Here is a 70,011-nt window from a genome sequence, read left to right on the forward strand (position 1 = left end):
GAGGGAGTTGGGGGCGACTCAGCCATGCGAAGTTCCCCTCAACCCCGACCCCGTAAGAGTGAGCCCGTCAGACAGGGTGTAGAAGCCAGGACTACGGAAGCCTGCCCACAAGCCTAGACTGCAGTTCCCCTTCATCTCTAAGGGCCCTGTAGCTTGGCGTCTAGGGTTCCCTCTATTGTCATATCATTCACTCTTATCAACCCTGGGTCAATTATTTGAAAGCATCGGACTCGGCGAGATGAAAGTGTCTTGCGTCCAAGCACCGGACCGGACCGGCGCGGGTGCATGTGATGTGGCGTTGTGCGGGTCCCCAGCGCCCACCCGTTACAGCCCACCATGCCGCTCTCTGTAATATTTCTCCATGGGCCCACGTTCCTCATCCGAGACCCTACCCCTTCCTTATTCGAGACATCCATGCAGTCTCTTGCCTCCCATGTTACGGGAATCTCAGGGCTCTAGAAGTGTATTTCCCAGGGCTGGAAATGGAACCCAGGACCCTGCCCCTACCACTGAGCCCACCCTAGTGTAAGAGAATCATTCCCATTAGACCTGCAGCTAGAACCCAGGGCCTGATTCCTTCAGACCCATAGAGAAGCCCAGCTTGGCTCAAAACATCCTGATGTCAGTCCTCCCTGGTCCCCAGTGGGAGTCTTCCCCTGTCACCTTCCTGTGCCCCTCGATGACTGTCAAGGGCACCGTTGTCTCAGGCCACCTGTCAGGGGGTGGCTTCTCACTGCTCCAGAGGATCAGGATCTAGGAAGAAAGGGGATGTATCTGAAGTCTGGGATCAGGATTAGAAGGGGAGTCCGGGTGATGAATGGAGCACGGAGAGCAGCTACTTATGCACACGAGTCGGGGTGCTCAGTGGACACATGTCCCTTCATTGCCACCTTTAGACTTGCCTCTGCTCTTCTGGAAGGCAAGAATTCTGGTTGAGGCCGGGCGGTGGTGGCACACGCCTTTAATCCCAGCACTCGGGAGGCAGAGCCAGGGGGATCTCTGTGAGTTCGAGGCCAGCCTGGTCTACAGAGCGAGATCCAGGACAGGCACCAAAACTACACAGAGAAACCCTGTCTCGAAAAACAAAACAAAAAAACCAAAAACCAAAAACCAAAAACCAAAAACCAAACAAACAAAAAATTCTGGTTGAGACTGGATGGTGGTGAATGCCTGTAATACCAGCATTTGGGAGGCAGAGGGAAGCAGATCTCTGAGTCTAGCCAGGGCTAACCAGTGCTACATAGTAAAACTGTCAATAAATAAGTAAGTGCGCTCTCCCTAGACAGGGTCTCTTTCTGTAGCTATCTTCGAACTCACTCTGTGGACCCGGCTTGAGCTCACAGTCTGCCTCTGCCTCCCAAACGCTCTTGGTAAAGTCACCTGCCTCTCTTCACGAGCAACCCCACCGTCCCTCGAGAGCTTGTACCCTCCTCTGCGTCATCCCTGCTCTGTCCCAGGGCCCGGTCTTTAGAGGCTCCCCCTGTACCCCGGCCTGGCTACTCCCTTCCTCTGAGAATCAACCTGGATTCTTTGGTGGGTTTTTGTTGTGGTCTAGATCCATGTATTATTTTGTGCACACAAAGGTTCTGCCTGCATGTCTGTGCGCCAGGTGCCTGCCTGCCTGGTGCCTACAGAGGTAAAAAGAGAGGCCAGATCCCCTGGAACTGAAGTATTGAAGTCACCAACGGTTGTGAGCCATCCTGTGGGTGCTGGGAGCCGAACCTGGGCTCTTTGAAAGAACAAGAGCTCCTAACCAATGAGCCATCTCTCCAGCCCTGTTGGGTTTTTGTTTGTTTGTCTTATGGCTTTCCAGACAGAACTTGTTACATAGTCTCAGCTAGCCTTATACTCACTGGGTGGCCCGGGCTAGCCTGCCTCCAACTCTCAGCATCCCTCCTGCCTCAGCCCGAGTGCGGGGATTACAGGCATGAGCCACTACCCTCACCCCACCCCTGCAACCTGTGTTCTCGGTGAGACTGGACGGTCTTGGCACCAAGAACCTGCTAACATTACAGATGATGGGGAGGAGTCCTCTCCTGCTTCTTCTTTGGTCCTCAGCACTAATGCCCCAGGTCTGATCTCAAGGTGAGAGAATGAATGAGTGAATGAACGAATGAACGAATGCATGCTTCCTTCCAGCCTCACCAAGAAGCGCCTGCTCTTCTAGGACTTCACCAGTTCTGACGGAGTTCAGGGAAAGAACAGGAAGCTTGAGACTTAGAGTCAGCAAGACTCTGGAAATCCTTCCTCCCTTTGCCTTCCCCACAGATGAGTGCTCAGCTAGGGCCTGGCTCTGTTCCTTGTGTCCTCCCTGGACCCCAGGGCTCCAGCTGTGGGGGCTGGGGGGGGGAGGGCAGACCTGGGCACAGTGCCGGGAACCTGCCACCGCCTGGATAAGCTTCAGCAGGGGCTCGCCAGAGACCCCTACCCAGATCAGGGCGCTGAAACGGCTCTCAGGGCTGGAGCCTGGAGGAAGGAGACACAGGCGTTCGTTAGGAGGGAGAAGGCGGGGCCCCTTGGAGAGTGACCTGAGTTGGGGGACCCCAAAGAACCAGGAGAGATGTTAGAGTTTGAAGCTAGGGCACACCTGGGGAGAGCTGGGGTCACCTCAAGTCGTCCCACCCCCAGGACGTACCCTGTTGCTGGTGATAAAAAGGGAAGTCCTTCAGGCTCGTGGAAAAAGTGGGGAGCGCCAGGAGTGCCCCTGGGGGACTGTTCCACATCAGTGAGGGGTGAGCTGAGGCCCCCCAGACCCGGTCCTGAATGATCTGTGGAAAGAGGCGGTGGCTTGCAGGGGGCGTGGCTAACGTGTGGGGTTCAGGCAGCAGGTTGTGGGTGGAGCCAGAGGAGGGGCAGAGCCTGCAAGAGGCGGGGCCTGAGGGGTGGAGGGGATGGGACCCCCACACCTTTCCGGTGCAGAACAGCGGAGAAGCTCGAAGCCAGAGGAGCCTTCTGCTGTAGTGGGAATGTACAGGTGACAGATGGTGACATGCCCTCCCCTCCTTTCCTCACTACACACACACACACACACACACACACACACACACACACACACACACACACACACACGTGTGGGGTCATGCCCTTCTTTCAGGACTCAAAATTCTGAAAGAACCGGACTCTTTCCCAACCCAGCCCTCCAGACTGCTTCTGCCATCAGTTAGGGAGAGGGAGCCTATGTTTGAAATCCACGGGCCACCGTGGTGTCCTCTGACATGCAAACTCAGGACTGGGAGAGAACGTGTGTCCACGATTGCACAGCCACGACTGGGTCTTCCCGGAAGCACCAAGGGAGGACCCACAAGACCGGCAGAGAAGGATGGAGAGAAGGATGGAGGGGGAAGAGCTGGGGGGGAGCCCGGGGGTGGGGGCGCCTGCAGGTGAGTCTCCGTCACCTCCAGTGTGGTATGGATGACTTTTTCCACCGAGGAGAAGTAAGCGGTCCACAGAAACTGGGTCTGCTGCCGCAGGGAGAGAATCCTCGAAGGCGGCATTTCACCGAGAGCAGCCAGGACCTGGAGGCGCAGAGAGAGGAAAAGAGCAGGCCCGGAGTCGGGCCCTGCCTGACCCCAGAAAGGAGGAAGCTGACGTCAGAGCTCTGGGAATGGGGAGCTTCCAGTGATGTGTTCAGGGTCACACAGAGCTGATTTTAAGTGACAATGTTAGGCGAGGCGGCATATACCTGTCAATCCTGGCACCTAGCAGGCAGAGGCAGGAGGGTCTTGAGTTCATGGCCCAGCTTGGACTAAGAGACCTTGTCTTAGAAACAAAACAAAAAACAAAAAAGGGTAGGAGTGGCTGAGGGTGTGTGGGGGGAAACAGGGACTCACTTGACAAAGTGCCCACAGAGCATGTTCAAAGCCCCGGGTTCGATCCTCAGCACCACATAAACTGTCACCACTGACACATGCCTGGAATCCCAGCACTCAAGAGCTGGAGCCAGGAGGATCAGAAGTTCAAGATCATTCTAGGCTGCACAGGGGGTTTAAGGCCAGCCTGGGCTACATGAGACTCTATCCAAAATACCAAAGTGGAGAGGGGGAGACAGTAACTGTCACAATACCTCCAGTCTCACTTTCCCTATCTGTGGAATGGGTACATCAAACGCCTTCCTCATAGGTGGTTGTAAAGACTCAACTAGAAAGTGCCCATTTAGTGCTTAGGTCATGTGGAGACTCTGTGTGTGTGCGTGTGCGTGTGAATGTGTGTGTGTGTCCAAGCCTGTTTGAGCATGTTCTTTTTGAGACTATCCCAGGCTACCCTCCAATTTGCTGTGTAGTAGGAGATGACCTTGAACTCCTGATCTCCCTGCCTCACATTCCCTAGTGTTGGGATTCTATGTGTGGCCACCACGCCCAGTTAAAGGACAGTCACTGCTCACTTTCAGGCCTCCTCGGATCTAACTCCTAACCACCTAACTCCTGGGGCTCCTTGAGGCAGCTCCCACGAATTCTTCAGACCCAGACAAAATTAATTTCATCAGATGGAAAAGACACAGGGCCTTACTCATTTTCTTTCAGCTGAGCCCCAGAGATCACCAGATCTAACTCATCCCATTGTAGAGATGGGGAAACTGAGGCTGAAAGTGCCTCAGAACTTGCTCTCAGCACCCTCCAGCGTCTCTACCTTCATCTACGTCTATGGGAGCTCCGGAGGCAAGGACGACGACAGGAATGAAAAGAAGGGGGCACGTTCCTGGGGTCCCTCCCCTGAAGTGCCCCCCACCGTGGCACAGACCCTGAGCTACCTGCAACGGGAGCCTCTCATCGGCAATGATGGCTGCCTTGGTCCAGTCGATGACTTCAGAGAAAGGCAGCTCCCAGCGAGGGCTGAGGAGCACAGGGATGCAGCCGGCCTGGGGGGCAGGGCAGTCATTGGGGAGCCCAGCCCCTCCCTGCGCACACTCACCACCACCCCAGTCCAAAGGAGCAGCCCCTGCTGTTAGGGGGAAGGATAAGAGGAGAACATATTTTCCTTTTTGTGGGGGTCGGGGAGGGAGACAGGGAACCCCCTTCCTGTGTGCATGGGCTCAGCATTCCTGCTAGCTCGAGGGTGGAGGTGCAGAGGGTGGGGACACTCAGGTTAGGGTGTACCTGAAGGGCTTGGAGGAAGCAGGAGGCGGCAGATCGGTGGCCAGGAATGAGGCAGAAGGTGGCCTTGGGTAGTGTTTCTCCTGGGTGGGTCCTGAGAAGGTGCAGGAAGGTCTCTGGACACCGGAGCCCGAGCTTGGCCACCCCAGTGGCCTGCAGGGACACTTCCATTGTCCCAAGATGTTGACGCCCACCGTGTGCTCAGACACAGAGCCACGCACTGACAGGAACGGAACCAGGAGCAGTGGCCTGGCATCGCCTCTGCTCACTGCTCTGTGGGGATTCAGAACCCCTGTGTGCCCTTGGTGGCCTCAGACATCTCCCTTGTTTCTCAGTTCCCTCATTGACAAAGTGGGAGATGCCTGGATGCTATGTCCCTTCCTTTCACTTCCGCTCTGGCCCAGCCCTCCCCATCACCTGAGTGACCCCCACATCCAGCCCTCCCCATCACCTGAGTGACCCCCACACCCAGACCCCCCATCACCTGAGTGACCCCCACACCCAGCCCCATCACCTGAGTGACCCCCACACCCAGACCCCCCATCACCTGAGTGACCCCCACACCCAGTCCTCCCCATCACCTGAGTGACCCCCACACCCCCACATCCAGCCCTCCCCATCACCTGAGTGACCCCCACACCCAGTCCTCCATCACCTGAGTGACCCCCCCACACCCAGCCCCATCACCTGAGTGACCCCCACATCCAACCCCCATCACCTGAGTCCACACCCAGCCCATCACCTGAGTGACCCCCACACATCCAGCCCCCCCATCACCTGAGTGACCCCCACACCCAGACCCCCCATCACCTGAGTGATCCCCACACCCAGCCCCATCACCTGAGTGACCCCCACACCCAGCGTTCCTGCACTGGTGGCCCAGCCATGAAAGGCTTCTCTGTACTGAGGTGGGCTGGGCCTCCAGCCTGGAACCGCACAGGAAACTCTTGCCCACAGGCCTGTCTTGGAGGACAGGCCTCCTCTGTTCCCCCTCCTCCTCCCTCAGCCCCAGGGCCAGGATCAGTTGTGCCGTGAGTCTGAGGGAGACTCAGCCACAGCCGCTTCGGTGCCGCCTCTCTGGGTCTGCCAGCCCAGGGAGCCAAAGCCTACAGTCCAGCCAGGGAAGACAGGGCCAGAGGGGACCCATGGGTGTGCACAATGCTCAGTGAGGTGCCTGGAGGGCGCCACCCAGGAGCCTCCTCAGCTGCTCTCTGCTCTGAGCCTGACCGCCAGCAGTATCAGGCACCTCTGATCACTGAGGGGGGCTGAGTCTCAAGAAGAGGGACTGGGCTGTGGTGAGAACTCAGATGTGCCAATTCCAATTCCCGGTGATTTCAGCCGTCATGAGGGATAAGTTCAGGGGTGCACCAGGAGCCTCTGGAAGGCTTCACCACAGAACGAACATCACCCCCTTATCACATTAAAAGCCAGGCAGGCCCAACTCCCCTCCAGTAAGCTGTACGGAACCAAAGGAGCCACAGAGAAAAGGGGCCCACTGCACTGACTCTACCCTTGGCTTTTAGTTCCCCCTCATCTCCTCTTTGTGCCTCTACATGCCCCCTCCCTTCATCCCGAGGCCCTCTCTGCCTCACATGGGCAGTTCCTTCTGTTCTGCAGCAAAGACCTGGCTCAGTGACACCTTCACCAGGAAGCCCTCCTTGATATCCCAGCCAACCACCACTCCTGGCACAGTTTTAAGAGCTTTCCCTGGACGAAGATCATTCTCACAGCAGCTCACTGAGACGGAAAACGCTGCTACCCTAGCCTATCTGACAGGTGAGGAAACTGAGGCCTGAAGACGTACTTAGCTCTGAAGCAGAGCAGGACACCAGAGCAGTGGTTCTCAACCCTCCTAACACTGTGATCCTTTAACACAGTTCTTCATGCTGTGGTGACCCCCCCAACCACAGAAATATTTTTGTTGCTACTTCATAACTGTAATTTTGCTACTGTTGTGAATTGTAATGTAAATTCAGATGGTGGTAGGTGACCCCTGCAAAAGGGTAATTCGACCTGAGGGGTCACGACCCACAGGTTGAGAACTCCTGCTCTATAGCCTCCCTCTGCTTAACACTGTACCACTGATCCACCTGCCTCCCTGCTAGGGCTGAGTTAACCGACAGGGGTCCAGTGCCCTCTTCTGCTCTCTCTCGCTCTCTCTCTTTCTCTTTCGTTTTGTTTTCGTTTTTTGTTTGTTTTTGAGACAGGGTCTCACTATGCAGCTCTGGCTGTCCTGGAACTCATAGAGATCTGTCTGCCTCTGCCTCCTGAGTGCTGAGGTTAAAGGTGTGAGCCACCACTGCATCCTGGCCTCTTCGGGTCTCTCAAGGTATCTTGTGACGTTAGATCCCCCAATGCCCAGTGAAATGCTGAGTGGGCATGGCAGTCCACTTGTAAAGTGAACATGAGGTGTATGGAGATGGGATCCTGTGAGCAAACTGGGGGGCTGGACTAGGTGGATGGGCAAGCTCTGTATGAGGTAAAGAACAATCGAGGAAAACAGCCATCAACCTGGGGCCTCCATGTGCATGTGCACATGTGTGTACATGGACCCCCACACATATGTGGCCACGTACATGTGAGCTAGCATGCATGTATGCACACCACAGGCATGTACAGACTTTTAAAAATGGAGAAGAGGCCGGGCCTGGTGGCACACATCTGTGATCTCAGTTCTCGGGTGGCAGAGGTAGGAAGATCCAGCGTTCAAAGCCATCCTCATCCACACAGTGAGTTGAAAGGCAGCCTGGGCTATAGGAGACCCTGTCTCAGAGAACCCAAACAACCAAACAAACAGAAGAAGAGGTATATGGGAGCGCCCACATATACCCTGGATGCACAGAACCCTCCAGAAAAGAAAGACACAAGACGAAGGAACCAGTGCTCAGCTCTGGACAGGAAACCTGGGTGGCCGAGCCAGGTGGGAGGGGGACTTTTGAATGTGTACCCCTTTGTACCACTGGAATTCTTCATACTGTGAATGAATCACCTATTCATAAAAATAAAGAAATTACAATTTCAGGGGGCGGGCCCTTATTCCAAAGCAACAGGAGACTATTCAACCAGCGTGGAAAAACACTGGCATGGGAACAAAAACACAGTTCTGAACCCCAACCCCCCTGAGCGCTTGGCCAGAAAAGTGAGGGGACCTGGGGAGCAAAGAGCCCCCGACACTCTCCCCACACACAGCTCCCCGAGTCTCTTTCCTGTGCCCCGAGATGGGGACTAATATCTCCGGTGGGGGATGCTGGGAGAATCAGCAATAATGGAGGAGGGTGTGGAGAGCGCAGTCCCCTGGGTAGCCTCCACCACCTGCCTGCCAGCCAGGGAATGTGGGACAGGGGCAGGGACTGAAGTGCCTCTTTCTTTGGCCAGTGCCTGTTTATTCAGGCCGTCTTCTGGGGCTGGCCTCCCTCTCTCCCTCTGCCCCTAAGCTGTCTGGCCTAGGCAGCTGCCAGGTACTTCCGAGAAACTGAGGACAATGCATGACCACCACACACACAGCAGATCTTGGAAATAAACGCATCATGGGAAATGCTGCCCGGAGCAGGATGGACTGATATACACCTGTAGTCCCTATACCCACACTCAGGAAGCAAAGGCAGCAGAATTATTGCATACTCAAGGCCATCAGGTCTATCCTGAACCTTCCAAGTAGGCCACAGCGGAAAGAAAGCAGCTACCCAAGTGTCTACAGGTGGCCTATGCTACGCCGGAACAGTTTTCCCTCAGCACACAAAGTAATAACTAAAGCTAGCCCAAAGAGGGACTTCCGGTGAGCAAGCAGAGCCAGTGAGTGGACAGCGGGAAAAGAGAGGGCACGGTGACCCTGGCATGGGAGCCTTGTCACCAGAGGAGAGTTCCTGTTAGGCTCCGGGCCTGAGGAGCCCCAAGTTCTCCAGAAGTCTCCAGAAGGGCTGGCCATGGGAATGACAGGGCAGGCTCCCAGGAGGTCTTCCACGTGCCCCCAGGAGGGTAAGGATTCCATTCCCTTCAGGGCCCAGAGGCAGAACTGGAGCTTGGCCATGGGAAAGAGGTCCTGGGGGAAGCTGAGCTCAGAAGAGCCCAGCTGGAGGACAAGGGTGGAGACCACAGGAGGAGGCAAAAGACAGAAGCACCTAAGGACTAGAACTCAGGTCTGCCCTGGGGCGATGGAGAGGGAGCCCTGGCCCCACAGCCTGGACAACCTTAGAAGCTGGAGGTGGTGGCCTTCTGGAGTAATTAGGAGTGACAACCTTAGGTCACTTAAGAATTAGAAGCGTGCCCAGCAGAGCAGCACACAGGTGGAGGGCTGTCTCTCTACAAGCTCTCCATGCCCTCATGTCTACGCAGGCATTCGCTCTGGTAGGAAGTTCTTTCAATCTGCCCTAAGTCATCTTTCTAAAATCAAAGGCTGTTGTTTCCTTGAGAGATTAATCTCCAAAATTAGACACAAGAGCCGTTTCCAGCTGGGACCAGTTACCAGTCTCTGTGGTTCCCTTGAGGCCTTTGACAGGACTGATCATAACTCTTGCTCAAAATGCAGAACCGTCATACTGAAGGCTTTGGAGACAGGCGGTTCTGGATTAAAATATTGGCTGTGCTCACTCTGGCCCGGTGGCCACAGGCTAAGTTACTTAACCTATATCGTCTTCAGAATACAGATACTTTAGTGACAGTGGTTAGAACTATTTTATTATATACAATAGTGTGTGTGTGTGTGTGTGTGTGTGTGTGTGTGTGTGTGTGTGTGTGTGTGTGTGTGTGTACATGTGTGGAGGCCAGAGATTGAGGTTGGGTGTCTTTTTCAGTCACTTTCCACTTTATTTTTTTTCACATTTATCCATTTATCTGTGTGCATGGGTGCCTATGTGCTTTGGAGAGGACAGTTCCCAGGAATCTGTTCTCTCTCTAGCTTGTGGGCGTGGGGACCGAACTCAGGTTGTCAGGCTGGCGGGCAAGCGCCTCTGCCCACAGAGCCACCTCTCTACTTTATTTTTTAGGGCAGGGAACCTGAAAGTCACTCTCTTCAGCTCTAGGGATCTTCTGCCTCTACCTCCTCAGCACTGGGCTGTTGCATGGGGTGGGGGTGGGGTGGGGGCTTGAACGCCTGACTTTATGTTCGTAAGGCAAACGCCATATGACTGATCTTTCTCCCCGGGCTGTAACCATTGTTTATGGAAGTGCTTACACCAAGTGAGTGACACCTAAATGTCTGTTACATAAAACGTTAGGAGTAGGAGGGACTAGGCTGACAGGAATCGGGGATGGGGGAGCAGGAGCGAGCCATGCCGTGTTTCTAAGATTCCTCAAGGGAGAATTCCAAAAACTGCCTTTCACACCCTTTGAGACAATCGTCTTGGTGGAAGTCTACTCTGCTGTCTTAACTCTCTCTCGCCTACTGCGCCTGAGACTGGTTTTGTCAGGACTGGCTCGCTGGGACAGGATGCCACTCTTGCCCTGTACCTCCCTCCTCTGGACTAGCTCCTTTCGCAGCCCCTCCCAGTCAGCTCCCCAAGGGTGGATTTACTTACTGATGGGGTCCGGGGTCTTGCTCACAGAGCCTGCCCCAAGGGCAGGCGGAGGCATGGGTGCTTACGGTGCGCCACCTGCCCCTCTCCTCTGCGACGGCCAGTAAGGTGGCTCCGGGCTGGGGACTGTGCTGCTGCAGCTGGCCAGGAGCCCCACCTTGCAATGGGTGAGCTTCCGGAAGATACGGGAGCGCGACATCGAAGCCTGGTCGGAAGATGTCCGAGGAGGGGCTGGCCTCAGCGACCATGGCCTGTCCCAGCCTGGTGCAGGGGGCTGGGTACAGACTGAGAACCAGGTGGTTCCGGCCCCCATTCCAGTACGGAGGCAGGGGCCCGCACGCTCCTCTGTGGTCCTGGCTGGGGAGAAAGAGGTGGAGGCAAGCTTCTGCTGGGCTAAGCGCATAGTATCGGGAGCCTTCCAAGAAGTCCAGGATCCCGCGATGAGCCTCAGTGGTTGGACCAACCGGGAGGTGCACAAAGATGCTGAGGACATTTCCCTTACATTTGGAGGTGTCAAAGCAGGCTCCCCAGGTGCAGCTGCTCCCCCGGGGGGCTTGAGGAAGCTGTGGGGCATCTTCTGGGAGTGTCTCAGACTGGGAGAAACTCTGTAGGAAGGCAGCATCCAACCAGCGGGGCCAGCTTTGGGAGCTCCCCGGGAGAGGTCCAGGTGGTACTGCCAGGCGAAAGGGGAAGACTCCCAGGAGGATGAGGAGGAGCCAGGAGACTGACAGTACCAGCCAGAAGGACTTCCTTTTCCACAGGGGCATGTGGCCACCCGCAGCCAGGGCCAGAAGGAAGTCAGGAACTTCTGTTGCAAATGGGGAAGGTGGGGACCCCAGGGCAGGAGAGAGGATCTGGGAATCCGGTCTCACTGCACAGAAGGGGAGGCCGAGGCTCATTGAAGGCAGGCTTCCTGCCTATGTTCAAACAGCGTTATTGGCCACCTGTGGGACTGACCCCTTGGGGGAGGCCCTGACTTTCTGAACATGCCTTCCCACAACCTGGTCAGCCTTTGCCCTCTCATCGGGGCCCTCTGCCCCGGGCCTCTGCTTGGGCTGATGCAACCCTTGCCCAGACCACAAGACCGTGTCCATCTGCCCTCGTGGCTGCACCCCCTGACCTTGCCCTTGGCCCAGAGGCAGGCTGTCTGCCAGACCATGGAGAACTAGTCTGGGCTCATGGGGATGGGGTGGCTGGGGGGTGGCCAAGGGTGATGTGGAAGGAAGCAGGACTGGTCTCTCCCTCTCCTGCCTCTGCACCAACAGCCCTTGAGAAACCCTGACTGCCACTGTAGCTTGGTGGTTAGCTTTCTGTGGCAGAGCTAAAAATAGACCTTATGCCCATGTGGGCCACCAGGGCCAGCTGAAGTTAAGAGTCCGGGTGCAACCCATGCCTGCTGTCTGGGGGATGAGAGGATTCGGGCTCCTGTTCTTCTTCCCTTCTGCTATGGCCCCTAGCCCGGGCAGCTCCCCTGGACCCTCTGGCTGGGAGCTGTCACAGGGCAGAGGCCAAGACCTACGCTCCGATCCTGCTCCTGCCCCTCAAGCGCAGCCGCCAGCTCCAGGTCCCACGCCAGTCAGCATCTGGTCGGTCCAGATCGCTTTCCTAGCTGCAGCCTGGCTCCGCCCCCGCCAGCCCTGATTGGCTCCTGGCTAGGAGGCAGGGTCTCTACTTAACCCCTTGCAACCCACTTTCCTAGCGTGCTGTTTTGTTTCGTTTTGTTTTCGTTTTGAGACAGGGTCCCCAGGTTGGTTTCAAACTCACCTTGCAGCCCGGGACCTTGAGTTTCTGATCCTGTAAGTGCTCGGATTCCAGCTTGGTGCCATCACTCCTGGCTCTGGAAGGCTAATAATAATGGCCAGGAGGGCACTACACCTCACTGGTGGCCATGTACTGACAGCCTGTTCCTCTTTATCAATGACCCAACGAACACATTTATCTGTGATTTCCCCCTTTCATCATCATCATCATCACCATCATCATCATCATTATTATTATATTTATTATCATCATCACTATCATTATATGTATTTTAAATATATTTTGTGGTGCTGGGAACGGAACCCAGGGTTTTGTGCATGCTAGACAAGTGGTCTACCACTGAGTTACATCACCAGCCCTCTTGTCATTTTTTTTTAACTGTTGAGAAAAGTGAAGCCCAGAGAGGGGATAGATTCTCCCTAAGGGGACCCAGCTAGAAGTGTCCAGGAGAAGATTTGAACCCAGAGCATGACCTCATGGGGCTCCTGCTTGTCTCCCTGGCCACTGGATGGAGCTGGGCAGTGGCTACCTGCATCTATAGAATGGATGAACAGCATCCTCCTTGGAGGGTTGCCAAGGTAGAGCCACGGGTGGTGGTGGTGGGGTCCATCCACAAGGAGGTACCGTTCCCCTGATCTGGGAGGGCCGCTGACTTGACGGGGAAGCCACTAGGTGGACATTCTATCCTCAGTGAGCAGCCAGCTGAGGGCAGGGCACAGCCGTGTGCCCAGGGACATCCTGCCAATGGAATCGAGGGGAAACGGCCTCTTGGCACTCAGAGGTTTGTCGCCCAGTGATAGACAGCCTCTCAGGCAAACACCAGGCTGTTTCACACAGAAGACAGGTGAGGCCTCGTGCCGTTGCCATCTTACCGGGATAACTTCCTCATCTGCCTGGGGTTGGTGGAAGGTTCCCTTCCTGCAGGAAGCTGCCCCCACTCTCCTCAGCCGGAGCCAGGTCGCTCCCCTAAGTCCTCAGCCATCCCTTCTCTCCACCGAGCTCTCTCTACATCCACAATCATCTAACAGCTCCTTAGCAGCACTCACTTAGACCCAGCTCCCCGGGAGGCCCTGAATGAGGGTAGCAGTGTACGTGACTATGTCCTGAGCATGTTGAGTCATCTGCAAGAAAAAGTGCTCTTAACCGCGGAGCTAGTCCTACCATCCATTCCTTTAACCACTAAACAAGGCAATCTGCTGAGTGACGTGGACCCTCCTCCACCCCGTGCTGCTGTTAGAGGAAATACCAGGATTTGGGTGGGGGACCTGGCAGTGCACAGAGGGGCTGATGAGCCCAGGGGCACAGAAGCCCTCTGAGGAGGGACATTGACCTTATGGCTGGAAAGGAAGCAAGTGTTGTTTCTGATTCCCAGTCGTCCCCCCCCCCCCGCACCCCCCCTTGGGCTGCACTTGATTGGAACCTTAGGGCTTCCATAAACAAGTAACTGCTCTTCCACTGAGCTACCTCCCAGCCTCAGAGCAATCTTGGTTTGGTTTGGAGGCTGGTCTTGAACCAGCTATGTAGTCAATAACGACCTTGAACTTCTGCTCCTTGCCTTAACCTCTTGAGTGCTGGGTTTACAGCGAGCACCACCGCACCTGGTTTATGTGGTGTCACACCTCACCCAGGGCCTCATGAGTGCCAGCGACGCCAGCGCGCTACCAGCTGAGCCACCTCCCCAACTTCCATCACTGTGAGGGAATAAGAGGAAATGGTCACCTCCTCAGTCCACAGTTATTTAGTTAGTTTCATGCTATGGGCCAGGCAGGCCCTGGGGGAGTGGATAACTGATAACGTCTTGCCTTCTGGGGGCTTCTTTCCAGGAAGGAAGCATAAGACGTAAATGAAAATCTTCCATAGTGTTGGGAAAGGAGAAGAGTGGCCTTGTCACGGGGTTCCCCTTGGAGCTTCTAGGGGAAAACGGCTCCAGACTCAGGGCCAGTCAGGGCACAGGTTCAGGGGCAGGGGAGTGGATATATGATCTGCTTTCCCAGCACCACACAGGCCAGATGGTGAGACCTGCTGGGCTAAGCTTAGAGCAGGTGAGCTGGAAAGGTGGCCTGGACCTGGGTGGCAGATGAGTGATGCGTGCCTATTGGCTGCAGCCCCAGCACCCTCCACTGAATCAGGAAAGCCTGGGGGCTGGGGGCTGTGTAAGGGCAGAACAGCAGCTGGGGTCTGAGGCCAGCAGTTGGGTCTGGTGCGCCCCCTTCCGGCAGCGCTGAGACAGTGAACAAAGGCTGCTGAAGAGGGAAGGAGAAAAGGAGAAAGCCGGTGACCAAGGCCAGCAGGCTAGAGAACTCCCAGATCGTGTAACAGGTCCCTCTGAGATTGAAACGTTCGCGGTGAGGGGAATCTCCTTAAGCAGGAACATAAACAACTCACACTAGGTCCAGGAAGCCCCTGAAACTGACCACTCACTAGGCCCTTCCCTCCCAGAGCAGCTAAAAAAAGCCGAGAGTCACTCTCAGGTAAGTCAACCTGAAAAGACGGCTCTGAGACCAGACCAGCTACCTGGAAGAGGTTTACACCAACGGAGTTGCTTGGAGGGGACACTCTTCAGCCTGCAACCTGTTGAGCTGCCTGTAGGTCGTGTGGCGTGTTGGGGTTCCCAGCTTCTGTGAGCTGTCAGGTACACTGAGTCATTTCTGCTCTGAGTAATCCCTCACCCATATTCCTGTGTGTAACCTTAATAATAAAGCTCATTGGCTCATCAGATTGGACTTTGGTGGTATCTGTACTTTGGTCTCTTTGGGGCTCCCCTATCCCCAGGAAAAATGCAGTCACACAAGGGGGATACCCCATCATGCTCTGACTGCCACCCTACCCCCATCCCTGGGCTCATGCTGGAAGCATGTTCCCTTTGCATTGCAACACACACACACACACACACACACACACACACACACCTCTTCACCTTCATTCCTGTAGGGGAGGTTCTCAGGCCAGCTGGGCCTGGGCTTGTCTAAACCAATTCCCAAGCTTGCTTTCGGGCTTGGGTGGAGGCAGAGAAGAGGGATTGTTCTGAGCTCATCCTGAAAACAGACTTCTGGGCTGTACCCAGGGCTCCCAGGGCATCTGTAGGGCTCATTAACGCCCATCGAAGCCACTAGGAGACCCATGTCCTGCAGCTGGATGCTGCTCTATGGGGCAGAAGCCATCATCCTGAGGAGCAGGAAGTGGCCAGGGCTTGGAGGTGAGGGCACAATGAGGTGGCATGCAAGGCCTTGGGTCAGTGGGGAGGAGGTTCCTTTTTTCTGTTATCTTGAGAATTAGCCAGTGCTCCTGGACCTCTAAGCACAGTGGTTTGCCTCACAGCCAAGGTGGTTCCACTTCCCAGCCTGGGGCCAGGCATTGCTTCCTGCCTGAGGCTCCTGGGCACAGAGAATGGGCGCTAAGGCCACCTCCGTGGAGTTTGGGCTGAAGCATTCCCTTCCTTCCTTTTTCTCAGGCTGGGACTGCAACCTTCAGAAGGACTGGCTATATCCTTCTGAGAGGAAGGCCCCAAACGTGAATGGATACTGTGGTTCACAGTATGGCCCAAGTGTCCCCAACAAACTCTGCCTTCCTGGGCAAGTGGCTGTCACCTGCCTCTCTGTGCTTCTGTTTTCTCATCTGCATAATGGGAATGCTCAGAATCGCTGCTTCCCAAAGGGGGGTGAGATATGGAGCAGGCAACAGGTCGAAAGCGTTTCCTGGCGGGCATCACACAAAGCATCCCCGCCCGGTCCCGGGCGTGTGGCTCCGAGATAGAGCACTTGCCTCCTCTGCCCAAGGACATGGGTTCCATCTCTAGCAGTGCAGGTCAGGTCCCCTAGCCCCCATCTGACACAAGCTAGAGCAGTGGTTCTCAACCTTCCCAACGCCGCGACCCTTTAACACAGTGCCTCATGCTGTGGTGACCCCCAACCATAACATTATTTTTGTTGCTACTTCATAACCGTAAAATTTTTCTACTGCTATTAATCATAATTTAAATATCTGATACGCAGGATATCTGATATGTGACCCCTGTGAAAGGGTCATCCAACCCACAAAATTGAGAACTAACGGGGACTATGGGGGTCCAGCCCCTCGATAGTCCCCTCCCAGGGTCCAGGAAGAATCTACAACCAGCTGATAATTAATCTTTGATGAAAGGAAATGAATCTATGTACACGAAACTCCTTAGTCCATATACTTTATTATTCTGTGTCAGTTACAAGCTTATATTCTGCTCTCATATTTAGCTCATTTTTAGCCTGATTTCTCTCTACACTTGTCTGTGGTCCCCTCTATGTTCTATCTTAATTCCTTCATCTAGTTCAGCCCCTTCTAGGTACTCATCCATCTTGTTCCTTCCCATATCATCTCCTCTCCCATCTCCTTCTCTCTCCTCATCTCGTTCTTCCTCATCTTGTTCTCCATCTGGCTCTTTCTCATCTTCCATCTCGTTCCTCCAGTACTCTCTTTTAGCCTTTCAATCTAGTTCTTCCCCATCTCAGTTTGTTCCTCTCAAGTTCTTACCCATCTAGTTCTTCCATTCTCTTTTCTCTTCTCCATCTCCTCATGCCCTGGAAGTCCTGGTATATATACACTTACAAGCAGTAATCCCTTAGCAGTGCAAAGCCAGGCTTCCAGGGTCAAACGGAGGGGTGATAAGAATCACATAGGGAGGCAATAACCATTAATTATCATTTGCAACCCCAAAGGGAAGTGACCAATGGGGAAATGAATTAACTAAAGGCTAAATTCAGGTAATACCTAAGAAGAGGGCTCTTATGTGCTCAACTATAATCTTAAACATGATTGGTAGAAAATGTTAAGACTCTATAAGTTGCTAGGTCAATGGGAGAAATAAAATTGTCTTCTTTTTTCCTGTGGCTCCTATCTGTCCAAGCTATCTGCCATTTTTCTGCAGGGTTGGGGAAAGTGTGCTCAGTCTCTAGGCAACCTGTACAGCTAGATGCCTCTGGTGATAGTTAAAGGGAGATCTGGAACTAGAGGTAAAGTTTGGGAAATTAGGAAGTAAAGCTTCATTGGCACATCCGCCAGGCCTTCTCAAACAGGTAGCCTGGATGGTTAAGTCTGTTCTTAGAGAGTACATAGGTATCTCTGATAAGGTACTTTCCTCCATCTGGAAATGGACCTGGCTGGATGCTGCTAATGATAATTACAGGGAGGCTTGAACTGTGGTTCTGGCTGAGCATAGCTGTCAGCACAGAAAGTTATCTAAATATTCCTAGAAGTGGTTAGGTAAGGAGTTAGCGGTCTATAAAGTTAGTAAGGCTGTAAGAAAGGAGGGTCCGAGCTAAATTGTGTAAAGCTATTACTTAACGTCCACCTGACCTAGGTGGTGTCTCCTTGTGGAATTTACCTTAAATCAAGAGACTTGCATGTGGACTGTTATTACTGCTAGTCCTTGAAAGTGGCCAAGGGAGAATCTGATTCCAGAGAAAACCTTTCCTGAGGCTGTTCTGGAATGCCTGGAATGTGTATGTCCAGAGAGTGATCAGTCCACACTGTCAGCCCTTCTTAGGAAAAAGTCAATTGGGAAAACTTTGAAGGCACACATGGTTTTCATAACAGAATACAGCTGATATATAACAAGCCAAGTAACACCAAAAATTCCTTGGGATTTGGCTTCCTCTGGAGGAATTCCCTGATTCCTCCAGGTAGTGACTTTGCTGACCAGCTGAGTTCTTATGATATTCCTGCGGCCCGCAGCAGAGAACCACTGATAGAGTGTTCTCGAAAGAGGGGACCTCATTTGAAAAAGCATCTCTAGCCAGGTGGTGGCCCATGCCTTTAATATCAGCACTCAGTAGGCAGAGGAGGCAGATCTCTGTGAATTCGAAGACAGACTGGTCTACCAAGCTAGTTCCAGGACAGCCATGGCTACATAGTGAGACTGTGTCTTGAGAAACCAAAAACCCAACAAATAGAGACCAAAACCAGCATCTCTATGTGACTAGGCTGTAGGCAAGTCTGTGGGGGCATTTTCTTAGCTAGTGAATGGTGTAGTCCTGAGCTGTTTAAAAAACTAAATAGCCAGGCAGCGGGGGCACATGTCTTTAATCCCAGCACTTTGGAGGCAGAGCCAGGCAGATCTCTATGAGTTTGAGGCCAGCCTGGTCTACAGAGCGAGATCCAGGACAGGCACCAAAAACTACACAGAGAAACCCTGTCTCGAACCCCCCCCCCCAAATAAATAAAAATAAAACAAATCCAGCTGAGGGCACTGAAGAACAAGCCAGGAAGCAGCCTTCCTCTCTGGCCTCTGTTTCAGTTCCTAGCTCCAGGTTCCTCCCTTGAGTGCCTGCCATGACTTTCTTGAGTGATGGACTATCAGCTAATAAGATGAAATCAACCCTTTCCTCCCCAGGTCGCTTCTGGTCATGGTGTTCATCATAGCAACCAAAAGCAAACTAAGACATCAGCTCACACTGATGAACTCACCCAAGGACACCCAGGCAGCCATCGGAGCAGACCAGGACCTGGAGCAGACCAGGACCTGCATTCGGGATTTCCCAGTTCCCTAAGGCACCTTTCTATGCTGTGACAGACCATGACCCAAAGCAGCTTGGGGAGGAAAAGGTTGATTTCTTCTTATAATGCTCAGGTCACACTCCATCACTGAGGTGGAGGCAGGAGGATGGACGGTTGGAGGTCAATTAGGGGCGGAGGTAGCTCATTTGGTGGAGTGCTTGCCTCCCACGCCCAAAGTCCTTAGTTCTATCCCCAGCAGTACATAAACCAGGCCAAAATCTGTAATTCCAGAACTTGGGAGGCAGAAACAGTGGGATGTTCATTCTCAAATTCAAGGTCCTCTCAGTTCATAGGTAGTTTGGGGCCAGCCTGGTCTACATGAGACCCTGTCTCAAAACAGCAAAACTAATACTACTATTTTTATTTCACTGAAGGCTACCTTCTAAGTAGCCAAACCTGGACACTGCCCAAGGTCTTGGCTTCTCCTCATCCCTGGGTAGGTCTCTGTCTCCCGCAGGATGAGCTTCTATTGTTCAGAGAAAGCTCCAGCTTCACGTGGTGGAGCCCGGTTGTAATCCTAGCACCCAGGAGTCAGGAGGATTGCTGTGAGTCCAAAGCTGTCCTGAGCCATGTATACATAGTTCTAAGCCAGCCCGGTGTTCATAGACCCGTCTCTAAAATTATTAATTAAAACAATTAAAGCCAAAGCCATGGAGGCAAGCAGGCATCCTATACAAGCCAGCATCATGCCTCAGGCTGCAGGCTGAATTTTGAGGCCTGGCCATTCCCACGGGACAGACGAGTTCTTAGAAATGGTAGGATTGGCCAAACCAAGAAAGTGAATTTCAAAGCTTGATCCTGAAGGCATTCTCCCGAATGTTCCTCTGAAATAGACTCTCTGGAGATTTCTGAAGCTGGGACTCCCTCCAGGGAATTCGTGGACCTTCTCAGAGCAGCCCCACACCCAGACATTGCCATGTCAGCTCTGACCACCTAGGGAATTAATCAGCAGAGCCACACTGTTACCCAGCAAGCAGGGTGCTTCAAACCCAGGTGATTAACCGGCTGCCTTCCAAAGCAGAGGCAAGACAATTTATTTCTCCTCCTCTCCCTCCCCAGGGATGGCTGCCTGGCATCGTGAACTCCGACAGCTTTCTGTAGCTGTGGGCACCTTGAGGAGGAAGCCTGCCGAGGGCTGGGGTGGGGAATGGGGGAAGAAGCAGGTCCAGAGGTGGGCTCTGATGGGGAGACAGAGGGGTCTCAGTCCCATTTCCCCCCGAGTCTCATCTCTGCAGCCTGGCTGCGTTATATTCGAGATTGTTGCTGTTGTAACTGACGGAGACCATGCAAAGGGCCGGTCCCAGTCAGACGCAGGCTCATTGAATTCTCATAACTACCAGGCTTTCTATCGGGGCTTCCAGATGAGGAGAAGTAAGGTCACCCTTCAGGGTTGCCTTGCTAGTGGGAGTAGAGCTGGTAGCCAGAGCCTCAGCTCTGCCAGCCTTCCTCCTTTCTTAGTGGATGTGGTAGCCCCTGTTTACAGAGTTCCCCGCTATGGGCCGGCCATTGTACGGAACCCTTTCTGTCTGCCATGAATCCTGGAGGTATCCTTTCCTCAAAGCCCTTTACCAAGTCACACCACAGAAGTGTGATTGTGGGGCAGTGCCGTACCCAACAGGGTCTGGGCTAGGGGAAGAAATACACGTGGGAATTCCAGGCTAGGAACAGGATGGGCCTCCTTTAATGTACATGACACCCTCTCTGGCTGCTCATCAATTCCTCCAGTGGCACTTCTAGACAAACCCTGAAGCCTACCTCTCATCTCCCCACCCCTACCCTGGTTCAGCTGCCATCATTTGGCAGCAAGACCATGGCATTGGGCATTAGCCTCTGGCCTCTGTTTCCCTCCCTTTTCTCCTCAGCAGCCCTGACCCCAGCTTTGCCAGGATCCTTACCAAGGCTCTCTTTGTTAAGGGAGGGTAAGAAGCTGGCCCTGGAGTGGCGTAGACGTTTCAAAGGCTCAGAGGCCACCCCCCCCACCTCCTCAGTTGGCTCACTTACAAGGGCACTGTTCTGCTCAACCGCCAGGACCAGCTACCAACTAGGAACAGTCCCTAACCCCACCCCCACCCCCACCCCCACCCCACCCCACCCCCACCCTCACCCCCACCCCCACCCCCATCCCCGTGCCGGCTGAAATGCTACAAATAGGCCAGGCCTTCCCTGCCTGCCGCACCTCCCTCCTGTTCCCAAGGAGATTACACTAGAGAATCCTGCCTCCCGACTGTTCAGGCAGTTCCCTGGGTGCCCTCCCAGGACGTGATGTCCATCCTCCTCTTGAGATCTGTAAGAAAAAGGTCTTTTAATGGAAGATGCCTTGATCCGGGGCCTTTGTGACGTTTAAGCAATAGTGCAGCCAATATTTATGTCCTTCGTGTGTATGTGGGTATAAGCATAGTCACACGTGTGTGGGCACTCCTGTGTCTGCATGTATGTGGAGACCCAAGGCTGACACTGGACGTCTTCCTCAACTGCTCTGCACTTCATTCACTGAGGCCAGGCCTCTCAATCAAGCCCAGAGCTCACCTGTGTGGCTAGTCTAGCTCTCCAGCTTGCTCTGGGTTCCTCTGTCTCCTCCTGGAATTGCAGGTGGGCTGCCGCTCCCCGCCAGTATTTACATACTTGTGCAACAAGCACTTTATCCTCCGAGCCATCTCCCCAGCAGCCCCTGCAGCCAATATTTATAAGCCAATCCCCAGTAGCTTCCATCCGAGTTAGAATAAAACCCACACAAGCTGGGTATGATGACACACGCCTATGATCCGCACGCAGGTTGCTGAGGCAGGTGGATTGCTATGAATTCAAGGCTAGCCTGGACTACCATCGAGACTATTATCGGTTATTCTTCTCATCCCTGTGACAAAATAGCAGACTAAAGAGACTTAAGGAAGGAGGGCTTTGTTTTGGCTCACACGGGGAGGAGGTCACTGCATCATTCCGTGCACCGCCACGGGGATAGTCCTGGTAGGGGAACACAGTGGCGCACGATGCGGGGCGGGAGGGGCAGCAGCAGGGGAGGGGGTCCAGGAGAGACATCTCTACTGGATGTGAGAGAGGATGCTGAAGCTATGAGAGCAGCATGAAACTGTAAGAAAACAGAGAGGTGGCCAGGTGTGTGCCCGCCAGGGACTGGCAGTCGCTTGGCACACGGAAGAGGAACGAATCTGGCAGGACACTGGTCTGCGTATGGGAAGCGTTCAGGGCTGTTGACAAGGGCTGCTACCTTTGTGTCAGGGCTGTGGGAGGCCCCAGAAGGGTAAACAGAGGCTGAGAGCTTGGTTGGTAACTTCTCTACTCCCAACCTGTTCGGCATCTCTCCCCATCCCTAAATACATGAGAGTTTCGTACCTCCAGGCCGCCTTATGCTTGGCAGGAAGGCAAGCCTCTGCCAGGCTTTTGATGGAGCCTGTGATAGCAGGGCTGAGAGCCAGAAAGGGAAGACAGGGAGTGGGAACTGGGCCCTGCCTTGGCCTCCGGCATCTCTGAATTGGCTTTGTCTCACCAATCATTTCTGGTGAGAGATTCTGGGAAGCGGGATGTTGCTGAGGCCAAGGAAACTCTCAAAGGCCTGGAAGGAACCAGAAAGCAAAATGCAGAATGCCCTGCCCAGCTTCCCTCTGCGCCATAAAAGGCTTCTGTCTGCTCTTCTCCTGGGCTCTGTGGTTCCTGTCACTCCCAGCCAGGGCTCTGGTGATCGGGGAAATCCCATCCAGGCCTGGAGTCAGGCCTGAGAGAGGAAGAATATGGGCACCCTAGAGATTCCTCTTCCAGTCCTTTCTGTAGCCTGGAGTCAAGATGTCATAGCAGAAGAGGTAGATGGGAGTTTCGATCCTGGCTCTGCCAGTTATGGAGTAGAAGACCATGGCAAGCCCCATAGCCTCTGTCTCCTTCTGTTTCCTGCCTTCAAAGTGGAGCTGGTATGACTGGAGATGGTATACCTGACCTTTTAAATCTATTGTACCAACAGGGTGAGCTGAGGAATGCCAAGCACTGGGCACAGACACGGTCCTTCCTGATGATGGACAGGTAGAGGGTACAGGGATGGAGTGAAGATAAATGTTATGGGTGTGACATGCCTGTCCCCTCCACCTAAAACAGGCTATGTGTCCAACAAAGCCTAGTCCCCAGCTGGTGGCACATTTTTTTTTTTTTAAAGATAGGGTCTTGTATATCCCAAGTTAGCCTCAAACTCATTCTGTAGCCAAAAATGACTTGAACTTCTGATCCTTCTGTCTATACCTGAGATTATGGGCCTGCGTCACCACATTATAATGATGCTAGGAATCGAACCCAGGGCTTTGTGCACGATAGGCAATTACTCTGCCCACTGAGCCACATCGCCAGCTGAAGGCACTATTGAGAAGTGACTTTTGCTCTTTAAGGTACTGACTTTACCGGTGAGTAAATCCACCTAGGAATTCAGGCTATTAGATTAATGGGCTATTAAGAGGTGGGGCCTGGCTGGAGAAAGTAGGTTACTGGGCATGTGCCTTAGGCGGATGGCCTTCTCCCCTGCCCCTTCCCGAAGTTTCTGCCTTCTCTCCAACACTAGATGAGACACTTTGCTCCATTATGGACTTGCCGCAGGCAAGGAAGCAAGTGGACAGAAACCAGACCCTGCAGGAAGGGGCTCTTGGCAGGCTGGAAATGACCGAGGGGACTCGGGAGAGACGAAGGCCGGCACTGACAGGGTCTGTTGTTACCTTCCACGCCTGTGTTTTCTTGTTTGAAAAATGGGAAGGCTGTTTTCTCTTTTGGAAACAGAAAGGCACATTCCACTGGAGGATTAAATGAGAAAAAACAGTAGGAAGACCAACGACACAGGAGACACAAGGCAAATCACTGACTGATAGGTATGGTCGGACTCGGTTCCAGTACGGACTTCTTGAATGTGAGGGCCAGGTGGCCACGCACTCCATTGATCACCAAGGTTGGTTCATCTGATCCGGCTGGTGTCACTTTCCTCCACCGCTGCTCCGTGTGTGTCCCTCCCTACCCTGCAAGCTCCACATCCCCAGGGGAAGACCATTCTTTGGTCAAGGGAGCATGGGTGGGGGCTGGAGAGATGGCTCATTGGTTAAAAGCACTGGCTGCTCCTCCAGAGAACCTGGGCACCCAGCACCCACAAGATAGCTTCTCTTCAACTTATTGCTACTTCTCTAAATTTTGAAAGTACATTTGTGTGTGTGTGTGTGTGTGTGTGTGTGTGTGTGTGTGTGTGTGTGTGTGTGTGTTATCTCCTTTCATCAAGTGGGCCCTGAGATTAAGCCCAGGTTGTCAGGCTTGGTGACAATTGCCTTTACCTACTGAGGCAGCTCTCTGGCCCTGATGCTTCTTGGAAGCCTCCACCTCAAAGCAAAGCCCTGTTTCTTTCAGTACTCACCCAAAATAATCTATCAGAAACCTAGACTTAATGAGGAGTCCTTCACCAACACCCTTTTACTGAACTGGTTCTGTGTGTCCCCGTCACCTTCTTTACCCTTCACTGCCACAAGGATAAATGCAGCTTGCTTACTGACCAACGTGTCCCTGTGACCTTGGACTAGAATGGCATCGGCATGGATATTGCACAAAATAGTCTTGTCAAAATTTATGACATTGCTTGCCCCGAACCCTGGGACGATGAGAGAAGGAAGAACAGAGGTTCTCTCTCTGGAGGTTAGGAGGGGATTGGTTTTAAGTTGCAGCCTTTCCTGGTATTGTGGGCTCTGGGAGCCTACAACAGATCACAAAGGCCTCTAACTCCAGTTTCAGGGGATCTGACTCCCTCTTCAGACTTCTTTAAGTACCAGGCACACACGTGCTGCACTGACAGACCTGCCCCCCCCCCACACACCCCGTGCACGTAAAAGAAATCTTTTTAAAAACCAGGGGAACTAGAGAGATGACTCAGAGGGGAAGCCTACTTGCTACAGAAGCATGAGAAGCTGTGTTTGAATCCCCAGCACCCACATAAAAAGCTGGGCATGGCTGTATGTTACTAAAACCTCAACATAGGCGGGCAGAGACAGGTGAATTCCAGGAGTTCACTGTCAAGTCCGCTGAGCCCGAAGAGCGAGATTCCCGTTTAGTAAGAGACCTTGTCTCAAGGCAATTAGGTGGGGAGTGATAGAGTAAGACATCCAGGATACTGCCCTGGTCTCCATAGGCACACCCACTGGTGCAGGAGCCCACGCATTCACAAGTATGTACTGTACACACACACACACACACACACACACACACTCATACACATGCTCACACACACAGTTTTGAGTTACACATTTAAGATTAGATGTTTAGTGGACTGGAGAGATGGCTCAGAGATTAAGAGAACTGTTTTCCAGCACCCACATGGTAGCTTACAACCATTTTTAATTCCAGTTCCAGGGGATCTAGCACTCTATTCTGACCTCCATAAGCACCAGATATATATGCACATATATACATGCAGTTCACATATATATGTGTACTGAAACACTCGTAAGATAAAAGTAAATCTTACAATTTTTTTAAATTAGTATGCTTAGGCTGGTTGTAGTATCATGTGCCCTTGGGAGATGGAGGGAAGAGGAGTGCAAGTTTGAGGCTAGCCTGGGCTACATAGTAAACCCCCCCTCTCAAAAAAAATAATGCTGTTTATGGCTAATTTCTTGATCTTAGAAGGTATCGTCCTACTTCAGCGGAGGAGGAATAGGGAATCCAAAGTTGTTCATCCAAGCACCAGCTAAGTGTGTTGTGAATGATGAACACTGACAAGACCATGGACACCAAAATGAAGGATGGCAAAGATCTCAGCTTATCCGGGAAGCAGAGAGCAGAGTCTTTATTCTTAGACATACTACGCTGTTACATCTCTGATCACAAAATACACAGTGGGTAAGACACCAATCTGCTAATGCTTGCCTTTTTTCTTACCGGACAAAGAGCAGCTTTTTATATGTTACTGACCAAATCTCCTTCATCCTGGCGTAGGCACAAGGGAAGGCTGGCATGGCAGCTGACTTGAAATCCTGCAGTATTGGAGGTCAGCGTGCCTGGCTGGGGAGTCGATGATGGAAATACAGCCCCTCCTCTCATGACCAGGGGACCCTGTGTTGTCGCGTGTTCTGGGCCAGCTGCACAGCTGGATTAATTAGCCAAGAAAGCCTTCTCCAGTCTACGCTAAAATTTTAATGTTCTGTGTCCACCAACAACAACCACAGCTTTGACTGAATCCGGGGCTTAATAGATTGCTGCTGTCTCTCTTCGGATGGCCTTATCATGGCTCCTGGAAGGATGGTGGTGGTGATATGTTTCAGGAGGAGAAATGAGCCTGGGGAAACCTGAAGCAGGATTTCAGACACTGGTGACTCGATGGGACACGCACATCACAGATGTAGGACCATTGACCTCCAAGAGTTTAGTTTGTTGGTGCATGCTTTTAATCCCAGCACTCGGGAGGCAGAGGCAGGCAGATCTCTGAGTTCAAGGCCAACCTGGTCTGCAGAGTGAGTTCCAGGACAACTAGGGCTATACAGAGAAGCGCTGTCTTGAAAAACAAAACAAAACAACAAACAAAAAAGACCTTCATCCTGCTTGATGCCATAAAGTGAAGGTAAGACTCCCAGCAAGAAGTCTGTAAATGTTCCATCGACTGAGAAGACGCCGAGGTCCACTGGGACAGTGGGGGTCATGAAACTGTCTTGGAGAGTGAACCTCAGAAGCAGGCTAAGAGTAGAGGGCAGCAGGCTGGGCAGAGCCCTTCAAGATACCAGAATACCTGTGGTCAAGCTAGAGAGTGGGGGGAGCAAAGGGAACTGAGCATCCTTAGGTGGCTGAGGTGTTCACTGCATACAGCTGGGGTTGGGTGGAGGACGGGGACTTCTGTCAGATGACAGGACAGGGACTCCTGTCAGAGGACGGAGACTCCTGTCAGAGGACGGAGATTCCTGTCAGGAGGACGAGGACTCCTGCCTGGGTGGAATGAACAACACCGAGGTGGACTCAGCACTTAAACGCCAGGGTAAGAAATTGGGGCCTCGTTCAGTGGGTTGTAAAGAACTGTTGAGTATTTTTAGTTGTGTGTGTGGTGGAATTTTGACAGCCTCGCCATACGGTCTAGGCCTGGCCTCTGTGTCCTAAGCACTGGGGTTACAGACATGTACCCCAACACCCATGATTTTTGAGCGTCATGTTTTGTTGACATTTATGGACGTTGCATTCCAGCCCTCGCGTCCTGTGGCTCCGTTAGACTGAACTCGACCTGTCTCGTCTGAAATCTCCACACTCCCGTACAAAGTCCTTTCCTTCTGTCCTTTGAGCGCCTTGCGGCACGGTTCCCTTTTCTCTAGCTTGGGCGGCTGCTTTCCAAGGCTCCCCCTCCCGCTGTGGTTCCCCACCCCTGTCTGAATTCGGCTAGAGAGCGAATTCTCTTGACCCTCGGGACAGTATCTCGTTCATCAACGCGTCTCCAAAAACCCAGCCCGGGGCACTAAACGGAGGTGCACACAGGAAGGAAGGGTGAGATGTGGACCCCAGCCCCTCTGGGTTCCTCCCTGTTCTCCGCTTAAGAGAGTCCCCCGAGAACAATGGAAAACCCCAGGTGTCAACAGGGGCGATTGACGGCCAGAGATGTGCGCTCAGCTTGAACCATCGGTCTCGTGGTTTTACAGGGCAGGTCTACAGGAACAAAAACAACCTTCCATCCCCACATCTTCCTGAGAGGAAAACGAAGCCAGCTGTCTTTCCAGGCACGCCTGGGAACTATGTGAGCACCGGTGAGGCGGAGGGTTACTTGCCAGTGCCATAACCCTCCGCCTGAGACGTGTCACCTCGGCTGCGGCTCCTCAGACCACCAGGGGGAGCAATCTCACCGCATCCCTGGCCTCGGCTGGTTTGACTCCACCAAGCGTGTAGTCGGGAACTCTGGGAATTGTAGTCCTGGGGTGGCAAGGCGGTGTCTCTCGCTTTGCGCCTCGGGACTTGTAGTTTAACAACTAGAGGCAGCACATAAGGTTTAAGCTCGCATGTTAAGTGAAAGAAACTACTACTCCCAGAGGGCCACGGGCTCCTGGGCGGTGTCGGGTTTCCGTCGAGCCACCCTTCTGAGATTGCTTCTGAGTGATCAGCGCGACTGGGTAAGTTTGATTGGCGAAAGCTCCAGTTCTCAACTGAGCTATCCAAAGACCTTTTTCTATGCCAGCGTGGGCCTTCTTGTCTTTCAGTCTCAGAATCTGCACGCTAATGTTTGCTCTTCATTGTCTCTATTTTCTATTCAGACAAATCCCGTCAGAATCCACCCCGCCCCTAAGCCCTCCCAGGGTCAGCACGACTGTCATTCCCACGCCCCGAGATTCCCGTCTTGACCCTCACCCCCAGCCTCACGTCCCTGAGTCCCGGCTGCTTTGTGTCCTCCACGCTGCGCTCCGCTCTTCTTTGTCCTGTGTGTCTTGCTGGTGGAAGAAGACTGCCAGATTCTTCCTCCCAGTGTTGTGAACTTGGAAGTGCAGCGAAGAACTGTGCCTCGCTCCCTGCGACCTTGGGCAAATCGCGCAGGCTGCCTGGGACTCTCTTCTCCTATATTACCGGGTGTGAACGTGCTTTGTAAGCTGCAGGCCCCCACAAGCAACAAAGGCCCTCTTTTGTGGATGCCCTAGAACGTTCTTATCAGGGCAACCTTTCTGGTTCTGCCGCCTCGTTGCTCAATCCCGTCCCTCGAGCTCTTGATGTCTTCATCTAAGACCAGATTGTTGCTTCACTTCCTCCAGAGACCAAAGATCAGACAGTCCCCGGGCCCATAGCCTCCAGAGAGCTTTGCCTGAAAGGAGGCCCAAGAGGGGTGCTTATCTTGGACTCTGGCCTGAAATAGCCGGTGATGAAAAGTCCGCAGGGCTGGCAGAGAGACGGAGCTGCTCGCTAGAAGCAGGACTCCAGCAGGACAGCGCTGCAATGAAAGGCCGGTCCTTTGCCTTTGGGCTCGTCTGGGCCTCTTTAGTGGACTTTGGTAGGTGTGTCTCAAGCATGAGAAGCCTGGGAGAGAAAGATTCATTTTGCCAAAGGACTCTATGCCAGGAAAAATGGAAGACCTCAGCTGGGTGTTTTGAAAGAGAACCATTGCTGATTAGTTGCTGGCGTTTTAGGAGTAATTACAATGTTCCAGGCCTTAGGCAGTATTAATTTTTCTCCTTAAAATCTCACTTGTGAAGTGTCCCTGTTTTCACATATAAGAAAACTAAACTTGGAGCAGGCATGTAGTTAGAATAACTAGTTATAGCTGCCTCACGAAGTCAGAGTGTCTTCAGCATGCCAGACACTTTACACACGTAATCTTGGACCTTGTGAGCAGCTGTAGATGACAGGTTTAGAGTGTAAGGCATTTGTTGAAGGTTTCACAGCTGTGGCTGGCTAGATGGCTCAGTGGGTAAGGGCACTGTCATGCCTGACGACTAAAGTTCTCTCCCAGAAACCCGAAAGGTGGAAGGAGAGAACCAACTACTGCAGGTTGTCCTCTGACCTCCACATGGGGTGCCATGGCACCCCTCCAATAAATAAATAAACGTTTTTATATATTTAAACACACACACACACACACACACACACACACGTAGATCTCATCCAGCTGGTACGTAGCAGAGATGGAATTCAAAGTCACCAAAGTTTTCTTTTCCCTCTATAGCGTAGAACTTTTTTTTAATAAACATGATAGATTAAAAACTAATTAAGGCCGGGCTGCGGTGGTGCACACCTTTAATCCCAGCACTGGTCTACAGTGAGATCCAGGACAGGCATCAAAACGACTTTTTTTGAGAGAAACCCTGTCTCAAAAAACCAAAACAAACAAAACAAAACAAAAACCAAACAAGCAAACAACAATAACAACAAAACCGAATTAAGCTGGATATAGTGGTACTTACCTATTGTCCTAGCACTTGGGAGGTGAACAGGGAAATCTTGAATTTGGGGCCAGCTTGGGCTACCCAGAGAGCTTGGGCTATCTCAGAACAGCTGAGGAGAAGAATTGAAAGATTTTAAAGCCAAAAGAAGACACATTAAGTTCTCACTGCCTGTGGAAAGCATGTGATAGTGTCCTACAGATAGGAAGCACGACTTTTTTTTTTCTTTCTCGAGACAGGGTTTCTCTGTGTAGTCCTGGCTGTCCTGGAACTTTCCCTGTTGACCAGGCTGGCCTTGAACTCATAGTGATCCACCTGCCTCTGTCTCCCGAATGCTGGGATTAAAGGTGTGTGCCACCACCGCCCGGCTAAAGCATGGTCTTTACCCCATGGAGTTCACACGAAAAGAAAAGGCATTGTGTGTGAAAAATTATACAGCTCTTATTAGAGAAAGTAATTTTTTTAAACATTTATTTATTTGTGTGTGACTGGGTACCTGTGTACTATGGTGAGCGTGTGGAGTGGCCGTGGGGATTTGCCCAGTGAGATGTTAGTCCATAGGGTACGTTCAGTGTTGGTTGCATGCATGTGACCATGCGTGTCTGAATGAAAGAAAAGACCCTACCCCACCCCCACCCCCGGAGATCCTCAAATCCTGCTGGCCAGAAACACCTAGGACTTAAAAACATTAACTTGAAGTTGGGAGTGTAGCTTGTAAAGTGCTTGCCTGGCATTTGAAAGGCCCTGGGCCCTCAAAAAAATCCTAAAAACAAAAACAAAACAAAACAAAGACATTGATTTTTCTGCAAATGGAGGAACTACAGTGTTAGAGATTGCAGGGAGATTGGGTAGTGGGTTCAGAAACCTCTGACAGATTCCACATGGATACTGTGGGAAGCAAGTCACTGAGACTCAGACTGCCAGCCGAGACACTGCACCTTGCAGTCTGTGCGGGAGGTGGGGGGGGTGTCCAGGTGAGGGAGGGGGGCCTGCTCAGAGCTGAGAAGGGGGAAGGCTGGAGTTTTAGGAACTCCCAGTGGACTAGGAGGTCTCAGTGAGTCTGGATGATGGAGAGGCTCCAGACAGGCACTGTTATGAATTGCAGAGCCAAGGTGGGCAATGGAACCCACCTGACCAACTACCCTGGAAAAAAATCCCATGCCATTTATGAGAAATAAGGCTGGGTGTCTTCGTTGTAATTTGCAAATGAGATTGGCTTTTATCCTGAGATTGGCTTATCCCATCTTGTCCTTCTTGGGCATCAGTCCACGTGGGCCTGGGGAACTCAGGCTGTTTCAGGTCAGCCTCAGTTGGGTCAGTTGTCTTCCTTGGTTTTTATTTATTTCCAAGCAGAATTTAGCTGATGGCCCCTCTCAGAAGCCTGCCAGGATCACCAGGGTTCTGTACACCCCCACCTCCATGACTCCTTTCAAATCTACTTTCCTGATGCCTGACCCAAGGACTGATCTCAGATGAGACAAAATCCCTTTCCACAAAATCCTGGCCGTACAGCCCTCAACCCCACCCCGTCTTTGCCTCTCCCTTTTCCCTCTGGTTCCCAAATCTGCACAGTTGCCAAACTCTATTGTTTCTGCTTTTCTTGCAGTCAACAAATACGGCTACAACGAATCTTGCTCATGCCGGATACTATGAAAGGTGTTTTAATTGCATGATTTCATTTATCTCCATAGCAACCACGGACTGATAGAAATCCCCTTATGCAGAATGAGGCTTAGAGAGAGCAGGTGCCCAAGCTAGATGGCAGAGGAGCTGGGTCTCAGGCTTGGTCTTTCACGGGGGACTGCTTAGTTGTAAAGGCCCTTGTGTCACAGATATGAGACCCGAGTTCAGATTCTTTTTTTTTTTTTTTTGGTTTTTCGAGACAGGGTTTCTCTGCGTAGCTTTGCGCCTTTCCTGGAGCTAACTTGGTAGCCCAGGCTGGCCTCGAACTCACAGAGATCCACCTGGCTCTGCCTCCCAAGTGCTGGGATTAAAGGCGTGCGCCACCACCGCCCGGCCCCGAGTTCAGATTCTTAGAGCTCACATTAAAAAAAAAAAAAAAAAAAAAGGCTGGGTGTGGTAGCACTTGATTTTAACACCTGCACTCAGGAGACAGAGGCAGTGGATCTCTGAGTTCAAGGCTAGCCTGTGTACATAGCAAGTTCCAGGACAGCCTGGGCTACAGATAGAGACACATGCTGCTAAACGTGACTGAGTTTGACCCCTGGGACCCTCGAGTTAGGAGAGAAGCGACTCCCTCAAGTTGTCCTCACACCCACAAGCACACTGTCACACATGCATTTCCACACATTCAACAAATAAATGTAATTTTAAAAATTAAAAACAAAAAAGCCTGATTGATGGTGATGGTATGCTGTAATCTCAGTGATGGTGAAATGAGAGGCAGCCAGGTAGATCCGGGAAGGCTGTGTGGTCAAATTCTAGCTAACGAGACCCTGCTTCAAACAACAGGGTGGCAGGGAAACACATGAGACCCGACATGTGAGCGAGGTTGGCCTCCTCAAGCGTCACACACCGCCCTTTCTCCCCTGGAAGCCAGCCCTGGCTGCCCCCCACCCCCCCTTCTCACAGGTCCCTTCCTCACACTTTCTTCTTTTCCCAGCCTTCACCGGCTCTGTGCTCCCACGCTCAAGGGACACACTCTCTCCTCAGAACTCCAGGGGCATTTTCTCTCTCCCGTATGACAGGATCTGCAGCTGCTTCACTGTCATGTGATCCGCATGTGTCCTGCAGCTGCAGCCTGAGATCGCCAGCGGTGCCCTCAGCCACCGGGGAACCTTGGGAGACTCCTCCTCTTTCCCTCTGGCTGAGTACCGCCTGCCACAGAGCTTAGCTCCTCCTCTGCCTCCTTTTTGTAATTGTGGGTGTCTTCAAGTGTGCATTGGAAAAACAAAAGGGAGAAATGAATAGTAGAAGGAAAATCATCACCTCCGACATTATTTAATGAGTGACTGTTTGGGACTCTTTGGGGTTTTCTTCTGGACCAGAGGATTGGCGGTCAGGAGGTCTGTGTGTGGTAACAATTGTGCTGTGACCTTGAGCAGGTCACCGAGTCTCTCAGGACCTCAACTTACTCAGTAATGCGCATGTGTGTACAGAGGCGGGGCCTGGGGAGATTGCAGTGGCCACCCCTAAGGTCTCTTCTTGCCCAGGCATGCTCTGGCCTGCACACTGATCCTCCCAGAGGAGGAATCAGAATAATGTCAAAACAAACCACGTGGGCCCAGGACCCTGCCCGCGTAGTTGGTTTGGGCTGTAAGGAATAGGAATCTAAATTTTGTTGCTTTAAACGGGGTGGGTTATGGGTTAGGACACCCTCCACACCCCCCATAGCCAAGATAGCTCTCTCTTGCCTTGCTGCGCCCATCTGTAAAACTGGTCCTGATACCTCCTTTCTCAGAGCATTAGGTGAAGCAATGTCTGGCTTGTGCTCACCGCAGCAGTTACTGCTGGATGGACACATGGTAGGTGCAGTGTCAGTATGTGTTAATCCTGAGGCAGGGTCTCTTCAACTCACCATGGAGCTGAGTGATGCCCTGAGCTCCTAACCCCCTCCCCCGCTCCCCCCAGCCACCACCTTCCCAATGCTGGGGTTACAGGTGTTTATCATAACTGTGTTATACAGGGCTAGGAATTGAACCCAGGGCTTCTTGAATGCCAGGCAAGCACTCTAGTGCTCATCACTACCATCTCCTCACCCCACCGAAGAAAATGAAGACTACGGTCCCTAGGGCTGGGAATGGAGCACTTGCCAGCACGTGCAAGGCCCTGGGTTTGATCCCACCACCACAAAAACAACAACCAAAAAGCCAGCCGGTAAACGTTGGCAAATAGCAAGCATAAATGATGCATGTGGTTTATTGAGTAGCTGGCAGGAAGGCCGGGGTGATAAGGATGTCAGGAAGTGGGCAGGGTTAGCACATGACCTAGAGAAGCACCAAGCAGAGAAGAGACCAGCAAGAGGCTGTTCTGTGCTCTCCCACCAGGCCGCAAGTTCAGGACACCTAGGCTGTAGTCCAGCTGGTGATGAGATGGGGAGCGGCCAGTCCATGTGCTTTCCACCCATCTCGGGACCCCACCATGTCGGCTGCACAGATGTGATGGAGGGTCAGAGTCTTGAGGTAGGTGTCCCAAGCTCCGCCTCTGCGCTACTCCACGACTTCTGCCCATGTGGGGACTTCGCCACTATAGGTCCAAGTGTGCAGTTCTGGGGAGCTGGGCTGAATTTGGTTATCAGCCCTTAGGCCTGTCTGCCTGCCTTTTTAAAAAAAATTCCCCTTTCAAAACATTAGAACCTTTCCAGTTGACAGAGAAGCTCAGTTCTTTCACCAGCAAGGAGGAGGTGCCTGGCTTCCAAGGCAGCTCGCAGACCCTTCCTCCTGACTTGAGTGTGGGCATCTGCTCCCAGAAAGGTTTTTGATCTCATCCTGGTGTAGGCGAGTGGGAGGGAGCACACGGGGCCATGCACACCGTCCTGACTGCTGCATCTTGGGTGGGAGGGTGGTGCCTTCATCTCCTGCTTCCATTTGTTTCCCACCTTTGGAACCTTCTGGCAGTTTCTAGGCTTTTCTTTTTCTTTGTTTCTGCCTCCTCCTCCTCCTCCTCCTCCTCCTCCTCCTCCTCCTCCTCCTTCTCCTTTTAAACATTTTTTTGAGACAGGCTTCTCATGTAGCTCAGGCTGGCCTCCAACTAGAAATGTAGCCAAGGATAACCATAAATGAGCCCCTGATCCTCCCATCTCCAGGACCCCAGGCATGTGCCACCATGGCCCGGCAGGTGCTTAGGTTTTTGTTCCTAATGGTTGGACTCAGCTCTGTCCTGTGAGAGACACCCACAGGGTTCCTGGTCACCCCTCTCCTGCTCCCTTGTGACCCAGCACCTGCTGCCTCCTGAGAGGCAACCTGGAAGAGTGGCTTGGGTGATCCACCGCTGCCACCCCGTTCAACCTAAGAGCAAATCCAGTTCCCCTGTTTGCACCAAGCCTGGGCCCATGAACTCGCCGTGTTCTGGTGCGGTGCTGTCCCAGGATGTAATTCAAAAATGCAGCTCGAGGACTGGAAGAACACCAGCTGTATGTTCTATATGCTAACAACAAAGTTGTTTCTGGATTTGAGGAAGCCTTTGATTCCCTTCGCCGTAACCAGCCCGGCTGGTGCCCGGACTCCTGCCGACTCACAGTGCCCAGGCTCCTTGAACCAGCAGCTGCTCTCTGCTCTTCCCCAGCAGGGGAGCCTCTTCCGACTCTTCTACCCCTGCCAAGCATCAGAGGCGTGTGAGCAGCCCCTGTGGATTCCCCGCTATGAGTACTGCCTGGGCCTGGCTGACTACCTGCAGTACAACAAGCGCTGGGTGGGGGCGCTCTTCGACCTGGGTATGGGTAAGTATGGCCTGGCCTGGCCCGGGTGTCTTCCCAGTGGCCTGTTTATGTCCCCAGGAGAAACCCAGGCAGACTCAGTAATTTTTAACTTGCACAGTGCAGTCCTTGGTATGGAGAGATGGGAGAGAATTGAATGTTGTGAGAATTTGGGTCATCGCTTCAGATCCAGGCTTTGTAATTTACTGGGACTTAGGCAAGTCACTGACCTGCTCACCAACCAGCTTTTGTAGAGCTGTGGTGCCAGATAGTGCAGTGTTTGGACATGAGATGGGGGCATGGCTGTGATTCCTAAATCCAGCATGCATTCTCACCCACTCTATAGATCACTGCCCCCCTTTCCAGTACTGGGGATCAACCCAGGGCCAGCACCCTACCACTTATCACTGAACCACATCCCACTAGCCATATGCTTCACCACCACCCCAGCAGCGATATCGGACATTCTTGGTTCTCAGGGAGTACCCATAATCCTGCAGCTTGCCCTCTGGGGCTGTTCTCCCTCCCCAATCCTAAGTCCCCACCCCAGGTGTTCCCCATGGCCTTGGCACCTCACACATCTGCCCCAGATTTCTTCAGTACTGCTTTTTTGGAATTTATTTTCCTGGTGGTTCTGGAGAGGGGAGGACCCCAAATGCCCACCCCTGCCTGTACCCAGGCTGCCCTTGGGATCACAGTTCAAGGCAGCCAGAGATGCTACAGCCTGTGTCTCTGCCAGGATCTTGTCGCTTGCCTGTTAGCTGGAATGGCCCCTTTAAGACAAAGGAATCTGGATACCCCTTGATCATCTTGTCCCATGGCCTGGGAGGCTTCAGGTAAGAGCTCCGTCCCTGGACTTTGCCTAGCCCCTGTATTGTGAGAACTTGTGTCTCAGTGTAGTCTCAGAGGGTGGAAGAGCAGATGTTTCGCCTACTTCCGTTTTACTCCCATCTGGGCCCTGGCGTAGCGCTGGGCCCTCCTCCCCGAGACCAGAGCTTCATAAGGTTTTCCACTTGTGACTTGCCCACTATCAAATTATATAAAATAGGCATACAAGTCAAGCATTTGCTGGTGAGAAACCACAAAGAAGTTGATTTTAAAGTAATGATTTGGTATGCAATATCATTTTACCATTCATTAAAAGCAAAAGCAAATTCGCATACTGAGATGGATGAACTTGTTTATTTTTGTATAAGGGATTGACTCTAGACTGAATGTTTGAGGCCGTAAGACCTAGAGTGTCTTCAGTGTTTTTCACAATTCACTGAGCTTTGGTTTTATGAACATCGATGCTGAGAATTCTGTATTGTATAAATACATAGTACAAAATGGCAGAAGTTACGTTTAGGGCCATTTCGGAAATTGGAAATTCTGTCTTAATCCCAAGCCAAGATCCATTTAACGTGTGTGTGTGTGTGTGTGTGTGTGTGTGTGTGTGTGTGTGTGTGTAACTCAAGTTAGCAACCCAGACACCAGTCTTTTTTTTTAAGATGTATTTTTATTCTTTTTAATTATGTGTATGGATTGTGTGTCTGCTCGTGTGAGTGCAGGTGCTCACGGAGGCCAAAGGTGTCAGATCTTGTGGAGCTGAAGTTACAGACAGCTCTGAGGTACCTGATGTGGGTGCTGGGAATCAAACTCGGGTCTTCTATAAGAGCAGCCAGTGCTCTCAACCACTGAGCCATCTCTCCAGCCACCTCAGGTGCCAATCTTTAAAAACCCAACATTCTAATACAATACAATAAACAAAAAATAGAAGAACCTGATCCTTACACATGGAGGAATGATGGCAGGGAGCACAAACAGTCTCTATTTTCTGTAACTAAGCCATGAAGAGCAGAGATCTTTGTACAGTAAAAACACTACAGTTTGCAACATGCAGTAGTGTCCGATCTGTGTCCAGGTGACCAGGCACGGTGGCATGGCGTAGTGCATGGCACACGTGTGCGTGCAGAACCCAAGGTGGCAGAGAAGTTTCCAGTTGCAGCTTGGGCAAAGCACTGTCAGAAACACCCTGGACTCATCCTGCCTTTGATCTTCAATTAATTTTTGGTCATTTGGGGATATGCAAGCCTGTGGAGCCGAACCTGCAAACCCTGCCCATGGCACTTGTGTCCCATGTGGGCTAGGGAAAGTTGGAACTCTCGGAGCCTAGATTTTAACATCTGCCAACTGAGGATGTGGCTCCCACGTGGTGGTTTATGAGGTTTTAGTTGGACTGGTGCCTACTAGGTGCAGAGTCCTGGTGTTCTCTCCCTTGAGCTGTGTGGACGGATGTGGTGATGATAAATTTCATAATCTCTTCCTCTAGACGTTGGGCTTTGAAGCACGATCCTAATTAGTTTTAGCAATCAAAACCCGGAGTCAGGAGTCAGATATCGAGGGTGGAAGCTGAAAGATCAGGGAAGCAGAGCAGCAGCCACTGGAAACTTCTGACCTCTACAAATCTATAAATCCTCAGACCGAATGAGGGGTGGGGTGGGAACCTGGCTCTACAGATCTTCAGACTGAATGGAGCCAAGATCCTATCTCCGCCCACCTTATATTCCTGTCTCCACCTCCTGATGCTGGGGTTAAAGGTATGAGCCTCCCAAGTGCTGGAATTAAAGGCTTGATCCTCCCAAGTGCTGGGATTAAAGGCATGATCCTACCTAGTGCTGGGATTACAGGCATGTACCACTACCGGGCTCTGTTTCTCTTTTAGACTGGACCAATTTCATGTAGCCTAGGGTAGCCTTGAACTCCTAATCTTCTTGTTTCCTCCTACAAAGTGCTGGGATTAAAGATGTGTGCCACCACTGCCTGGCCTCTGATTAACTAGTAGGTAGCTCCACCCTCTGATCTCCAGGCAAGCTTTATTTGTCAGAACACAAACAAAATATAATACAACATTTCCCCCTTTTTGTCTAAACAAAAGTGAAGGTTTTAACTAACATAGGAAAACTATATATAATCAAGTACAATAACTATATACAAATATGTACAGGCAATAATTACTTTAGCAATGTCTAGTCCATTAGCATATGATAAATTCATAGAAAATACTTCATTATCTATTCTGTCTTGGTGAGTCCAAAGTTTTGTACCTAATTCACTTTCTATCTTAACTTGCATTACCAACCCAAAACTATCTTTTTGTGTCTCTCAACCTTATACACTTTACACCTCTTTAGTGAGTTTCTTTTCTGAGTCTGGTAACAATGAAAACTAGATAACTATATAGTATTCAACTCCATTAGAGATCTGAGAAGGATATAATATTACCTGAGTAAACAGGAAGTGTAGAGCAAACAACTTCCAAAAATAAAAAGTGATAGAAACAGCTGGCTGCCTGGACAGTTACTCCAGGTTCCTCTGCAACGTTGGAGTATCCATCTTTGGTATACAGGCCTAGAATATCTGATAGACTTTTCTGTGAAGCAGGATTTTTGAAGGACTGTCCAACCTTGTCTTGGCAAAGTTCAGTAGTCACTTTCTTTTATGTCCTGCTTGTCCAATTTGGAGAGCATACTGTCAGCAGTTGAGGCAAGGGCAGTTTATTGCCCAGTGGCTAACTTTTGCCACAAAGAAAGTAAACTCCATATGGAGTTTTTTCATTGCCCATCTTCTCTGAAGTAGATTGGTGCTGCCAGGAGCAGACATGTCTCATTGTCACAGGGCTTCAACTTCATAATTCACTTGATCTTAGCCAAAAGGCCGAGAAGCGATCAACTTCATAATTCAGTATCCAGTCAGGATTGCTCCCATGTTTTCTTTCTGTCTACACCATGGGGTATTATATATCTTGTGATGCAACCTGCTTGCTCTCACTTAAGTTTGTTATTGCCATCTCTGTCTGTTTATACATGAATATATATATAGTTTATATCCCAAAGTGCCGCATATCTCAGAAGCTGCCAACCCCCCCCCTCTTGTCCACATGATAACAAGGAGATCTGTTTTCAGGCTGGTAGTGTGTAGTGGCTCACATCGGTCCTTCTGGAGGGCAGGAGCTGGAGGGTCTTGAATTCAGGCCAGTGTGTGACGTGTGGTGATACCCCATCTCACAACCGCAGAAGGCCAAATCTGACCTTGCTAGTCCGGTGCCTTGAAGAGTGCCTGGCAGATTGAGGTCTCAATAAATATTTGTTGAGTGCATGAATGTTCTTCTAAATGAAACCTTTTCTTTTCTTTCTTTTTTTAAGAGAGTGTCAGATTCCCTGGGACTGGAGTTACAAATGGTTATGAGTCACCATGTGGGTGCTGGGAATCAAACTTGGGTCCTCTGGAAGAACAGACAGTGATCTCAACCACTGAGCCATCTCTCCAGGCCCTAAATGAAACATTTTAGTAGCTTTTTGAACTTAATTCTGTTTTTAAATTTTCAGACATTGAATTAGAGGTGTGCATTGCACACATGGTATGTGTCCCTTTCTAAGGGTGCCCATCCTGACTCCTCTATGAGGCTGAGTTTTCAAGTGCTATTTACTTCTCAGTACTTAACATAATTGCAGCATATTTTAAAAATGATTTGTTCTAGTTTTAATGATGTGTGCGTGCATGTGTGTGTGTATTGTGTGAGTCCATGAGTGTATGCATGCATGTGTGTGTGCATGTGTGTACCTGGACATAGGTACCTGGGGAAAACTGAAGAGCTTCAGATCCTCTGGAGCTGGAGTTGCAGGTGCTTGCGAACCTCCCAGCGTGGGTGCTGGGGATCTGGGTCCTCTGCGGGAGCAGTGCTCTCTCTCGGTTGCTGAGACAGCCCCACAGTGCATTTGTCACTTGTGTAATTATGTTCCAGTGCCTGTCTTCCCTGATAGACCGTAGCCCCTGTGAAGACAGACACCACGCCTGTCTTCTGGGCCCTCACTGTGTATGACGGTGTCTGGAAGTCATAGTTTCCCAGTAATACTCATTACGAAAGGAACAGAGGGCTGTTTTGCTGGATGTCCATTCATTCAGCCAACCTCTCTTAACACCTGCTGGATGCTGGCCCCTGGCACTAAAGGAAGGTGGGAAATCCAGACATGCACACATTCAGAAAGCCACACACACACACTAGAGGAGCTGGTGAACAGACAAACATAACTATCAGTGGCCGGAAGTGGAGAGTAGGTGTGAAGATGAGGCTGGGGAGGCAAGTGTGTAGTTTTCTGTGCTGGTTTCTTTTGTAGTAAACTGAGAGTGAGCCTGCTGTGAGTAGACAAGTCCTAGCCTTCAGAGCTGGTGTGCGTGCGTGCGTGCGTGTGTGCGTGCGTGCGTGCGTGCGTGCGTGTGTGTGTGTGTGTGTGTGTGTGTAAGCCTATCAGAGAGAAGAAGCTAGGAAACACTCCCTCCCCACCCACAGCTGCTGGAGAGAGCAGTGAGTGCGTGATGTGGAGGTGGCCCTTTGACTAGAACGCTCCATTGGGATGTCATTCTTCAGTAGACCGGAGTGAGCCCATAGAAACATCCTTCATTAACCATGAGTGAAATTCCAAAAGGAAGAGGGGAGGAGGGTCAAGGGACAGTCTCTTTTTTAGTTTCTCTGGTTCATCTCACCTTGAAATTCTTCCCTTGTTCACTGATGGGTAGCTTTCCATCCCAGGGAAGAGCATGTGTAAGTAAATACCACCTACCTGGCCTCCAGAACGCCATTGCTCCCTGTGGTCCCCACACAGCCCTCTGAAGTAGGCAGATAGGAGTGCCTGGGCCCTGGGTAGCAAGCAGCAGCTGGTCTACCTTACACAGCACACACCGGGAAGGGATCAGGCGGCGCTCATCCAGTTCACTGCCTCTCTGGAAACCTGGGAGACACTGGAAGGAAACCTCAGTTACAAAGGTATTTAACAGACAACAGCAGACATGAGTGACTAAAGCATGATCAAATCCATTCCTTCCCTGGGCTCGCGGTGCATGCAGGTGCATGCATACTCAGGCCCTGAGAGGCCGAGACAGGAGCATGACGAGTGTAAACATGGCGTGGGCAACAAAAGAAGAAAACAGCACCCACCCACAAACAAACTTCTTTATTTCTCAGTTAAAGCAAGCTAGAAGGGTAGGCACAGGGCACCTGCTGGTAACCCACCACTTAGAAGCTGGAAGCTGGAGGATCAGGAGTTCAATGTCATCTTCTGCCGAATAGTGAGTTTGAGACCAACCTGGACTACATAAAATCCTGCATCAAAACAGGAAAGAAAGGGAGGAGGGGAGTCGGAGATAGACAGTTAGGGTTGATGTTGCATTGCATGAATGTAACAGAGAACCAGACTTTTATGATCTTGCTCTGCTGTGTATAGTTTCCATGATAAAGTTACCTCATGGCCTATGGTGGCTGCTTTTGTTCCAGTCATTATGTCTGCATCCCAGGCAATATAAAGGAGCACTCTGCTTTTAAAAGAAAATCTCCTAGATAGCTCTAATACAGCTGACTACATATCATTTGTCAGAGCTGCTTGGTCCATAAGCGTTCAGCTCCGTATGGCTCTTTAAGGCTTAGAATATGGTTGATCAACATTGAGACATGCTTCAGGTATGAAATAATACACTAGAGTACAAAGACTGCGTGGGAGTAAAAGAATACAATAACATTTCAATAGATTACAATAGGTTAAGTAAGGTATAGAAGTGTACTAGGCTATTATAGCGTAAATAAAATATATCAATAAAGTTAATTTGCTTCTTTTTACTTTTTTGTTGTTGGTTTTGATTTTTTTATTTTGATTTTTTGAGACATGGTTTCTCTGTGTAGCCTTGGCTGTCCTGGAACTCACTTTATAGACCAGGCTGGCCTCAAACTCACAGAGATCTGTAGATGTAACCAACCGTCTTATTAAATAAGAAACACAGAACCAATGCAAAGAAGAAAGCCAAGAGCTAAGAGCTAAAACCTTACCCTTCCTCCTGTGGTGGTCCTACCTTTCCGAACCAGAGCTACTTCCTGTGTGTCTGTCTTTTTATAGTGTTTCTGTTCTGCCTTCTCATTGGTTGTAAACCCAACCACATGACCGCCTCGTCACGGCCTGTCTGTATAGACCTCCAGGTTTTCTATGATTGGTATTGAGATTAAAGGCATGTGTATCCAATAGTGGCTGTATCCCCGAACACACAGAGACTTACCTAGCTCTGCCTACCAAGTGCTGGGATTATAAGCGTACGCCACCACTGCCCTGCTTTCCTATGGCTTGCTAATAGCTCTGACCCCCAGGCAACTTTATTTATTAACATACAAATAACATTTTAATACAAATAAAATATCACCATAGAGATCTGCTTGCCTCTGCCTCCTGAGTACTGGGATTAAAGGTGTGTGCTACCACTGCCTGCCTGTCTTTTTTTTTTTTTTTACTTAAAAAAAGATTAAAGGTTTTTTTTTAAGTTATGTGTGTCTGCATGTGTGTAGTGCACCTGTGTGCAGGTGTCCACTGGGGCTAAAGAGGGCTCCAGAGGCCTTGGAACTGGAGTGATAGGCAGCTGAAGTAGCCAGTGCTCTTAACAGCTGAGCCGTCTCCTCAGCTCTGTTTCTTCTTGTTTTGAGACAAGATCTTGACGCATAGACAAGGCTGTGAACTCCAGATCCCACCTTCATGTCTCAAGTGATAGGACAGCAAGTATGCACTAGCATGTCTGGCCTTCCTTCTTTCTTTCCTTCCTCCCTCCCTCCCTCCCTCCCTTCCCTCCCTCCCTCCCTCCCTCCCTCCTTCCTTTGACAGTAACTCATGTAGCACAAGCTAGCTTTATATTTACTGAGTAACTAAGGATGACTTTGAACTCCTGATATTCTTGCTTATATACTATTACAACTGGCTTAAAAAAAACCCTTTTCTTTGTTTTTCGCAGTCCTGGGAATTGGACCCCATGCCTTGTGCATGCTAGGCAAGTGTTCTGCCACTGAGCTATGGCCCCCTCCTTTTTATTTATTTATTTTTAAATGTGTATAGGTGTTTTGCTTGCATATCTATCACATGCATGCAATGCCTGGGGAGGCCAGAAGAGGGTGCCAGGTCCCCTGTAACTGGAGTTACAGGTGGTTGCAAGTCACCGTGTGGTGTGCGTGCCGGGAGTCAAACCTCCAGAAGTTCAGCCAGTGCTCTTAGCTGCTGAGCCAGCTCTCCAGCCACCCCAGTGCCCCCTTTTAACTTAAAAAACATGACTACTTGAAATTTTAAAATTGCTTTTGATTTGTGTGTGTGCTTATTTATTTATTATCATCATAAATGGTATTTGTGGAAGGCAAAAATAACTTTGTGAAGTAAGTTTTCTCCTTCCACCTATTCTACCTATTATGTGCATCCTGGGGATCAAATTCAGGTTGCTAGGCTGCTGAGGCAAGAACCTTTATCTAATAAGCCATTTTGCCAGCCCTTGTGTGTGGGTTTTTTGTTGTTGTTGTTGTTGTTGGGTTTTTTGTTTGTTTGTTTTTTTGAGACAGAGTTTCTATGTGCAACAGCCCTAGCTGTCTTGAACTCGATTCATAGACCAGGCCGGCCTCAAACTTACAGAGTTCTGCCTGCCTCTATTTCCCGAGTGCTGGGATTAAAGGCGTGCGCCACCATCACCTGACCCCTTGTGTGGTTTTAAAAAATATTTATGCTGAGCATTTTGGCACATACTTTTAATCCTAGCACTCAGGAGGCAGAGATAGGCAGATGTTTGTGAGTTCAAGGCCAGCCTGGTCTACATACATAGAGAGTTCCAGGCAAGCCTGGGCTACTCAGTGAGGCCCTGCTCAGTGTGTTAAGTACTAGCTGTATAAGCATGGCTTGAGTTTGATCCCCAAGCCCGGGTAAAGTCTGGCTGTGGTCACACACACCTGTAATCCCAGTTCAGGAGTGGATGAGACAGGACGCTCCTTAGAACTCTCTGGCCAGCTCGTCTCAGAATTGATAAATTCTAGGTTCAGTGAGAAACCCTGTCTGAAAATACTACTACTACTACTAACAATAATAATAATAATAATGAGAAAAAAGTAGAAAGTGATTGACAAAGACACCTGACAACATGGCCTCCACTTGCAGACACACACATGTGTACACACACACGTTAACACACAGGAACATGTACACACAGATACGTTAAGTGTAGTCAGAATGTAGCTGGGGTTGGGGTAGGCTGATTCAGTGGAGTGGCAAGGCATCTCTGATTGAAGACTGACCTGCAAACACACCACGGAGGACCCCATAGCCCCGGGATGAGGGCTGCACTGTCTGGGGAAGGTACTTGGAGGAGGACCACCCATGACACCTTCTTAGCCGGGCTTCTGAGGTGGCCACTAGCGGAGTGTGGGTGAACTGGGCCGTGTTTTTGATGTCTTCTCCCTGTGACTCTCCAGGGCGGTATACTCAGCCTTCAGCATGGAGCTGGCCTCGCGTGGCTTTGTGGTGGCTGTGGTGGAGCACAGGTGAGAAGACCCCCGGGGAACTGCAGTTGGATACCTGTGGAGAGCCAGGGCATGGGCCAGTCCCCATGGACACGCTGTTCTCTGTTAGTCTGTGGTGCTGAGGCATCAGACACACAGGCAAGCATTCCGTCACTGAGCTACATGTATTATTTCCCATAACCATGCAAAGCAGTTATGATACCCATTTAAAGAGTAAAACACTGGACTGGAGAGATGGCTCAGTGGTTAAGAGCACTGACTGCTCTTCCAGAGGTCCTGAGTTCAATTCCCAGCATCCACATGGTAACTCACAACCATCTGTAATGAGATCTCGTGTCCTCTTCTGGTGTGCAGACAGGACACTGTGTACATAATAAATAAATAAATCTTAAAAAAAAAAAAAAAAGAGTAGAACACCAAGGTTCAAAGGTGTTCAATAGCTGGCCAAAAGTGACCCAGCTGACTCTGGGCTCAAACCCAGGCCTGTCCCCAGTTTTTTTCTGCCCTCCTTCGAATAACCCTGGTCTCCTTACCTGCCAGCCAGGCAGAGAGCCCGTGTATCATGGTTGGGAGGGAGGAGTGAGTAAAGGAGAAATAAGCTCACCGTTGTCTTCTGCTTTCTCTCTGAATGTATGTGTGGTTCAGGGACCAGTCAGCTTCGACCACCTACTTCTGCAAGCAGACCCCACAAGAGAGCCAGCCCACTGAATCACTGGAGGAGGAATGGATCCCTTTCCGTCGAATCAAGGAAGGGGAGAAGGAATTCCACGTTAGGAATCCTCAGGTAGGCTTGTGCCCGTTGGCATAGTCATGATACCATGATCAGAATGGCAAGGCTCATGCCCACTGGCGTGGTTGATCCCAAAGATGGGAGGAGAAAGACCACCGACCCAAATCATCACAGCCAGATTAAAGCAAGCCATTAACTAAAGCAAGCCATTAATTAAAGCAAGCCGTTAACTAAAACAAGCTATTAATTAAAGCAAGCCATTAACTAAAGCAAGCTTTTTCATTCCTGTACACGGGCTGCCTCCCCCTCAGGCAGGGTTCAAGAGATTAAATGCCTTGGATGTGAGGAAGACAAGGCTTTTGTAGCTCATGGGTAGGGGGTTTCTAATTTCTCAGTTTCAAGATAGTTGGGGTAACAGGAGCAGAACATAGGCATAAGAAGTTAGTCCCTTCTGAAACAAAGACTTGGTTCAAGGTGGGCATACCAAGGTAGTCATAGTCATAACAAGGTGTCACAGGTGGCCATTTAACCTTCTCAAGCAAAGACAAGGTTGCAGAATGGTTATAAATAACTTTTTGGAACAAAGACACGATGGCCGTTTCCTGGATCAGGCAGTACAGAACCATTTGCAGGGAAAGTCACAGGTGGGTCATAACCCAGTCCTTGAGAAACAGGTTTAATCACAAACAGGAATCAGTCCAGTCTGTCTTTACTATAAGATGGCTTTTAAGCCTAAGATGGAGGCAGGCTGGTTCTGCAGCATATCGTGGTTCTTGTCATCTTTCCTCTCTCCAGCAAAATATTTGAAATAATCACCTTACAGGAGAGCAGCGTTTTCCATCCTTAGTTCTGGGTATGGCAGCCAAGGTCAGGTGGACCTATTGCTTTGGGCCTCCGGTGAGGGTCCCATATGGCAGGGAAGGCAGGGTAGGGTAGTGGTATCCTACCACCCCTTTTCAGGGCAGGTCTTCAATGACTTAAAGACCTCCCACTGGGCCCCAGCTTCTAAAGACTCCACCTTCCAATAGCATCCCCACAGGGACCAGGCCATTAACATGGAACTTCAGTCAACCACAAGCAACTTTTAGCCATCTTTCTCTCTCATGGTGGATCTGAGCTCACCACATCCGTGGGAATGAGTAAGGTATGAGTCACAGGGCTCTCAGGCCGGGGAGCTGATTGGCTCCTGTGGGTAGGAGGTAGAGAGTGAGACCTCTGGGACTTGCTCCCAGAGGGGACAGGTGCATCCCTGTCTCTGTGTGACTCCTGTCTGCAGGCTAGCTTTCTTTCTGAGAGGCTGCCAGCTCTGACTGCTGATAGTTAGCCATCAGCAGAACACTAGGCTCTGGGTGTTGTTCCCCGGTCCTCCATCCCAGAGCCAAGCTCAGGTTTGAAGATTCCTATAAAGGATTCCTAGCCTGCAGAGAAGAGGCAAAAGGAAAATTCCCACCAAAAACTCCATTGTGTGGTTGTTGGGGGTACGTCGGAGTAGGGGCAGTCCTTAAAAGGCCGGGTTAATGGGAGAAGGGTGGCAGACAAAAGCAACAGGCTGCTGTAGATGGGTTTGAGAATACGAACCCTGGCAGCCCCCTCTGTTGGCAAATGATCTCATGAACATCGTCTGACATGGCCGTTCTGATGGCCCTGCGGGTGGGCAAGAGGACGCTGAACTCCTGGGTCCGCTCTCCATGCTGTCGGACATGCGTGTGTGAGCTGCAGGGGCCTGCAGGGTTTGCTGAGATGCAGCGGGCAGACTCCCACTCTTGCTGGGTTCTGTGGGGGCCGAGGTCCTCGCTGTGTGGTTGTGGGATGCTCCAGCAGACCGGCTGTGTTTCAGGTGCACCAGCGAGTAAGAGAGTGTGTGCGGGTGCTGCGGATCCTGCAGGACGCCTCGGCTGGGAAGACTGTCCTCAATGTCTTTCCTGGTGGATTGGACCTGATGACCCTGAAGGTATGGCAGCAGTTGGGATGACCCAGAGCTACACATTCCCCACAGTCTTGCTGGCTCATACAGCCACCAGGAGCACCGAGTGACTTCAGGCTGCCATGATGGGATCCAGGGTCTCAGACCTGTCAGCTCTGGGCTCTTAAATCCCTTCTGTAGGCTCAGTTTCCCTCTGCGTGTGTAGCCTTCATTCTTACCAGATGCCCAGCAAGAAAGGTAGTTGCTAGAAACCCAGGCCTGTGCCTGAACAGCCCAGGAATCCATACATTAGGCCAACAGAGGGCCATGGACAGGGAAGTACCTGAGAGATTTTATAGATGTCCATGGAAGTTAGACTTTTAAATAAATATATATATTTATTATTTTTATTATTTTAAGTTAGGTGTTAGTGTGTGTATCTGTATGTGGATGTGTACACGTAAGTATGGTGCCTGCAGAGGCCCGAGGTATGGATCCCCTGGAGCTGGAGTCACAGGCAGTTGTGAGAAGCCTGACTTGGGTGCTGGGAATCGAATCCAGGTCTTCTGCAAGAGCAGCCAGTGCTCTGAACCAAACTTCCAGATTTGGAAGTTAGACTTTGGCTCATGCTGTTAGCTAGGACTGTCACGTGGGACTGCAAAGACATGGTCTAGCTGTGTGTCTGGGGACAGATTTAGTGAGCAGCCAGCTGTCTGTTTCCAAGTGATGTCAAGAGTAGCCATTGGGAAGGACAGAGCACCCCCTCTGTACTAATTCTGCTCCGCAGAGACACTCTCGGGAGCAGCGCCTGTGGGGAGAGGGATGCGAGCACACCCCTGTTTGCTTGTCTGTTCGGCGGCAGCTCTGCCAGGACACTGGAGAAACCGTCACCGGTTGGGAGCAGGAAGCAGGCAGCTGGTGGGAAGGAAACTGGGTGGGAGACCTCTCTACAAACCTGATTTGGGAGGCTTATGAATAGTCACTTACGTTTAAAAACCTAAAGCACCCATCCCCTGGGTGCTTCTCTCAGCCAAGAGGGAGAATGGATGCCCACCCTGGGCTAGACGTTGAGGAGAGCAGGGCTTCTGAACAGAGTGTGGCACACGAAGCCTGGGGAGATTTCCCTAGCCCCTCAGCAGGCATGGCGGTGCCTTTTTATAGAACCCTACCCCGAAGGCTTCTGGGAACGACCCGAAATAGACACGCGTGGAGCTGTCAGAGCACACCAACCCTCCCTGGGCTGTGGATGAAAATCAGGACAGACGCACAGAGGAAGTAGGGCCTGACTTGCTTTCTGCACAAGCAATCCTCACTCCAGAGCAAAACGGAGCCAGCGACGGAGCCAGCAACGGAGCTGGGCTCCCCTCTGTGTGCTCTGCGGTGACCTCGAGGATCTTTGAGGCAGGAACTGGGGGCCAGCGGTTCTCAACCTTCCTAATGCTATGACCCTTGAATCCAGTTCCTCGTGTTGTGGTGACCCCCAGCCATAAAATGGTTTCATTGCTACTTCATAGCTGTGGTTTTGCTGTTGTTATGAATCGTAGATATTTTTGGAGACGGAAGTTTGTCAGAATGGTCCCAACCCACAGCTTGAGAACCACTGCGGTAGAGGATGAAGGGGCTGCTTCTCAGCATGCTTTTAGATGAGCTGGTGGGGGCCTGGCGACTTCTGTCTGTTGGGTACCCACAGACATCGGAATGCCTCCCTCAGCAGATAGCAGTATTAGCAGGAGGATTCCAAAAGTTACGATGAACCAGTGTGGTGGCGCATGCCTTTAATCCCAGCACTTGGAGGGAGAGGGATCTCTGTGAGTTCGAGGCCAGCCTGGTCCACAGAGTGAGTTATACAGGCTAGTGAGAAATACATAGTGAGACCCTCTCTCAAAATAAATACAAAAAGTCCAGATGAAAAGCACAGTCCCCTGAAGGTTGTTCATGTCAAAGACCAGCTAGCTCTCCAGGCGACAGAAAGTCCTCTTCTTCTTCTCTTTGCTGTGCTGGGTATTAAACCCTCAGGCTCTTTTGTATCAGACATGCTCTCTGCCACTGAGCCACGCCCCAGAGATTCATTTTTTTATTGTGGCAGTGTCTCACTGTATAGCCCAGGCTGGGCCTGAACTTGCCATCATTCTGTCTCAGAATTAAGCTAGGATCACAGCGGTGTGCCAGCCTGCTCCGGCCAGAGGCCCAAATGGTGCAGTTTTGGCTGGCATCATACCCGCACTTCACTCTCTTCAGTTGCTTCTCTGTGAGTGTCTGCTCGGCTGAGTTCTCTGTCTTCCTCAGGACAGCATCGACAGGAGCCGGGTGGCTGTGATGGGACACTCGTTTGGAGGAGCTACAGCTGTTCTTGCTCTGGCCCAGGAAGTCCAGTTTCGGTGAGTACCGGTGATGCTTTTGTCATCAAGCTTCACACACCATTCATTCATTCGCTCACTAACTCATTCATTCATTCAGCAGAAATGTATTATACAAAGGTCATGTTCTGGTCACTGTTTGATGTGCTGGGGATTCAGTGATCAGCAAAACAAGGTCTGACTTTAAACAGGCCAAGAGACGTAATGTACATGCTCGTATCTCTGTGCTCTGGAGGCTGAGGCAGGAGGATCACAGAGTTCAAGGCAAGACTAAACTAGACCCAATCTTAAAAAATAAAATAAAACGAGAACACCATTAAAGGATTTTAAGCAGCGCACAATCAATCTTAGATTTTAAAAAGCTTCCTGGCTGCTGTATGATGTAGCAGACAAGCTTGAAGGCTAGGTGGATGCAGTGCCAGTCAGAGCAGAACTGAGAGAGGAAGAGTTTGCATGAGGGAGGTAGAGGATGGGGAGCAGGGATGGAGTCAGATGCACTTGAGTGGTCCAGCCTTAGTGACGTACAGGAGCAGGGAAAGGGAAGCAGAGGCTTTCCGATTGTACCTGTCATTACAGTGGACGGTGACCATCCCCTTCTGAAATGGAGAAGATGGAGTGGGTGTGCCTCTCACTCATGGTGCCACAGTTTTGCCCTTGGTACCAGGGAAGTTTGTAGGGTTCTCTGCCATGCGGGCTCTGGGCTCATGTAGCAGCTGTGCATCAGAGCTCTGAGCTGTGGTTCTGATACCTTCAAAGTCTCTCGCTCTCCCCTGCTGTCCTGGGAGCTCCTGGGATGTACGGCCTTTCTCATTGATCTCTGCATCCAGAAGGCTAAGGCCGCAGCAGCCACTCAGTGAATATTGGATAAACTCTGTGATTAAATGAATGAGGTAACATTCTGCAGAACTGGAGTGCATCTCCTGAGGTAGATCCAGAGAAGGACATCTGACCCTTGCTCTGAGGGAGTATAAATTCTAAAAGGGATTCCTGTGTAAGATCGGAGTAGGAGGGGGTGGGTCCTAGTACCCAGTTCCTGGCTTTCTGAGTCCGCAGCCCATTGGAGATAGAGTCCCATTCTATCCCCCTCCACCCTAAGTATTCTTGCCTGAGTTCCTTAGTGGCAGCTCCAGATGTTTGCTTTATCCCAGGTGTGCTGTGGCCCTGGATGCTTGGATGTTCCCTCTGGAACATGACTTTTACCCCAAGGCCCGGGGTCCTGTGTTCTTCATCAATGCTGAGAAATTCCAGACGGTGGAGAGCGTCAACCTGATGAAGAAGATATGTGCCCAGCATGAACAGTCCAGGATTGTGACTGTCCTGTAAGTATGTCCCAAAGCACAACCCCAGTGTCCTGTTCATCTTTTAGCCAGCTGGGACTCCCTTCATTTCTTCTAGGTTATCCAGAACTTTCTGTATATTCACAGAACATCTGAATATTGCCAGAATCCCTGTGTCATAATTCCCCTAGGGTTTCATAGGTCTCTCTTCTCTGCTTAGCCCCACCCACAGAGGTTTCTTTAACAGTTTATGCAGCTGCACGGCAGGATTTACTTAGTAATTTCTGGAAAATGGGTGTGCTGGATCTGAGTGGATTCCAGACCTCCCTGGCCTTCTATGGGAATTTTACTGTGTTTTGAAGATTATGGCTGGCGTAGGCTTTGACAGTTTGAGGAGGGGGGTTAATAGAATTTTCGTGGATATCCTGTTCACGGAGGTTAACATAACATAGGCCTTCTTCTAAAAGTCATTCCTGCAAGCTGAGCTGTTGATTCGTGCTTGTAATCCCAGCATGCTTGTAATCCCAGCACATAGGAAGCTGAGGCAGGGGGATGGGAAGTTCAAGGCCAACCTGGGTATCAACATGAGACCCAGACCAAGCCCACTCAGATGCTGGCCAGATAAACCACATTCTCTTCACCTCTCACTGCTCTGCGGTCACTGGACTTTCGGTGGGAGCTGTTTCCCCCAGAGCGGCAGGCTTTCACATCTTAAACTGCTGGCCATGCGGGAGGCCTGTGGAACTCAGGCAGGCCTGAAAGCTGCCTGAGCTGCTCCTGCCCAGGCAAGCCTCGCACACCTATGCACCAGTGCCTACTTCAGGAAGACCCAGCTGGCCACACGGTATGTACCTTGGCAGTCCTCTAGGCAGCTGAGCATATGCCGTGCCAAGCCCCCAAGCGGTGGCTGCGGGTGGTGGCTTCGGTGGCTTCCTCCCCTGCCCATCCCGGCCCAGTCCCTCTTTCATTTTGACTTCACAGTGTTGAGGCACAGGACGGCAGAAATGCCTCCCCGGCCAGTCAGACTCGGTCATTTGTGATCTGCAGGGAAGGGAGAGGGCACACAAAGGGGACTTAACTACTGGCAATATAATTTTTAAAAATTTTTTATAGCTGGATGTGGTGGCACACACCTTTAATCCCAGCACTCAGGAGGCAGAGGCCCATGGATATCCATGAGTTCAAGACCAGCCTAGTCTACATAGTGAGTTCCAAGATAGCCAGAGCTACGTAGTGAGACCCTGTCTCAACCCATCCCTAGTTTTTTAGATTTATTAATTTTATTATTTTATGTGTATGAGTGATTTCCTGCATGTGTATGTCTGATGCCCATGGAGGCCAGAAGAGGGTGTTGGATTCTTAGACATGGAGTTACAGACTGTTGTAAGCTACTATGTGGGTGCTGGGAATCAAACCTGGGTCCTCTGCAAGGACAAGTGCTTGTAAGCACTGAGCCACCTCTCCAACCCCAGTATATTATTTTTTAAAATCTAGTGCTGGGTACTCAAGAATCCAGTGTATTTTTTATCCTACACATTTTTTTCATGTGCCTTAAATAATACATTTTTTTAAAAACCAGTTTTGAGCTGGCAAAGTGGCCCAGCAGGTAAAGGCAACCTGCCATGAAGTCTGAATGTGGAGTTCTGTAGCCAGAATCCACACAGCAGGAGGAGAGAACTGATTCTCGCAGGTTATCCTCTGACCTCCATCCATGTGCCATACGCACACACATACTCTCTCACACACACAGATACACACTACATGTACACACACACAAATAAATGACTAAATCTAATTTTTAAAAATGTGTTTTTCTACATACTAGACAGGTATTTCAGCATTTAGATTTTCCATACCACATTCATTTGAGTTCTAAGTAATTTATCAATGGGAGTCCAGTGAGGATTTCACTTGAGAATTAAATGTGTGTACAGGGCTAAGGAGTAGTTCAGTAGCAGAGTCTCTGCCTAGCATGTGCAAGGCCCTGGGTCAGTCTTCACTACCACAAATGGATGAATGGGTGAATGGATGAATGGATATATGGATGGATGGATGGATGGATGGATGGATGGATGGATGGATGGAAGGAAGGAAGGATGGATGGATAGATGGATGTATGGATAGATGGAAGGATGGAAGGAAGGATGGATGCATAGATGATGGATGGAAAGAAGGATGGATGGATGGATGGATGGATGGATGGAAGGAAGGAAGGATGGATAGATGGAAGGATGGAAGGAAGGGTAGATGGATGGATGGAAGGATGGAAGGAAGGGTGGATGAATGGAAGGAAGGATGGATGGATGGATATACGGATGCATGACAACCAAAGGGCTTAATCTACAACCCATTTTCCCATGCCCCTCTGCTGTGATTATTTAACTAAAAGCAGGTGTTTCCTGTCCCTGTTGACTATATGGCACAGTTCTGGCAGTGAGGTTAAGTGTTTCATGGGCCTTGGGGTCACTGGATAAAAGCTGTGGGGTAACAGGAACAGCGGGTGATGGGAACCTTACCTCCCTCTCCCAGCTCCCTCTACAAGTTCACCCTCCTGTCGGGGACCAGCCCCGACCTCTTGAAGTGTTCTTGAATGGAGGAGTGAGAAACTGAGAAATATTAGGAAGAAATATAGACGTAGACGAAGAAAAAGACAGAGACACGGAATAGTTCGGGAGGTAACTGGGTCCTGGGTCAATACCCAGTCTCCCGAGTTTATTCATGATGGACTTTTTATACATCAGCAAGGGGAGGGGCAAAAGACCTCCCCCTTTCAAGGATGAGGTACAAAGTACCAAGTGTAGACCCTTCAGAACACCTGGTAACCATGCCTTTGGCCAAATCATCCTATTATCCTATTTGCTGGGCAAAGCAAGCTCAGACTGTCTGACCTTGAGTAAAGCCTTACTAGGGAGCCTCTGTGGGCCCCCTCCCCCTCCTTCCCGGTATTGTCAGGCATGGTGATCTAAATGTTGAGCCAGACGCAGCCAGGCACACCTTGGTTCAAATCCTAGCTCTGTCCAGTGTCACCTCTCTCCTCCTCAGACTCTGTCACATGACAAAATACTTCCGCGACAAGGTTGCTGGGAGAGTTACACACGACACACACATGGGCAGCACCTTGCACACTCGTGTGCCTTACCTCCACCCTCCCACCAGCTCTTTCTCTTTCTCTTTCTCTTTCTCTTTAGCGGAGCTGTTCATCGGAGTCAAACTGATTTTGCTTTTGTGACTGGCAACCTGATTGCTAAATTCTTTTCCAATCACTCCCGTGGGACCTTGGACCCTTATGAAGGTCAGGAGATTATGGTTCGGGCCATACTGGCGTTCCTGCAGAAGCACCTTGGTAAGGAGACAGCTGGGGCTTGGGAGCACATGTGGGGTCCCCTGGTCCCCTGCAGCACCCTGTTGTGTCCTGACATGACAAGGACCCAGGAGATCCATGGCAAACGGAAGCCTGACTGAGGAGCAGCACAGAAAATCATTTACTGAAGGTCTGCCCTTCTAGGCCCTGACTTCCTAGAGAATGGCCTTAGCCTGGTCACCTCGCCTTTCTGAGCCCTGCCTTCCTCACGGTGACAGCTCATGTGCCTCTCTTTACCCCACCACCTTGATCCCCAAAATTACCATCACTTGTGCATTGTGGGGTCTTTATGATAATAATTGGGCAAAATTTATGGAAGTTTTTTTAAGAAACCAAACATGGAAGGATTATGACCAATACCATAAGTCACAGACCAGCTAAATGACTGAGCCTTCTGAGGTCCCTGGTGTTCTCTCTACCCAGTGTCTTCTCTGATGGACAAGCAAGCTGGCTTTTCCACTGGGAATTTGGATGCTTGAAGTGATTGTCTAGGGGCTGGTGAGATGGCTCTGTGGGTAAATGGTGCTGTGGAATAAGCCTGAGGACCTGAGTTCAATCCCTGGAACCCACATAAAGGTGGAAGGAGAGAACTGACTCCACAGAGTTGTCTTCTGACTGCACACACTCACTGTGGCATGTGCACACGTGTGTGCACACTCACACACACACACACACACACACACCACACACACACACACACACACACACACACACACACACCACAGAGTTGCCTGGACCATTAAGGTTTGAACTGTAATCTAACAGCAAAATCTGATACTTTATCACACACACACACACACACACACACACACACACACACACACACACACACACACACAGTTGCTCTGGTTGTCCCAAGAGCTGACCAGAGAAGGCTCAGATAGCATGTGACGGCTCTTTAGATATTTGTGGTCACCTCTAATGTCCTCTGTTCATTAAGCTAATGGCCATGGGACCTGCAGTAGTTCCCTGTTCAATTCCCCAATGCAGTCTTTTATGGCCTTCCTTTGGGTGCAGTTTGTCAGGGCCTTTATTAAAGAGAGGTGCCCTGACTGAAACACACTGCACTAGACGTGGTCTGGCCAGCACCTGGCCCAGCAGGACTCTCCCTCTGTGCTCTGGACATGGGTCTTCCCCTGGATAGCCGGGATACACTCATGTTTCCCACAGTGTATGCAACCCATTCGGTTTGGATTGTGCTTGTGTTTAAAATATGCTGGCTCTATTAAGAACACATTGGTACTTTGAGCCAGATTTGTATTTTTGTTTGTATTTGCTCATTTCACCTTGCAAATTATGAGCAGAGAACTACTCCAACCGGAGTTACTTGCAGGGGCTCACAGAGCCACGCCTTTTCTCCTGGACCCACCTCCCAAGACTTGCGTGGTTCCTGCTCCCTGGTCCTCAGCCCACACCTCCTGTTTCCCCGGGCTCATGTCATTATAGGAGCCCAAGATTAAAGATGACAGGGCCTGCTAGGAGGGAGGGCGGCCCACACCTTGATCCCAGCACTCAGGAGGCAGAGGCAGGCGGATCTCGGTGAATTTGAGGCCAGCCTGGTCTACAGAGTAAGGTATAGGTCACTAGGACTACATAGTAAGACTCTGTCTCAAAGAAAAAAGTTGAAGGTGACAGGGGAGTCCACAGTGTTGTGACAGCTCCCTTTAGTAGCAGAGACAGTCACAGGAGAGGCCAGGAGGAGGCGGAAGGCTGGAGCCCTTGACTGGAGGAAGGTTGCTGAGGATTTAGTCTGCTTATGCCAAGGGCACTGATGTCACCAGTACTTGTCATACTCAGTACTCTAGATTCATTTTCTTTCGTGTTTGATTCTGGAGATGGCCCTTTCCAGTAGTTTTGTTGTTCTTTAAATTTATTAGCTTCATTTTTTTTCAGATGAATATATAAATACATATACATACATACACATATATATACATATACATACATACATACATATATATATATATATATATATATACATACATATACATTTAGCTTAGGAAATGTCAGTAATCTGTAATTTGTTCAAGGTTATCCGGTTCTGGTGGCCCATGCCGGCGTCCAGCCAGACTGTCTAGCCCCCCAGCCCGTGCCCCTTCGTTGGTGTGCGCGGTGTCATGACATACAACGGTGTCTTTGGCCGCAGGCACACAGTGGCTGCCTAGGAGGACCCAGGGGATAGAGCTGACCGGAGGGAAGGAAGAACACAGCCAGGAAGCGGCTGCCTAGACGAGGCGGCTCTGGCTTTGGTCTCGACTGATGAAGAGGGGCTGTGGGAGGGAAGGGCCAGGGGTCTTCTAAGACAGAAGGCCTGGTAGTGTGGGTAGTTCCCACACATGCCGAGCTCAGGACAGGGAGCTGCTGAAGGGGGAGGTGGAGAATGGCCGAAGTCAGAAGCAGCAGCCCTAGGTTTGCTGAAGCGGTTGGGATCTGCCTCCTCAGTCTGGGAGGAGCCTGCGGTACGTCCTGGGCGGGAGGATGGCCTGGTGGACAGGCTTGCAGTCTGGCTACATTTAGAGGATGCGTGAGGTGGAGAGTTGAGAACCAAGAGTGTGGCTAGCATGGAGGCTCCGGTGGTAACCCAGGTGAGGAGAGAGAAAGCAGAGTCTGAGTGAAGACGCTGTGTCGTCACCAACCGGCTTCACAGAGAAAGGAAGCTTGCGGTGCCTGTCACCGGCCAGAGGCGGATATATCAGCAGCCCTCTCCGCTCCTCAGGCCGCCAGAGCCCAGCGATGCTGCCCTCCCAGTGAACAACTCCTTCCTTCCTTCCTGATAACTGCCCACACCCCCTCTTCCTCCTCTGCCCCTCCCCTGCCCTCCCGGAAGATGACACACCTCCTCTTCCTCCCCACACCTCCAGCACCTCTTCCCTCGGTCTTTCTCTTGCTCAGTGACTCTGCCTCCCACTTGGCTCAAATGGAAGCCTCCATGCTTCCACAGCCTCTCCAGGCCTGCCTGGGTGGACAGACCAGCTGCCCTGACTCCTGGGTCTCCCTCCCGGGCTGCCTGGGAGGCTGTCACACCCAGTCCCTTTGGTGCCCCAGGTGCCCCTCTGTCTAGGATGCCCCCCCCCCCGAAAGTGGCCCTGGCTCCACAGGGGTGCACCTAACCCTCCCTCCTGTTTGTACCCTTCAGACCTGAAGGAGGACTTCGATCAATGGAGCAACTTCCTGGAGGGCATCGGGCCGGCGCTCATCCGAGGGGCCCCACACCATCTGTCCAGTCTGTAGACACAACCGGCCATGCGTAGGTCGCTTGAGCTGCGTGTTCACGTGGGAGCTGCCCAGGGGTACTTGTAACCAATGGCGGGATCCTTTTTCTCAGATTGAGGGTATGTAATCAGAGTGCTGATTGGGCAGCTGGGCCCTTTGCTCTTGGAATCATTGATCTTAAACACACCTCAGAGCAGAATGCGGATCACTGGCTGATTGGGAAGCTGAATTGGTTTTAGTCTCTCTCTTTTTTTTTTTTTTTTTTTAAGTCAAGGACTCCTGTCCCAGACTGGCTTTGAACTTCCTGTGTGAGGAAGATCTTTCTTCTGAGTGACAGACATTGCCACTGTGCCTGGTCTTTGTTCAGTGCTGGGGATCAAGCCTGACTTGAGTTAATCACTACGATGTACTTAGGTGCTGAGGACCTGTCCCTGATGACAGGGGTCCCCACCTCTGTCCAGGTCCTGTTAGCTTGAAATAAGAACGGTGTCTGCCTGCTCGGGCACTTCCATGTCCCAGCCGTGGAGTTATCATGTGGAATCCGTAGCAATAGGTGCCATTGTTGCTGCACTCCCACACTCCACACCCCCACTGCTGCCACACACACACACCTACAGCCCCACCCCCACAGCCCCACCCCCACACCCCCACAGCTCACACCACCACAGCCCCCACACCCCCACAGCTCACACCCCCACAGTCCCCACACCCCCCACAGCCCCCACACCCCCACAGTCCCCACACCCTCATACCCCCACACCCCCACAGCCTCACACCCCCACAGTCTCCACACCCCCATAGGTCACACCCCCCTCAGCCCCCACACCCCCACAGCCTCACCCCCACAGCCCCACCCCCCACAGCCCCATAGCCCCACCCCCCACAGCTCACACCCCCACAGCCTCACACCCCCACAGCTCATACCCCCCACAGCCCCACCCCCACAGCCCCACCCCCACACCCCCTCAGCCCCCTCAGCCCCACAGTCCCCACCCCCCACAGCCCCACCCCCAAACCCCCACAGCCTCACACCCCCACTGCCTCACACCCCCACTGCCTCACACCCCCACAGCTCACACCCCCACCCCCTCAGCCCCCACAGTCCCCACACCCCCACCACCTCACACCCCCATACCCCCTCAGCCCCCACACCCCCACCGCCTCACACCCCCACAGTCCCCACACCCCCACTGCCTTACACCCCCACAGCTCACACCCCCACAGCTCACACCCCTCACACCCCCACACCGCCCACCACCTCACACCCCCATACCCCCTCAGCCCCACACGCCCACTGCCTCACATCCCCACAGTCCCCACACCCACAGCCCCACACCCCCACAGCTCACACCCCCACAGTCCCCACACCCCCACAGCTCACACCCCCCCACCGCCTCACACCCCCACACCCAGTATTTTTGGTGTCCAGGTGCTCACCTCAAGGAAAACCCATGGATCCATGGTAGCTGCTCCAGACTGACATTACAGTGGTCTGCCTGTAAAGGTTAGGCCACTAACTGAACCACATCCCCAGCCCTTGGCCAGCTAACTTTCTGTGGTTGAGCCAAGAGAAGAAGCCATGGGGCGGGACTGGTCGAGCCCCAGGCCCCAGGCTGAACTCCCTGGAGTCTGGATGTGAAGACTTGACTGGGTGAGCCCACTCCCTCATCCTGGGCTAGTGTTGCCTCTTGGATGCAAACCGTGATGCCAAAGGCCAGAGGGGGAACCTTAGGGTCTCCAGCCCTGCCTGGTGTTCTCCACCTGCCGCCTGGTGAAGTGTGAACACTAGGTAACTCTGGTTTCTCACTTACTTCCAGTCTTCCCGCTGTCTGAGAAACCGTAACGGGCACTTCGTACTGTTATGCTTAGGAGCCCGTGTGCGGCAAACAGTATTGTCCTCAGAACACCAGAAGGACACAGAGACACGAAGGAGTCCCTGGGGAGCTGAACGCCTTTGGGGTTTCGAAAGTGTATCTTGTCAGGAAATACCCTGAGGAGGCTGAGACGGGCTGTGGCGTGTTAATGGAGGTGAGCTGCTGCTTGCACCGGCCACAGAGGGCACAGGGTTGGCCAGCTCAACCCGGGAATGTTCCTAGAGAGAGCTCAGGTCAGCGTGGTCTTGCCTCTTAACTCCTATGCCGTGAACCACCAACTTGTTCCAAATATGGGTGCTTTAGTCATCTGGTTTTTTATTCATTTTTTTGAGGCCACCACCCCAAATTTAAGTCAAGAAACAGATCCCCTCTGTTTCCATTCTGTCCCGTTGGATTTGAGGCTCATGTTTGCCCAGTGACATGTTGTAACACCCGTCTGCTTAATCTGCATTAGAGCAAGTTGGGGAGCATTCTGGAAGTGGCTTGATTCCCCTTGTGCGCTAGTCACGTGGGCGCACGTGGAAAATCTTGGGGAAGAAACCAAGTCTCCCCAGAGTTCCACGCTCTGTGGGAAGGCCCACCTGGAACTGCGTCTCCGCCATACAAGGCATGTCACCTGAGTCCAAGGAGAGGACCCTGGAGGGACAAGTTCAGAAGGGAAACGACCATGGGTTATTAAATGTGCACGTTTCTCACTTCCCACACACGCACTTTCTAATTGTCTGCGTAGTAAGAGTTTCATAGTAAGAATGACCCATATGATCTCCGTCCTCCAAGATTTGTTGAAACGTGATTATTGGCCCACCTAAAGTCAGCTCTGTAACCGTTCACTGTATGATTAAAAAGCCAATCTATTCTGAAGTCACTGGTTGACTTTCTTCTTTGGAATTTCTTTCCAAGAGAGCACATATCGGTCTAAAATGGGACCCTGCTGCCTCCCACATGGGGTCAGAGTCCCCCAGTACCCACAGGACTATCCCTAGGCCACCCTAAGAAGATGCCACCTTGGGGTCACCTATGGGAGCCATAGCACCTGTGACCTCGCTTTTACCTGAGACCCAAAATAATACAGGTGCAAAGCTGTGAAGGCGACCTGGGACCTGAGACAAAGGGCCCTCTCCATTCGGCTCATTCTTCCGATGGCCCATGTATCTAGCGGCACCAGACCAGGGGGATCTTCCTATAACAGAACTGTCCAATAAGCCACAGAAACCATGGCCTCTTGGAAATGGTTGTCTGCATAGAAACCCACACACGTCTCCTGTGTGTGTGTGTGTGTGTGTGTGTGTGTGTGTGTGTGTGTGTGCGCTTGTGTACACATACTTGTGGGGGCCACAGGCTGACACCAGGTGTCCTCTGTGGTTCCCCTCCTTAGTCTCTGAGACAGTCTCTCACCGAGCCTGCAGCTCACTGGGTAGACTGGCCTCCTAGCCGGCCCCCAGGGACCCTCCTGTCTCCGCTTCCTCGGCACTTGGGTTGTAGCACACGTGCCGCAGTTGTCTGTGAGTGCTAGGGGTCAAACTCGGGCCCTCATGCTGATGTGGCGAGCACTTTACCAACTGAGCCGTTCCCCAACTCTCAAACCAAGGCTGGCATTCCTGGGTGGGCTCAAGTCACCAACGTTTGGGTGAGCAGTGCTCCCTTTTTTTTTTTTTTTTTTTTTTTTCCCCCGAGACAGGGTTTCTCTGTGTAGTTTTGCGCCCTTCCTGGATCTCACTCTGTAGCCCAGGCTGGCCTCGAACTCACAGAGATCCTCCCGAGTGCTGGGATTAAAGGCATGCGCCACCACCGCCCGGCCCGCCATTGCTCACGTTTTAATGAGGACTGACCTCACTTCATTTTTACTCTATTTTAGAGACAAGGTCTCACTCTGCAGTCCTGGCTGGCCCGGAACTCAGTCCTCCCCGCTTTTTTCCTTGCACACACTAGGTGAGTGCCGTCCCACTGAGCAGAGTGTTACGTTATCCTCACAGTGGGTCTGAAGGCAGGACTGCCCCTGTCTGCGTGTGGTCTCAGGTCACCGTGCTGACACTGGAGGATGGCACGGTAACTTTGTACAAGTGACACTACTTCCATTCTTAATTCCAAAAGCCAGAACCTGCCACCCGGCACGTCTAATTCCCTGGGCCACCCAGAATGAACCAAAGTACTTGTGCCTGTGTCCCATGTCAGAGGGGCAGACACCAAGGCCTGTGAAGGGGGGGGGGGCGCGGCGCGCCTGCTCTGTGGCTCCCGGCACCTATTCTAATTTCTTCCATCCTTGTATTGGCTCCATTGTGCTCCAGCTGCCCCTCCTTCAGATCCCTTAAGGAGTCAATGTGTTCATACCGAGTCTGACTTCCGTGTGCTGTGGACAATCTTCTGAGTTGTTCGAAGCTGCAAGCAAAGGAAGTAGGTGCTGAAGGGAGGCTTTAGGGACCCTCCTGACATTAGAGTGTGTCACCCCTGGTCTTGTGACTTCAGTCCTTTCCCTGACTCCGAAGGCCTTTGGCCATTTGTTCTAGTGTTTGGGTAACTTCAAGGAGTCAAAGAATGCTGAATAAATGGCCTTGGAAGCTGGGTGGTGGTGCACACCTTTAATCCCAGCACTGGGGAGGCAGAGGCAGGAGGATCTCTGTGAGTTCGAGGCCAGCCTGATCTACAGAGTGAGTTCCAGGACAGCCAGGACTGTTACACTGAAACCCTGTCTCAAAAGCCAAAACAAAACAAAACAAGGATAACCCTGATACTCACTGGCATGTCTGGTAAATGGCATTGTAGTCAATCTTGTCTAGGAAACAAAAGATGTATTTTATTATTTTTAATTTATTAATTTATTATTTTTAATTTATTATCACTTTGTGTGTGTGTGTGTGTGTGTGTGTGTGTGTGTGTGTGTGTGTGTGTGTGTGTTTTGCCCGAGGAGGTCAGAAGGGAGTTTTGGATCCTCTAGAACTGGAGTTACAGAAAGTTGCTAATTGTTTTCAGCTGTCATGTGGGTGCTGGGAATCGAACCTAGTTCCTCTGGAAGAGCAGTAAGTGCTCTTAACCACTGAACCATCTCTTCAGCCCCCAGCCACTTTGTACTAAATTAGTGCATGACTTTTTTATTTTTCGTTTGTAAAACAAGAATTCTAATATTGTTTCTCTCATAGGGTTACTGAAACCATTAAACAAAGTTTTACACAGTAAGTACCTGGGTTACTGAGGACTCAGAAAACACTAGCCGTTACCCAGCATCCCCTCTGTCCTTCCCCGACCTGAAGGCTGTCATTTCTCCTTTCACTAAATAGCCAGGGCAGTCTTGGTGTCCGCATGTGAACGTGTTTATGTGTGAATAAGCCAGAGGTCGACACAGTGTCTTTTCTCCACTGACTTCCACGGCAGTGTTTGAAACAGCGTCTCTCGTTGAACCCGTAAGGTCACCTGCTGCCTAGACTGGCCGGCCAGTACGCCTGGGATCCACCTGTCTCTGCCTCAGGCCTGGGGTTGCAGACATGAACCACTACATTTGGTTTTTACGTGAGTGCTGGGGATCCAAACTCGGGACCTCATGCTTCCAAAGTAGGTACTCCACTGCCCCAGCCTACGAACCTCTTTCTTTTTATGAGATGGTGATGGTTAGGAACTAAGGCACTGGCTTTGGAGTCCACATTCTCGGTTCAAGTCCTGGTCCCATCACCCAGATCCTGGTGACTTGGCTGTTCCAGTAACTGTCCAAACCTCACCTTCTCGATCCAAGCAATGGGAATAACACGGGCTGCCTTATGGGAATGAGGTTAGGATTAAATGATGCAGTGTGCAGAAAGTACTTAGCACAGCACCTGGCACAGAAGTGAAGTGCTTACTAAGTAGTTGCCCATCCCAAGAAATGTGAAATATGGCCCACCTTATCATTAACAGCGATGTCTGCCTGTCTGTCTAGAGCTTTGTAGACAATAAAGGCCATTCCATTTTACATTTAACTATCCAGGCCCAGCAAAAACACCCCGAGGTGGGCAAGACCCGAATGAGTGACCCCCACATCACTAAAAAAGAAACCAAAGTTCAGGTGGGCCCATGGGCCCGAGATCCAAGAGCCAAAGAAAGTGTCTGTGTCTGGATTTGGCCTTGCGCGTGATTCTGCGAAGATGAGTAATTACGCACGCACACTGGGCAAGCGAGTGTCTCGGGGCCATCTGGCTTCGCAGCTCGAGGGGGGCTGTGTTTCTACGCGGCTTTTTTTAGATGACAGCAAGATGGGGAAGAGAAGCTGGCAAACTGCTTCCCCTCGTTTTCAAGACTGGTGTGATTTGTGCGCAGCTCTGCCCTCCTTCTTCCCAAATGTTCCTTGTCTCTGGCTCCCTGACGCTCTCTGAAGCTGCCCTTCACGGGATGGTAGCTGGCGCTGCCCTGGCCCCGCAGCTGGGGGAACCAAAGACAAGGAAGGTAGGGGCAGCTGCCGGAGACATCAGAGAGCTGGGCCAGCACCAGCTGGTCACAAGTCTGAGTAGGGAACAAGAAGCTGATGGGGGCAGAGGGCAGGACTCCTGCTTCCCATGTGAGTCAACGCAATGCTCTCTCCCATCCAACAGATGGGCCCTGGAATCATGTAATAAAGCATAACATTTAATACGGCACAGACCGCAGCTCTCCCGGGAGAGCTGAGGCCGAGAGATCAAATGTTAACTGAATGCAATCAAGACACTTCATTGAAGAGGGAGCCTGGCTGGAAGTGGTCGGCCAGACTGAAGCATCAGCGGTATTGAGACCCACGGAAAGGGGGCTGGGAGGTCCTTAAAGTCAGCAAAGCACCCTAAGGGAGGGCTGGAGAACGGAGAGATGTGGGGAGAATGGACAGCGCCTGGGGCAGAGCGGACAGGGAGGAAGTAAGATTCAATTTTATGAGAAAGGGAGCATCCTGTACTCTGTCAACAATGATAGACAAGACTGAGGGGCCTCTGACACCAGCCAACACCACAACGGCTGCCCTACATCCTGGTTCACAGGGAGGAAAGCTGAAGTCACCAGAGGCACCCACCCAAGGTCACACAGTGACAGAGGGTGACAAGAGGCTGAAAAAGATCTCGGCGATCTTGGGAGGGCCTCATGAGACCCCAAGCCTCCACAAAAGTCTAGGGAGAGACATTTTCTTCCTGGTGTAACCATGCTCTTTGAAATGACTCGTTCCCAGTGGAGTCACTGGGACAGGACACACACACACACACACACACACACACACACACACACACACACACACACACACAAGTAATACAAAATCACAGAGAAACCCTTCTTCAAACAAACAAACGAAGCAACAACATCAAAAGAAACTATCCTAACGGAACCTATTGCCGTGTATAATTAGCATATGCTGACAAAAAACTGAAAACCTAACCAGGGCTCCAGAGGACTGAGATGTTCTCTCCACTAGACAGGCCACCTCATCAGGCTGGGATCTTGACACAGAGACTGTGTTTCGGGCGGATCTGGCAGCAGAATGCAGGGGCCTGAGGGACTAGTCCGCAGTCCTGTAAACAAGAGTGCAGGGGTGAGCCGTCGGAGAGTAGCCTCAGACCACATGGAAAGGACTAGTTGGTGGAGACCCGCCATAGCAAAGAAGCCAGGGCCTTTGTAGGAAATGTGCTGTAGCAGTGAAGGAGAGCATGCGGAGGTGACTCATTAGTCGTTCTCAAGCTGGGCCTTTCTCCCAAGGACACAGGGCACTTGACACACTCACCCCAGCCTCAAAGTCTGCAGACAGAAATGAACTGGCTGCTTCTCTCAGCTCCCTCTAGGGTGCCAGGTCCCCAACTTGGCCAGCGTCTGCAATCCCACTCTTCCAGGCGACATTGAAAGATTTATTTATTTACTTGAATGTATGTGTGTTTGCATGAGTTTTTGCGTACCACCTGCATGCAGGAATCCAGAAACCAAGAGGGCTGGCACATCCAGATCTTGGGTCTTAAGGTCTCCTGTCTTGGCCTCACCCCAGAGGTGAGTCATAGATAGGCACAGCAGTTACCAAAAGCCTCACCAGGGGTAGTACTTCCAGGCCTCACCAGGGGTAGAGCTTCCAGGTCAAAGCTGGAACAGCTACCCACCACAATAACCCCTTCTCCCTAAGCTGCTTCTGTCATGGTATCACAGCACAGGAATAGGGCAAGAAACTAAGGCCACTACATAGTAAGTTCAAGGCCAGCCTGGGCTTCATGGAACCCTGTCCCCCAAACAAAGTGTCACCTACTTGAGTCTACTGGGTATTTTTATTGGTTAGCAATCATTGCATAACTAGTTGTCCCAGAATTCAACAGTGTTCTTTTGCACTTTCTTTCTTTCTTTCTTTCTTTCTTTCTTTCTTTCTTTCTTTCTTTCTTTCTTTCTTTCTTTCTTTTTTTTTTTTTTTTTTTTTTCTCGAGACAGGGTTTCTCTGTGTAGCTTTGCGCCTTTCCTGGAACTCACTTGGTAGCCCAGGCTGGCCTCGAACTCACAGAGATCCGCCTAGCTCTAACTCCCAAGTGCTGGGATTAAAGGCGTGCGCCACCACCGCCCGACTCTTTTGCACTTTCGATGGCTCAGGGACCCTGGAGAGCCATAGCGGGATGGTCTGACATCATTTCTCATGAGGCTGAGCCGAGAGGGCTGCATGGCTCATCCCTGTTGCTGTCATTACAAGGCCCGTGTTTCTTACAAAGTGCTGCTGGCTTCTCCCAAAGCAAGTGATCTAAGAGAAAAAAGATGTGAGAGAGCCAAGATCCAAGAGAGTAAAATGCAAGCCACGTTCTTTTTCAAAAGATTTTTTTAAGAAGTCACTCTTATTTATTCATGTATTTTATGCTTATGAGTGCTCTATCTGCATGTGAGCCTGCCCGCCAGAAGAGGGCACAAGATCTCACTGTAGATGGTTGTGAGTCACCATGTGGTGGCTGGGAATTGAACTCAGGACCTCAGGAAGAGCAGCCAGTGCTCTTAACCTCTGAGCCATCTCTCCAGCCCCCTCAAAAGTTACTTTTTTATTGTTGTTATTTATGTATATGTATGTCCATCTGAGTCAGTGAATATCACATGTGTGCAGGTGCCCACAGAGGCCAGAAACAGGCATTGGATCCCCTGGAGCTGGCGGTACAGGTGATTATGAGTCACCCAGCATGGGTGCTTGGACAGAATGGTAGTCCTGTGGAACAGCAGTACATGCTCTTAACTGCTGAGCCATTTCTGGCCCTTCAAGAGCTTTATTTACTTATTTTAATTTATGGTATGGGGTGGTGGTTTATGGAGGTCAGAGGACAAGTTTCTCTGGAGTTGGTTCTCTCTCTTCACCATGTAGGTCTCAGGAAGGAAACAATCTTAATTTCAAATGCCCTTACTCCCTGAGCGTTCACCCTTAATGCCAGCCACACTCAGAGGATTCCCATCCCCCAGTAGCGCACCATTGCAGACATGGGCTCTTTATGGCGTTGGCGGGCATATTTTAAGATCATGGCTACAGGAGTACGTCCTGATGGGACCATCTTGAGGATGCTATTGAAGTATTGAAGATGAACCACAGTATTGAAGAGGAACAGCGTTATAGCAGTTGAGACAAATGTAGTTCAGGCAGAAGAAATAACATGTAAAAGTACAAGAACGTCCACAGAAAGGTGCAGGTGATCAGGACATTGTAGCTGGTGTGGAGAATGAAAAGCACGCAGGAGGATTCTTAAGGAGCCCGAGAAGGTCTGCTGCCCTGCAGTCAGGCTGGAACCCCACAAACCAGTGTCCTCACCGCCAATGGCCAGCCTGTACCCATGCCCACTCAATCAGAACATGGGGTGGTGGGGGGGAGCATGAGAGAGAGCATTAGGTGTCTTTCCACGGGCACATCTGTCTAATCTGCCCTCCCTCCTTCCCTCCCTCCCTCCTCCCTGCCCCCCTTTTTTTGAGACAGTGTTCTCCACCAACCTGAGACTTGACAAGGAGATTGGTCTGACTGGCCAGTGAGCCCAGGGGTCTGCCTGTCCCTGTGTCCCCAGAGCTAGGATGATAAGCTGTGACCTCTCAGCTTCCCGCCCCTGCTGCCACACCTGCCACTGGTCCCCACGCCTCGGCTTGCCGTGATATCCTCTGGACCCTAGGCTGAGATGAACTCCCTTTGCCTGAAGTCGGTCGTGGTGTTTTGTGGCAGCAACAGAAAAATAACTAACATTCGTGGTCTTACTAAGTGGCCCTGGCTGGCCTGGGACTCACACACTCACAGAGTGAGTGCCCCAGCCTCTGAGCAAAGTGCTGGGCCTAAGGAGGGGCATCACCATGCCTGGCTATTTACTTAATTTTACTCAGGGTGTGTGTGTGTGTGTGTGTGTGTGTGTGTGTGTGTGTGTGTGTGTGTGTGTAGAAGCCAGAGGACAATGTCAAGACAGGTTTTGGTTTTAGCTGGAGCCTCTCACTAGCCTAGCACTGGCCATGTAAGCTAAACTGGATGGCAGTGAGTCCCAGGGTCTGCCTGTTTCCACTTCCTCAGCACTGGGATACAAGCCTGCCATTACACCTGGCCTTATCTATTTATGACATGGTTTCTGGGGATCAAACTCAGGTCCCCATACTGCAAAGGCAAGCACTGACTGTGCTATTTCACCAGCCCAGGCTATCCCTCCCTGTTTTTGCTTGTTTGTTTTGGAGACAGGATCTCACATAGCCCAGGCTATCCTCAGACTTACTATGTTGTCAAGGCTGGCTACTCCTGACCCTCTTATCTACGTCTCCCACATGCTGGATTACAAGTGTCTGCTACCACTCCAGCAGCATGCACATTTCTTTGTATACACTGGTTGGATCCCCTCACCCACCCACACACCTCTTAATTACTTTAGATGTGGAAATTAAAGATTAGAGAATTAAAGTAACTTGTCAAAGGCCACACTGCTTTATGATCGTTTGCTTTGACAGCCAGGACTAGAGCCGGATCCCAGACCCCCTGAGCCTTGGATTCATGTCCTGCCACCTGGCTCCCTACTCACTGGAGACCCGGGGATCTCCCACTTTGTCCTCCGACATCGCCACTCAGCCTTTCATCATCCCGCAGTCCCTCGTCCCTCGGGGCTCCTGGGAGTAGAAGCAGACAATGACTAATGCTGTGGAGACCCGGCCTCATCTCCCGGCGCCTCTGGCTCTCTGTGGGCTGATGCTGTGTGCAGTCACACGGGGACCTGTGTCCTCTCTCCTACCTCGGTCGCTGTCCGACTTCGATGAATCAGTACAGTAGAACGTAACAGGAATATAGTGTTCTCTCTAATCCTGACCCTGTTCTTAAAAAATAAAAAATAGAATAATAAATAACAACCATACGGAATCCAGCCTGGGGAGGCGGCTCGGAGGTTAAAGTGTTTGCTGCAGAAGCGTGAGGCCTGGAGTTCAGAGACCCAGAAAACCACATCAATGCAGGGTAGCGGTGGTGGTAGCTGCCTGCAGTTCCAGCCTTGGAAGGCAGAGATGTGGGAACCCTGGAGCTAGCTGGCTAGCAAGACTGCATCCGTGAGCTCTGGGTTTGATTGAGCGATCCTGCACATATGTACACCCTGACACATTCGAAAACATGCATGTGCACACATACATACCACCCATGTACACATGAAAAAATGGAAAAGGAGGAAGAAGAAAAAGAAGAAGAAGAATCAGAGACTTGGCCATGGAGGTTCATCAGTGCAGGTGTGGACTAGAACCTAGGTACCCTGGTTCTACCCGGGTGGGGCTAAGCAAGTGAAGGGAATAGTGGCAAGTGAATTAAGTGCTGACCACGGTGTGGAGGGAGTCACACCCGGCACACGAGATAGCTGATGGAGATCAGGGAGCATGGTGCTCAGTTAACAGGGAGTATTTCCCGGAGCACTGGGGTCAGAGAAGCCATCAGCCGTGGGGGCCGCTTACTATCTGTGGATTCTTAGAAAACGTACTTAAGGCCTAACACTGAGCTGAGATCAGAAGTCCAAGGTGATCCTTGGCTACATCGTGAGTCCCTCCTGGCAGGGAGGGCGTGGTGGCTGAGAGGCGGGGTTTTCAGGATGGCTTGTTCACTCCTGGGGTGGATCTGGAAAAAGAGAGCGCTTGGGCCTGAATTGGTAGCAGGTATCACCATCAAAGGCCCACCCCTGGGATCCACTTCTGCAGCTAGGGCCTGCTTCCTGAAGTTCCACACTCCTCCAAACACTGGAGGCTGGAATCATTGGCTAGGAACCGTTGGCTAGGAACTAAGTACCTAAGCACCTAAGACTGGCCAGGAGACCTTTTACATTCAATCCGTAGAGCAATAAATAAGGTGTGGTTAGTTAGGATAGAAGGGTGTCTGTGCAGGTTCTCAGAGTACAGGGTTCCCTTCCCAGGGTGGAAGGTGTGACTGTGAGCTGTGGACAGATGGACATGTCTATCCGTAAGCGATGGGGTTCCCTTTAGGATCTGATCTAGTCTAAGCAACAAAGGAATTTATTGAAATGGGAAATCTGAAGTAGGGGCTGGTAGCTCCAAGCTTCCAGCTTCCGTCTGGACCACAATCCTAGAGGAAGACCTTGGCTGTGCTTTCTCCCTGGGACCAGATTAATGGACTCCCAGAGAAGGAAACTGGTGCTGCTTGGGCCGTGTGTCCCCCTCTTAGACCTGTCCCTGTGAACTGGAGATGGGGCCTGAGACTGGCTGGGTCTGTGTCTACACTGCCTCCTACACCTGAGAGTCTGCATTGTGTGGTTTGTATGCCAGACCACAGAAGGCAGGACAAGGTGCCTGCCAAAGGAACGGATTCCAGAAAGACCACGTGTCTTCCCAAGGATTGTCAGGTGTCCCCTTCCTGGGTTTTCCCTTCTGAGACCTCTGGCCTCTTAGCTGGGAGCTTTTCTAAATCTCTCACTTCATGTAG

The 70,011-nt window shown here is 51.2% G+C and overlaps 2 protein-coding genes and 1 long non-coding RNA gene across 9 annotated transcripts in view; 1 reads left to right on the top strand and 2 right to left on the bottom strand.

The window, feature by feature from the left end:
• Positions 1–12,221, bottom strand: part of Extl1 (exostosin like glycosyltransferase 1) — a 15,480-nt gene extending 3,259 nt beyond the window's left edge. For 2 of the 4 annotated variants that reach the window (XM_042272057.2, XM_076565377.1), the window contains exons 1-7: positions 10,604–12,221; positions 5,094–5,184; positions 4,748–4,855; positions 3,396–3,515; positions 2,636–2,768; positions 2,360–2,466; positions 664–753 (exon numbers count right to left, since the gene is read on the bottom strand). In XM_042272057.2, the coding sequence (XP_042127991.2) occupies positions 664–753; positions 2,360–2,466; positions 2,636–2,768; positions 3,396–3,515; positions 4,748–4,855; positions 5,094–5,184; positions 10,604–11,499 (1,545 nt within the window). In that variant the 5' untranslated portion in view covers positions 11,500–12,221. The remainder of the gene's footprint in view (positions 1–663; positions 754–2,359; positions 2,467–2,635; positions 2,769–3,395; positions 3,516–4,747; positions 4,856–5,093; positions 5,185–10,603) is intronic. The other 2 variants (XM_076565376.1, XM_006975650.4) reach the window with 2 other exon arrangements.
• Positions 12,222–25,644: 13,423 nt separating this feature from the next.
• Positions 25,645–29,854, bottom strand: LOC121827409 (uncharacterized). The gene is made up of 2 exons (XR_006069693.2): positions 29,764–29,854; positions 25,645–28,879 (listed from the first exon to the last, which is right to left on the bottom strand). It is a non-coding gene; the product is annotated as an uncharacterized LOC121827409 (long non-coding RNA).
• Pafah2 (platelet activating factor acetylhydrolase 2) lies at positions 25,669–60,032 on the top strand. Of its 4 annotated transcripts, XM_042272060.2 has the most exons (12): positions 27,861–27,987; positions 28,129–28,853; positions 33,750–33,884; positions 34,987–35,140; positions 35,856–35,952; positions 44,409–44,477; positions 45,102–45,240; positions 47,024–47,137; positions 49,376–49,467; positions 50,595–50,765; positions 53,912–54,066; positions 57,221–60,032. In XM_042272060.2, exons 3-12 carry the CDS (start codon positions 33,795–33,797, stop codon positions 57,313–57,315), a joined length of 1,176 nt encoding a protein of 391 aa, XP_042127994.2. In that variant the 5' UTR covers positions 27,861–27,987; positions 28,129–28,853; positions 33,750–33,794; the 3' UTR covers positions 57,316–60,032. The 4 variants fall into 4 exon arrangements, with proteins under 4 accessions (XP_042127993.2, XP_006975713.3, XP_042127994.2 ...); XM_042272059.2 differs by lacking the exon at positions 28,129–28,853 and having other exon boundaries at positions 25,669–27,987; XM_006975651.4 differs by lacking the exon at positions 28,129–28,853 and having other exon boundaries at positions 25,669–27,987; positions 34,990–35,140.
• The last annotated feature ends 9,979 nt before the right edge of the window (positions 60,033–70,011 follow it).

The sequence above is a fragment of the Peromyscus maniculatus genome, chromosome 2 (assembly GCF_049852395.1).
Source record: "Peromyscus maniculatus bairdii isolate BWxNUB_F1_BW_parent chromosome 2, HU_Pman_BW_mat_3.1, whole genome shotgun sequence".
Classification (NCBI taxonomy): Eukaryota; Metazoa; Chordata; class Mammalia; order Rodentia; family Cricetidae; genus Peromyscus; species Peromyscus maniculatus.

Bases quoted from the DNA above. Each gene is read 5' to 3' on its own strand.
- Pafah2 (XM_042272059.2), top strand. From the start codon at position 27,877: ATGTTAAGTGAAAGAAACTACTACTCCCAGAGGGCCACGGGCTCCTGG. The intron at 44,478-45,101 runs GTGAGAAGACCC...TGTGTGGTTCAG, and splicing joins GTGGCTGTGGTGGAGCACAG to GGACCAGTCAGCTTCGACCA. The intron at 49,468-50,594 runs GTGAGTACCGGT...GCTTTATCCCAG, and splicing joins GCCCAGGAAGTCCAGTTTCG to GTGTGCTGTGGCCCTGGATG.